Genomic DNA, 72,089 nt, shown 5'->3' on the forward strand with positions numbered 1-72,089 from the left:
TTTGGGCGCTGTAGGATTATGATGGCACTTTCTGAACATTATATGGGCATAATATGGCTGTGTGAGCCACGTATGGCGCTCTCTGAAATATAGAAATAATATGGACATATTTGGTATCGCCGCGTGCGTAACAATCTGAACTAATAAAATATCAGAATATTTATCCTTTGTGGTAAATGCTGTGGCAGAAAACAAAGTTAAAGCGAAAACAGTACAACTAGGACTCCAGCTCCACACAGCTCTGCTCCTCTCCTTTTCTTCCAAACACGTCGCTGTCGCTTTAAGATCACGTGACGGAACTTCTGCCTGCTCATCCTTACTAGACAGTCTGCGCGCGCACGTGGTACTCTGGGGGGCGGGGCTAGGCTCTACTAGTGACGTCATATCAGAAGGTCGCCGAGCGGGAAGACATAGCGCAGAGAGACGGAGAGAGGGAAAGAGACGGTGTCCGAGGAGGGTCACAGCCAGCCGCCATCACAATGCCGCCGACCGGCAGGGAAGCCGTGCTCAGCCGGGTGCAGGAGCTGCTGGAGAAGAACCCGGTGGTCGTGTTCAGCAAGAGCTACTGCCCGTACTGTGACCGGGTGAGGAGGCGCACACACGTGTCTGCTATAAGCTGCGTCATGCTGGGAGTTGTAGTCCTCCCCGTCCGACATAGCTTTCTAATTCCTCGTGTTCCAGGTTCTCTGTGTCCTGTTGGCTCTTCTTTAACTGTTATTCAGCAGATTCTAAGATACATAACGTCCTCACAGCTGAGGCTTCGTTACAGTGTGTCCACTCTGGACGATTCCCTGAGCTGTATTGTCTCCTGCTGATGGTTTGTTACAATGTGTCAGTCTGGGGATTGTCTTCACTGGATACATTGTAGCAGACCCTCAGCTGGGAGATTATTGGGAATAGGTTTTTGGTCAATATTCATATTTCTTATCAGCAAATAGAGGTATTTATAGTGGTGAGAGGGAAAAGAGACTGGAAAGAATCCGTATCACAAGGCGATGATGGCTCCCCATAGTGTTGTGCGATTGTCTGCAGCCCTGTGCGCCCCATCTCTAGTCCTGGGGAAAAGTAATGTAAACTTTGACTACACCAGCAGAATAGTGAGTGCAGCTCTGGAGTATAATACAGGATGTAACTCAGGATCAGTACAGGATAAGTAATGTAGTGTGTGTGTGTGTGTATATACAGTGTCTGCACCAGCAGAATAGTGAGTGCAGCTCTGGAGTATAATACAGGATGTAGCTCAGGATCAGTAATGTATGTACACATTGACTGCACCTGCAGAATAGTGAGTGCAGCTGTGGATTATAATGCAGGATAAGTAATATATGTACACAGTGACTTCATCAGCAGAATAGTGAGTGCAGCTCTGAAGTATAATACAGGAAGTAACTCAGGATAAGTTATTGTATGTACACAGTGACTTCCAGCTGAACAGTGAGTGCAGCTCTGGAGTATAGTGCAGTATATACAAGATGATGGATGTACAGTGACTCACTGACTGTTGTAGATAGTATCTCTCTATAAAACCTGCAGACTATTTATTTGCACATTATAAATTTTCTTCCTTCTCTTGTGAAATCCTAATTTTCTGGTTCTCTTTTGTGTCACATGTAAATTAGGGATCAGGACATTCTTATCAGAAGTTTATTGTTCCAGTGACATACAGTAATAATAACAATAAAAGAGAACCCTGGTGACCTGAGCTGCTGAGGTTCACATGTAACCTGTCTGTACATTCCTCTCCTGCCCTTGGCCCCTACTCACACATTGTAACAAACTGTGTGTGTGTGTGTGTGTGTGTGTGTTCGTTCTGTTTTTGTTGATATCCTTCATATACGGATGTTACTGTGTCTTGTGCTGGAGATGTAAGATTGGGGCAAGGGAGTTTCCATCACTCAAGTCTTCCTCTTTCCATCCGGGAATGGCTGATAACATAGAACAATAGCATACATTACCAGCATCCTTTTTGTTGTGATTATAATTTTCTCTGGTTTCTCCCTGCAGGTGAAGGAGCTGTTCACTTCGCTGGGGAAGGAATATTTTGCCCTGGAGCTGGATCAGTGCGGTGAGTGAATGACTAGATGTTCTCAGGCGATTCTCCTCGCTCGGGTCAGGACTGCAGGCTCTGTCCTCACTGTTACGACTTCATCACTCCACTGTATGGTGGCCATGTTTAAGGCCGCACCCTGACCTACTGGCCTCAAACATGGCCATAAGGTTGTCAGTTTGGGTCATAAAACCAGGAACTATGGCTCCTGTACACTATGAAGCTCCTCTTTGGGAGGAGCAGCCACTGACGGGTTTATTTATTGCAGATGACGGCAGCAGTATCCAGGACGTGCTGCAGGAAATGACCGGACAGAAGACCGTCCCCAACGTCTTTGTGTACAAGACCCATGTGGGCGGCTGTGATAAAACTCTACAGGTGAGTGCCCCGATGTGTATTTGTGCAGTTTTTGCACCCCTGCATCTAATGACGCAGAAAATTAATTTGCAAATAAAACCTTTCCTGCTGTTTTGTGTACACAGCTCCTAGGCAGGCTTGTGTGTCTCCATAGTCAGACTAACCTTCCTTAATGATGTGTGTGTGGTCTGCATTGCAGGCTCATAAGGACGGGACTCTTCAGAAACTCCTGGATAACAACGCTGTCACCTATGATTATGACCTGATCGTCATCGGCGGCGGCTCGGGCGGCCTGGCATGCTCCAAGGTACTTGTCACATTCCTTCCTCCAGCAGTTATTGGTGTTAACTAGTGATGAGCGGGCACTACCATGCTCGGGTGCTCTGTACTCGTAACTAGTGATGAGCGGGCACTACCATGCTCGGGTGCTCTGTACTCGTAACTAGTGATGAGCGGGCACTACCATGCTCAGGTGCTCTGTACTCGTAACTAGTGATGAGCGGGCACTACCATGCTCGGGTGCTCTGTACTTGTAACTAGTGATGAGCGGGCACTACCATGCTCGGGTGCTCTGTACTCGTAACTAGTGATGAGCGGGCACTACCATGCTCAGGTGCTCTGTACTCGTAACTAGTGATGAGCGGGCACTACCATGCTCGGGTGCTCTGTACTTGTAACTAGTGATGAGCGGGCACTACCATGCTCGGGTGCTCTGTACTCGTAACTAGTGATGAGCGGGCACTACCATGCTCGGGTGCTCTGTACTTGTAACTAGTGATGAGCGGGCACTACCATGCTCAGGTGCTCAGTACTTGTAACCAGTGATGAGCGGGCACTACCATGCTCGGGTGCTCAGTACTTGTAACTAGTGATGAGCGGGCACTACCATGCTTGGGTGCTCAGTACTTGTAACTAGTGATGAGCGGGCACTACCATGCTTGGGTGCTCAGTACTTGTAACTAGTGATGAGCGGGCACTACCATGCTCGGGTGCTCTGTACTCGTAACTAGTGATGAGCGGGCACTACCATGCTCGGGTGCTCAGTACTTGTAACTAGTGATGAGCGGGCACTACCATGCTCGGGTGCTCGGTACTTGTAACTAGTGATGAGCGGTCACTACCATGGTCGTTACGAGCAGTTAGACGCTCGGGCGGGCTCTACTCTTGCACCTGAGTATAATGGAAGTTAATGGGGAACTCTAGCACCTTTCCGGAAGATCGTAGTCTCTGTAGCTATATATTTCTGTAATTACCTGTCCATTTAACGTATTACTGGCTTCTGTGCACAATGTGACCTTAGGCTTTATTTACTAGAGGCAGGCAGTGGCCTTAGCTGTCATCTGTCTCCCACTTTCAACCGACGAATAGGAGGGATGCATGGACCAGCGACAATGGGGCAGTCTATGCCTTTTTTTTTTTTTTTTTTTTTTAATGCTCCTAGATACTCGGTAAACACTTAGGCTATGTGCACACGGGAGATCGTACCTGCGGCTCTATCCACAGGTTTCCCGCAGCAGCTCCCTGGAATCTGCAGCTATACATTGCTGCGGGATTCCATTGAAATAGCTGCAGTAAACCTGCGGACATTCATGTGATTTACCTGCGGAAGTCCCGCCCTCTATCTCCATAGTGGAGCGCCAGGAATTTTTACAGGTATTTCCGCAGGAATAATTGACATGCAGTTATGTGCGGCTGCGGGACATCGACAGCATATTCCGCAGCCACACATTCCGCAGCATCGTCACAGACACTCCACATGTCCCATAGGGTAACATGAGGAGTGTCTGTACTTGCTGAAACCTGCAGATTTATCTGCAAAAAATCCAGATAAATCCGCAGGTTTTTCGCGGCAAAGGCCGCAGGAGCTCCCGTGGGCACATAGCCTTAGGGTGCTAAAATAATTAATTAAAGGGTTAGTCCTGTGCCTTTCACTCAGACAACGGGCAATGACCTTATGTTTAAAGATGCATGTCAGGATGAGAGTGCAGTCGACAGAGGACCCTGGTCCTTGCCGATCGTCGGCCCTTTTTTGAAGGTGTCTGTAACCTCAACATCATAATTGCCTTATCTCTCATCGTGAAAGTGAGCAGTGCCAGGGAACACCCCCCCCCCCCCCCCTTAGACTTCTGCCCCTTTTGCCCGTGTCATTTTTGGCTACATGTGGCTTACAGCAGCAACGAGATTTTTGCATGGGGTTTTCCCCTCATCATACAAGCATGACCTAATGTTGCAGAGCGGAGGGACACTTGGACTGAGCCATCATGCTGCTGCTGCTCGGTTCCACCAGATTCTGGGTGCATCTTATTAGGACCTCACAAGAGACAGGTCCTTCCCTTTGCATCCTCCTGACACATGAGAAGGTTTACCCTGTGATCAGGAAAAGGATCTTCTAGTGAGCGGGGGTCATCCAAGGTCACGTGCTGCTATATTGTCATTCCAAGTAACTTGGGCCATACTCCCACCCCCACCCATGCACTGTGATGTGTACAGCTAGCTGTTACGGGGCTTAATACATCTTATCTGAAATACGGCCCCCTCCCCCCACACCATGCTGTGGTGTCCTCATACCTGGACCTAGAAGACTTTTATTAAGCCACAACCCTTCCTGCATTGGTGTAGGCCTCCTATTGTGAATAATTGCTGACTATTTTTCTATTTTTTTTTTTTTTTTTTTTTTTTTAGGAGGCTTCATCTTTGGGGAAGAAAGTAATGGTGCTTGATTTTGTTGTTCCTACCCCTCTGGGGGCCGCCTGGGGTAAGTTTTTTTTTTTTTTTTGTGCTACTTGCTAAGATCAAGATCTATGCTTGTCAGTAAAAATCTACTGCTGCTGGATGACTGTAATCTTACCTACACTAGTACAGTGTACCAAATAGAAGCTGTGGGAAAAAACACAGCTGCAGTTTGGTACACTGTACAAATGTAGGTAAGATTTGCACTGATGCTGCGTATCACTGTGTCCGCAGCTGTGTGAGTAGGACCAGGTTCACCGTTGGTCATCAGACCATTACATTAGTCAGTGCAATTGTCCTGTTGAGAATTAGACTACAAAGGGTCTCTTAAGGTCTAATTGCCGATTTCAAATTATAATGTCATGTGTGCACACGAGAAAGAAATAACAGACTTAAATTGGTTATTATGAACCTTCTCTCCATGACTGATGCCAGTGAGATTCTGTCTCTGCTGTTTGAAACTTTTTATAGCTCTAGAGAAATGAAGGGTGTAGACAAAAGCCAGTCCAATCAAGTAACGCAGGCAGGACTCAGGACATGTAGGAATTTGCATAGTCTGTGCTGGATTGGTTGTTCCAAACTTTAGGAATTCCTTTGTTCCTCAACTTCTATGGGAGTTGTCCAGGATGTAGGAGCCATCTTTAAGTTACATGTGCTGGTATAATAATATAATATTTAATTATTTATATAGTGCTATTAATTCCATAGCGCTTTACATACATTGGCAACACTGTCCCCATTGGGGCTCACAATCTAAATTCCCTATCAGTATGTTTTTGGAGTGTGGGAGGAAACCGAGGGAAACCCACGCAAACATGGGGAGAACATACAAACTCCTTGCAGATTGTGTCCTTAGTGGGACTAGAACCCAGGACCCCAGCGCTGCAAGGCTGTAGTGCTAACCACTGAGCCACCGTGCCGCCCCTATTGTATTAAGGAAAATCACTGAATATGCAGTATATCATATATATATATATATATATATATATTTTTAGTAAGGAGCCAAGACATTCATAAATGTGTTAGGTTGCATCAACTAAACCTATATATTCGAGTCTATGAAATGGCTGAATTAAGTATTTTTGGTTGCTTAATTCTTATCCTCAACAATTCTATAGCACCCCTAGAGAAGGTGACAGGAAAATCCATGAACAAGAGGGCATTTTTTTGCTCAAACTGCTCCAAGGAATTTTATTACTGGGAACTTTCTGCTGCTCCCCAATTACTGGGAACTTTCTGCTGCTCCCCAATGAGGAGTAATGCACTGTCCACGTGTCCAGTGCCCACTGATGGATGGGCTTGTGTTTTGGCTGCAGACATGACCGTGCACATCACCACTGTAGATAATCGCTGACCTCTGCAGCTCTGCTGTATACATTTGGTACAGCTGCCAAGCTCAGTGATTGGCTGCAGCAGTGATCTGCGCTTTCAATGTAATGTTACCACTGCAACCAAGACCTAGAATACAGCGCTAGATCTTGGGAGGGTGAATATTAGCGCTGTCTTGGGTCTATAAGGCTAGTTTCACACCTCCGACTTTTCGCCAGAGTGACGGATCTGGCACACTCCAGTACAGTGTATACAGTACAATGGCAGCGCGACAAACGCCAGGCACATGATGTCATGTGACCTGGAAGTTGCCGTGCTGTCACTGTATTGGAGTGCGCCGGATCCGCCAATTCGGCAAAAAGTCGGATGTGTGAAACTAGCCTAAGCATTTGAGGTCCACTTTTCTGAAAGTGGAAAGCTCCTTGACGCCTTGTTACCGTCTGCTGTGTACGTTTCCTGACGTAAAACCTGCAGTTTACTGATCATTTCCTCGTTGAGAATTCCTGATAATGGCCACTAGTTGCAGCATTTCATGTTCTATCCTTCAGGAAGTTGTCTGTCGCTGAATGTAACTTTAAAGCCTCGACTCTTTCGTAGTTGATCGGTGGTTTCTTCTGTGCAGGGTTGGGCGGCACGTGTGTCAATGTTGGGTGCATTCCCAAGAAGTTGATGCACCAGGCGGCTCTCCTGGGACAATCACTGAAGGACTCGAGGAAATTTGGCTGGGAATATGAGGAGCAAGGTAAGGCGGGGAATATTGGTTTCAATAAAAGAAAGTCCTTTCAATTCTCGTATTAATAACTTGTTTACTTCACAGTACAACACAACTGGGAGACCATGAAGGAGAACATCCAAAACTACATCGGCTCTCTGAATTGGGGTTACAGAGTGGCGCTGAGGGACAAGAACGTCCGCTACGAGAACACCTATGGGGAGTTTGTGGAGCCACATAAGATCAAGGTAAATTGGAATGTAGATGGATGGATGTCTCCCTTATTGATGGTGTTTTTGTTTATTGATAGCGGTGGGATGTTAGGCCCATTTCACACATCCGGCATTTTGTCGGATCCGGCACGCTCCAGTCACATTACAGCATGTGACCGGAGCTTGCCGCGATGCCATTGTACAGTATTAACACTGTACTGGAATGTGCCGGATGCGGCAAAATGCCGGATTTGTGAAATAAGCCTTACAGACTGACTGGGTTTCCTCAAGATCTTTGTTCAGAAGTGCGCCGCTCCTATGCCTCCCGACTTCCTGCTTGCCTGCGGTGCGCTCCTGATTGACCGTTCAGACTTGCAGCCGGATTGGACCGCTAATCTGATCTGTACACTGCTAATAGAAACAGTTTTGCAGTATAGGAGAAGTGCAGGGTTACGGAGGCTGGGCTGGATCCCGCCATCTTCAGCTGTGTCTACAAGCTGCTTAGCAAAGATCTGGAAGCGCATGCTTCTTGCTTGGGAAGCCGGCCACCTCTGATAGACTGCAGAAGTGGCCGGTAATCTAGAAAGCAAAAGTTTACAAACTTAAAACTCCTTCTATTTTTTGGCCTCAAGGATTTTTAATGCCAAGTAAAATGTAAAGTCATCCCCTAATATATATAATATATATTAGCTGTAGTACCCAGGCGTTGCCCGGGATAGTAACGGTCTCTCTCCCAATCTCTGTATGTGTGTCGCTGTTTGTCTGTCTCTGTCTGTCTGTTTCTATCTCTCTGTATCTGTCTCCACCTCTGTCTGTTTCTATGTGTGTTTGTCTGGCTGTCTCTCTGCCCGGCTGTCTCACCACAGACCTCTTATTACCTCACACATAAGCTTCTTATACTAAGTTTATTTCTTTTTCGCTCCTAATTGGGAGACCCAGACAGTGGGTGTATAGCTACTGCCTCTGGAGGCCGCACAAAGAACTACACTTAAAAGTGTAAGGCCCCTCCCCTTCTGGCTATACACCCTCCCGTAGGAGTACGGATTCCTCAGTTTTAGCTTTGTGCGCAGGAGGTCAGACACGCACGCATAGCTCCATTGTTTTTAGTCAGCAGCAGCTGCTGACTATGTCGGATGGAAGAAAAGAGGGCCCATACAGGGCTCCCAGCATGCTCCCTTCTCACCCCACTGTATGTCGGAGGTGTTTGTAAGGTTGAGGTACCCATTGCGGGTACGGCGGCAGGAGCCCACATGCTGATTCCTTCCCCATCCCTTTTTACAGGGCTCTGGGTGAAGTGGGATTTACCGGTCTCCAGGCACTGAGACCGTGCTCCATCTACAGCCCCTGGAGAAGATGCTGGATGGAGCGGAGTACATCAGGGACATGGCCCTGCTTCCTCAAGGTACTCTGTGTCCCCGTGCATTTGGCGCTCACACCGCAGCATGCTGGGTGTTGTAGTGCACCGGGGGACATCAGCGCTACGGCGCTTGTGCCATGGCCTCATTCAGCTTCGCTGAAGCAGGCACACTTCTGGGAATCGGTCGCGCCGGCCGCTGGGACTGCGGCGCGGCTGGCACTTGTGGTGCGCCGGGGACTTCAGCGCGGCCTGCGCTTTTACGGCGGCCGCGCTGATAACTCGAGTCCCCGGCTTTTGCGGCCTGCTTCCGTTCGTTCCCGCCCCCAGACCTGCCAGTCAGGAGAGGGGCGGGACGCTGGCCACTTCTGGGAATCGGTCGCGCCGGCCGCTGGGACGGCGGCGCGGCTGGCACTTGTGGTGCGCCGGGGACTTCAGCGCGGCCCGCGCTTTTACGGCGGCCGCGCTGATAACTCGAGTCCCCGGCTTTTGCGGCCTGCTTCCGTTCGTTCCCGCCCCCAGACCTGCCAGTCAGGAGAGGGGCGGGACGCTGGCCAGTGCATCAGCGCCGAGGGCTGGAGTCGTTTTTACATACTCCAGCCCTCACAATCGGCACAGAGGGGACACTGTTTCCCGCACTTTTGTTTGGAAACTCCCACGGACCGCCCCTCTCCACAGACGCCGGCAGCCATTCCTGCTGACACGCTGAGCTGCAGAGGGGAGCCGGGGAGACCCAGACAAGGAATTCTGCGCCTCTTACCCGCTATTCAGCGGGCGGTAAGCAGCCCTCAGGGCTCACCCCCTCTTGTGCCAGTAGTATTCTTAGTATTTTGTTTCTACAAATACTTGGTATTACATAGCGCTGGTCGCCCTTTGGCTATAGACTCTCTCACATTGCAGAGAGCCAGCAGCATGTCGTCCGTAAAACGCAAGGGTGCCAAGGCACAGACATTATATGCTTCCTGCACCGCATGTGGGACTTTTCTACCGGCAGGCTCCACGGACCCCCATTGTGTGCAGTGCTCGGCCCCTGCGGCGCTTGCACAGTCGGGACCTCTGCTGGACGTGACCCAGGGTGTACCACCTGCGAATGCTGTCCAGGTGACAGGAACTGAGTTTGCAGCTTTTGCTGACAGAATGTCTCTCACTATGTCACAAATTCTTGACACATTGCGAGCTAGGCCTGTACTTCAGGCCACGGACACTGTGCAATCATTGCCCCCTGGTCCCCCTCAGCTGAATTACCTCCAAGCTCCGGGACGGGCATCTACACCTCAGGGTGAAGACTCTGACTCGGACGATGGCCCCGGGCAGCCTAAGCGGGCTCGCTATGACGGGCCTTCACATTCATCTCAATGGTCAGGATCCCAGCGAGATGAATCTATGGGTGATGAGGCGGACGTAACTGATCAGGATTCTGATCCTGGGACCGCTCTCAATCTAGATACACCAGATGGTGACGCCATAGTTAATGATCTTATATTTAACATCAATAAGATGTTAAATATTTCCCCACCAGCTCCTCTTGTAGAGGAGTCAGCTTCGCAGCACGAGAGAATCCATTTCAGATACCCTAAGCGTACATTAAGCACTTTTCTGGACCACGCTGACTTTAGAGACGCAATCCAGAAACCCCACGCTTATCCTGAAAGGCGTTTTCCTAAACGGCTTAAAGATACACGCTACCCTTTTCCCCCTGAGGTGGTCAAGGGTTGGACCCAGTGTCCAAAAGTGGATCCTCCAATTTCCAGGCTTGCAGCTAGATCCTTGGTTGCAGTTGAAGATGGAGCGGCACTTAAAGATGCCACTGACAGGCAGATGGAGCTCTGGCTGAAATCCATCTATGAAGCGATTGGAGCGTCATTAGCGCCTTCTTTTGCGGCCGTATGGGCACTCCAAGCTATCTCAGCCGGGCTTGCGCGAGTCGACTCAGTCACACGCTTCTCCACCACCAGACCGAGCCGATGCTCTGTTGCAGGCGGTGGCCGCTCTAAAGGCGGAAGGAGTGGTGACCTCCGTTCCTCTTCAGGAACAAGGTCACGGTTTTTACTCCAATCTGTTTGTGGTCCCAAAAAAGGACGGATCGTATCGACCCGTCCTGGATCTAAAGTTGCTCAACAGACACGTAAAAGTCAGGAGGTTCCGGATGGAATCCCTACGCTCCGTCATAGCCTCAATGTCTCAAGGAGATTTTCTAGCATCAATAGATATCAAAGATGCGTATCTCCACGTACCGATTGCACCAGAGCATCAGCGTTTCCTACGCTTCGTCATACACGACGAACACCTACAGTTCGTAGCGTTACCTTTCGGTCTGGCAACAGCCCCCCGGGTCTTCACCAAAGTCATGGCAGCAGTAGTAGCTGTTCTGCACTCGCAGGGTCACTCGGTCATCCCGTATCTAGACGACCTGCTTATAAAGGCACCCTCTCAAGAGGCATGCCAACACAGTCTGAAGGTGGCGCTAGACACTCTCCAGAGTTTCGGGTGGATTATCAACTTTCCAAAGTCTCATCTAACCCCGACCCAATCTCTGACTTATCTTGGCATGGAGTTTCATACTCTCTCAGCGATAGTGAGGCTTCCACTGGACAAGCAGTGCTCGCTACGGACTGGAGTGCAATCTCTCCTTCAGAGCCAGTCGCACTCACTGAGGCGCCTCATGCATTTCCTAGGAAAGATGGTAGCAGCAATGGAGGCAGTCCCGTTCGCGCAGTTTCATCTGCGCCCTCTACAATGGGACATTCTACGCCAATGGGATGGGAAATCGACGTCCCTCGACAGGACTGTCTCCCTCTCTCAGACTGCCAAGGACTCTCTGCGTTGGTGGCTTCTCCCCACCTCATTGTCACAGGGAAAGTCGTTCCTTCCCCCGTCCTGGGCAGTGGTCACGACGGATGCGAGCCTATCAGGGTGGGGAGCGGTGTTTCTCCACCACAGGGCTCAGGGGACGTGGACTCAGGAAGAGTCCACCCTGCAGATCAATGTTCTGGAAATCAGAGCAATCTATCTTGCCCTGCGAGCCTTCCAACAATGGCTGGAAGGCAAGCAGATTCGGATTCAGTCGGACAATTCCACGGCGGTGGCGTACATCAACCACCAAGGGGGAACACGCAGTCGCCAAGCTTTTCAAGAAGTCCAGCGGATTTTGACGTGGGTGGAAAGCAGAGCGTCCACCATATCCGCAGTTCACATCCCAGGCGTGGAAAACTGGGAAGCAGACTTTCTCAGTCGCCAGGGCATGGACGCAGGAGAATGGTCCCTTCACCCGGACGTGTTTCAGCAGATCTGTTGCCGCTGGGGGACGCCGGACGTCGATCTCATGGCGTCACGGCACAACAACAAGGTCCCAGTTTTCATGGCACGGTCTCACGATCACCGAGCACTGGCGGCAGACGCCTTGGTTCAGGATTGGTCGCAATTCCGACTCCCCTATGTGTTTCCACCTCTAGCGTTGTTACCCAGAGTTCTCCGGAAAATCAGGTCCGACTGCCATCGAGCCATACTCGTCGCTCCAGATTGGCCAAGAAGGTCGTGGTACCCGGATCTGTGGCATCTCACGGTAGGCCAACCGTGGACACTACCAGACCGTCCAGATTTGCTGTCTCAAGGGCCGTTTTTCCATCTGAATTCTGCGGCCCTGAACCTGACTGTGTGGCCATTGAGTCCTGGATCCTAGCGGCCTCAGGTTTATCTCATGAAGTTGCTGCCACAATGAGACAGGCTAGAAAACCATCCTCAGCTAAGATCTATCACAGGACGTGGAAGATATTCTTAGCGTGGTGCTTGGCTCAAGGGTTTTCCCCCTGGCCATTTGCATTGCCAATTTTTCTTTCCTTCCTGCAGTCTGGGTTGGAAAAAGGTTTGTCGCTTAGCTCTCTTAAGGGTCAAGTCTCCGCGCTATCTGTATTCTTTCAGAAGCGCTTGGCACGGCTTTCTAAAGTACGCACGTTTCTCCAAGGAGTTCGTCATATCGTTCCTCCTTACAGACGGCCATTGGAACCCTGGGATCTGAACAAGGTTCTCATTGCTCTCCAGAAGCCGCCTTTCGAGCCTTTGAAAGAGGTTTCCCTTTCTCGGCTTTCACAAAAGGTGGTTTTTCTTGTGGCGGTCACGTCTCTTCGGAGAGTGTCAGAGCTGGCGGCGTTATCTTGCAAATCTCCCTTCCTGGTGTTTCACCAGGACAAGGTAGTACTGCGTCCAATTCCAGAGTTTTCTCCCAAGGTGGTTTCTTCCTTTCATCTCAATCAGGATATCACTTTGCCATCTTTGTGTCCGCATCCAGTTCACCAATTTGAAAAGGGTTTACATCTGTTGGACCTGGTGAGAGCACTCAGGATTTACATCTCTCGCACGGCGTCTCTACGCCGTTCTGATGCGCTCTTTGTCCTAGTCGCTGGTCAGCATAAGGGATCGCAAGCTTCCAAATCCACCCTGGCGCGGTGGATCAAGGAACCAATTCTTCACACATACCGTTCTGCTGGGCTTCCGATTCCATCTGGACTGAAGGCCCATTCTACCAGAGCCGTGGGTGCGTCCTGGGCATTGCGGCATCAGGCTACGGCTCAGCAAGTGTGCCAGGCGGCTACCTGGTCGAGTCTGCACACGTTTACCAAACACTATCAAGTGCATACCTACGCTTCGGCAGATGCCAGCCTAGGTAGACAGGTCCTTCAGGCGGCGGTGGCCCACCTGTAGGAAGAGGCTGTCTGACAGCCCGTTCTTGGGGTATCTTTTTACCCACCCAGGGACTGCTTTTGGACGTCCCACTGTCTGGGTCTCCCAATTAGGAGCGAAAAAGAAGGGAATTTTGTTTACTTACCGTAAATTCCTTTTCTTCTAGCTCCAATTGGGAGACCCAGCACCCGCCCTATTTGTTCTTAGGGTTTCGTTTTTCGGGTGCACATGTTGTTCATGTTGTTTCTTAAGTTCTCCGATCTTGTTATCGGATTGAATTTGTTTCGAAACTGTTATTGGCTTTCCTCCTTCTTGCTTTGGTACTAAAACTGAGGAATCCGTACTCCTACGGGAGGGTGTATAGCCAGAAGGGGAGGGGCCTTACACTTTTAAGTGTAGTTCTTTGTGCGGCCTCCAGAGGCAGTAGCTATACACCCACTGTCTGGGTCTCCCAATTGGAGCTAGAAGAAAAGGAATTTACGGTAAGTAAACAAAATTCCCTTCTTTGTTCCTATAGCAACCACTGACAGTTGCTATTAATAACCTATAGCTCCCACCTCCATTCAGTTTAATAGCGGCAGGATTTTGAGAGAGTCATTGTAAAGCGCAGAGTTACATTTTCTCACCCAAACATAGTCTATGACGTTCCCTGGGTCACAGTCTGTGCAAAATTTCGTGATTGTAAATGTGACGGTGTGGATTCCTTTAGCGGACATACATACATACACTCAGCCTTACGTGTGTGTGTGTGTGTGTGTGTATGTATATGTATGTATATGTATATGTATATATATATATATATATATATATATATATATATATATATAATACTTTCTCTCCATTGTGTGTGTGTGTATAGCATTAATATGGATATTTTTATTTTTATTTTTTTTTTATTATTTTTGGGATAATTAGGCCACTAACAAACGAGGCAAGGAGAGCTTCTTCACAGGAGACAAGTTTGTTATTGCCACAGGGGAGCGGCCCCGATATCTGAACATCCCCGGAGATAAGGAATTCTGCATCACCAGGTGAGTGCTCGTGTCCTCCGTCCTCCTTTCCTCTTACCACATACCCGCCTGGTAATGCTTAGCTGAGACATTGCACCATTTTCTTATCTCTGCTACATTCCTGCGGTGTTACAATGTGGAGGAGGGTTATATATTTCCCAGTTTGCAGTTTCAGAAGCTGATTTCACTTTTTTTAGTAATTTACAGTTGAACCTGTGCCCGAAATGGGGCAAATTACATTGAGCAGCAGGAGACTAGCGATCACAGGCTTGTGTGGTGACCAGTGCTCCATTTTCTCAAGTCCCCAGTTCATAGTGGACACATCTTACTTCTGGGGATATGGAAACCACAATGAGTCCAGAGAACCTGATGGCCATTGTGCATGTCCTCGGCGTGCTGCACGGAGTCACTCCTCGCAGTGATTGTTCACACTATATGTTCAGTGTTTGTCCAGCCGGAGTGGTTTCTGCTTAATGGGGGTTGCACACTAAGATATTGAGGATAGGTCATCAATCACATTTCTGTGAGGGGATGACACTGCACCCCTATCGATCAGATCAGCACAGTGTATGGAGCTGCTGGCTGTAAATGGCTGATCGGTGGGAGTGCTGGGTGTCGGACCACCTAATTAGTGAGCAATGCCTTTTAATGCACAAGAGCAGAAGACAAAATTCTCTTTTTTGTCCAGCCCTGGGGAATATACACCCATCATATATAGTCCGGTCACGAGGATGACTCCTGTCTGGACTTGTTGGCATTTGTAGGGTTACATCTTTTCTTCCTGCTGGTTACAGAAGGGAGTGTCGGCCGTTAAAGGGTTTCATCATAAAGGGTTTCATCATGTACAGTCATGAAGCAAACTTCCCGACCTCCCATCACGGGCTCTGAACAATCGCTCATCTACACTTCCTGTCGTTGGATGATTTGGGGACACTTATTTAGTAACTTTTTGCATTTACGCCACGTCTGATTCAACTTGCCAAAATTCTGAAGAACTCTAGATGGGTCATATTTAGAAATGTAAATTCTTGCATACCATATTCAACACTGCAGCATCTTTTCAACATTTGATGCCTGGTTTAGGCCATGTGCGCACGCTGCGGATTTTACCGCGGATTTGCTGCAGAAAATGTTTCTAACATTTCTGCAGTCATTCCCACAAAACCTATGGGTATAAAGAAAAAAAATGCTGTGCACACACTGCGTTTACTTGCAGATTTTCTGCTGCGGAATTAATGAGCATGTCACTTATTTTCCGCAGGTACCTGCGTTTTTTTGTCTTAGATAATGGTAAAAACCCGCAGGGAAAAAAATACGGCAAATCCGCATGCGGATTTTGGGTTTTTTTTTTTTTGTTTTTTACCGCAGGTGCCGGATTCTTTCAGAGGGTCCGGTTTTTCAGTTTCTAGTGCGCACATGGCCTCATTCCTCCTGGAAGTGTATTAGTAAATGAGACAACTGGATGTTCCATTCTCCTGGTCTGATGCTGCTGGTATAGGTTAGACCACGCTTGGACCCACCCCGGAGGAACGGTGGCATCCAGTTGTCAGTTTATTCATATTTACAGGAGGAATAACCTTGTAATGGCGTACTGCCGAGTTCCAAGGAAAGGAGCTCCTGCATTATAACTTCTTGGGGTTGTCAACAATCTAATAAAGCACTTGTTAGGAAAGCTGAAGGATGTTTCCTTTTGGGACCTTTCCGCTGCAGATTTTTCCGGATCTGCCACTGAGCATACGGCCGGTGGGAATGCTCCGGTAGGGTTTTTTCCGCAGGATGTGTGACACCCCTAGACTATCAGGTCGTCACAGGGTATTGCACAATCTGCCCTCCCGTGCAGTATCCACCTCCTCCTTGGTTTAGGGTCCCTAACCACATGGTGTTGCCTACATCAGCTAATCAAATCCTAGGTACACCCTGCACCACACCCACCAGACACACCAGTGGAGGTCTTGAGTGGAATAGTCGCCCACCTGGGGGGAGGAGAGGTCTGGAGTGTTAAGAGAGTAGAGTCTGAGAAGTGAAAGTGAGAGGAGGTCGGGAGCAGGGCTTCTGGGAAGCAATCTAGGTGGTAGACGGTGGTCTGGGACTAGAGGAGCTGGACCCCCGGTCGCAGGGGATCGTGGCAAGGGGCACAGATCTGTCGAGGGGGACAGCCCGCGGCCTTGCACCATCACCGGGCAGGGACCACGGCACGACTGGGTACGTGGACCCTAGGTTGGGGAGTAGCTTCAGGCAACCCGATAATTTACCCGAGGAGAACGGAATCTTCAAGATCCTCCGTTCCCACCCTCTCCAAAATCGGGGCATTAGCACAACAAGGGGGATAGGACTTTCCAATTCAAAAGGGTCCAGAAAATCCCAAGCGTGAGCCCTGAGAGCAAGCTTCCACACTTAGCCATAGTGGGGAGCGGGACCCAGCAAGTTTCACACTACCGGGACCACCAAAGTAAACTTAGTGCCAGGAGGCAGGTCACGGATCACCAGGCAGCACCATTGGGGACGGGACCCGAACTAAGCTCCCCTCAGCGGCAGCGGTATCCAGAGACTTGTTTGACCAGTTGTCGGTGTCAGCTTAATGGACTGAGCGAGAACCACAGTGTCCCCCTTCGCATCCAACGGCACTCCCCTTCAATCACAGAGCCCCGGGGTATTTCCCCCAACCCCCCCCCCCCCCTTTCCCTACCCGTGGAGGGTCACAACACCTAGCTGCCCCACTCCATCATCCCCGGCTACTCCCAACTGCAGCGGTGGTACTCCTGATTACCACATACCATGGGTGGCATCATGAACTCTATAAAACCCCTTGTAAATACCCCCCCTTCATTTGAGTGGCCGCACGGATTACACCCTCCCGGGTCCAGAGACCCTCGAGCCACTGAGAACCCGGATTCGAGCAGCTCTGCTGCTGGCACGGGGGCGGCACACCTCCAGTGGGTGACATGTGCAGAACCGCTTCACGAAGACGGCTCAGATCATTAGCGCTCCTTGTTGTGCCATAGAGGTTTATGCAGCACGGGTTCTTCTATCATGTCAATAGAAAAGGGGCTTTCAAACCATCCGGACCTGACTGACTCTTTGCTCTGGATCTCTGTCCGCCAGGGAAATGCTTCCATACATGTGCATCCCCCATAAGTCACTTTTTTTGCGGGTCCTTCTATATCGACAAATAATACCGCCAATATTTCATTAGTGAGATTACTAGTTCATTAGAAGAAAGAATGAGGGTGAACGTTAACCCTTCTACTGCTGCAATGATTTTTCACCCTTGACAAAATGTTATCCATCAATAATTCTGGACACATGGTAGTTGTGTTCTTAGAGATCCCCATGTCGGGGGTCACTGTCATCATCTGGACATTAGGTTCTGAGCCGCCGCTGTTCTTGTATAATCACGCGCATACTGTTTCTTTACAGCGACGATCTCTTCTCTCTCTCCTACTGCCCTGGGAAGACGCTCGTGGTCGGAGCTTCCTACGTGGCGTTGGAATGTGCTGGATTTCTCGCCGGGATCGGCCTGGATGTCACCGTCATGGTGCGCTCCATATTTTTACGCGGGTTTGACCAAGAGATGGCAGAAAAAGCTGGAGCCTACATGGAGACGCACGGAGTGAAGTTCATCAAGAAATTCGTCCCAGTTTCAGTAAGAAACCCTCCTGTGTTCTGTAATGTCACCTCTGGGGGCGCTCTGTCAGTGTACTTGTATTGGGGGGCTGAGAAGGGGAATAGTGGCAGTCTGATCCCGTACAATGACACTAGACAATAATTCTTAATCCGGTCGCTCTTTCAATTAGGACGCTAATTAGTTCATTAATCTTGTTTTCCAACAGGTGGAGCAGCTGGAAGCTGGGACTCCAGGGAGACTGAGGGTTGTCGCAAAGTCTACGGAAAGCGATACCATAATCGACGACGAATATAATACAGTAAGTGATCTACACCTCACAGGAGATCTGACACCACCTGTATATACTGCACCGTATACACGGGACACCTCCTCCGATATGCTGCGCCTGCGGGACACCACCTCCGATATGCTGCGCCTGCGGGGCACCACCTCCGATATGCTGCGCCTGCGGGGCACCTCCTCTGATATGCTGCGCCTGCGGGGCACCTCCTCTGATATGCTGCGCCTGCGGGGCACCTCCTCTGATATGCTGCGCCTGCGGGGCACCTCCTCTGATATGCTGCGCCTGCGGGGCACCTCCTCTGATATGCTGCGCCTGCGGGGCACCTCCTCTGATATGCTGCGCCTGCGGGGCACCTCCTCTGATATGCTGCGCCTGCGGGGCACCTCCTCTGATATGCTGCGCCTGCGGGGCACCTCCTCTGATATGCTGCGCCTGCGGGGCACCTCCTCTGATATGCTGCGCCTGCGGGGCACCTCCTCTGATATGCTGCGCCTGCGGGGCACCTCCTCTGATATGCTGCGCCTGCGGGGCACCTCCTCTGATATGCTGCGCCTGTGGGGCACCTCCTCTGATATGCTGCGCCTGCGGGGCACCTCCTCTGATATGCTGCGCCTGCGGGGCACCTCCTCTGATATGCTGCGCCTGCGGGGCACCTCCTCTGATATGCTGCGCCTGCGGGGCACCTCCTCTGATATGCTGCGCCTGCGGGGCACCTCCTCTGATATGCTGCGCCTGCGGGGCACCTCCTCTGATATGCTGCGCCTGCGGGGCACCTCCTCTGATATGCTGCGCCTGCGGGGCACCTCCTCTGATATGCTGCGCCTGCGGGGCACCTCCTCTGATATGCTGCGCCTGCGGGGCACCTCCTCTGATATGCTGCGCCTGCGGGGCACCTCCTCCGATATGCTGCGCCTGCGGGGCACCTCCTCCGATATGCTGCGCCTGCGGGGCACCTCCTCCGATATGCTGCGCCTGCGGGGCACCTCCTCCGATATGCTGCGCCTGTAAAAAATATTGATCCAAATAATTTTTTTTTTTTTTTTTCTTTTTCTTCCAGGTGCTGATTGCTGTTGGTAGAGATTCTTGCACTAGAAATATTGGTTTGGAGAAGATTGGTGTGAAGATAAATGAGAGGTGAGCGCACCGTTTCTTTCTGCCATTTGTATATATTTTGTTGTTGCATGCTCAATTTCTCAATCACGATTTGTAGGAATGGCAAGATCCCCGTGAATGACGAGGAGCAGACCAGCGTGCCTCATGTCTATGCCATAGGAGATATCCTTGATGGGAAGTTGGAGCTGACACCAGTGGCAATCCAGGCTGGGCGGCTACTGGCCCGGAGGCTTTACGCCGGCTCCAATTTGAAGGTACGATCTCGATAGATCAGAATGAGCTATAGCTGCGACCTTTGAAACTACAACGACCCATCATGGCCCAACAGTCATAGGCTTCACAGCAGCTTAAGGACGAAGTGTTGAAAATATTTTGTCTGCAAGAAAGTGATTGGATAAGGTTTTGGGGTAAGATGTATTTTATGATTATTTTGCACAATCTTATGAAAATTCCTTTTTCTTTCCAGTGTGACTATGTCAACGTCCCAACAACGGTGTTTACTCCAATGGAGTACGGCTGCTGCGGGTATCCAGAGGAAAAAGCCATTGAAATCTTTGGCGAAGAATCTTTAGAGGTTTGTTCCTAGTTTTTTCTTCCCTTAGGCTATGTGCGCATGCTGTGGATTTACCGTGGATTTGCTGCAGAAAATGTTTTACATTTGTGCAGTCATTCCCCAGGAAAACTGAAGGGTATAAATAAAAAAAAAATGCTGTGCGCACACTGGATTTTTTTTTTTTTTTTTTTTTTTTTGTCTCTGTGGATTTACCCGCTGAATTTCCGCTGCGGAATTAATGTGCATGCACTTCTTTTCTGAAGGTCCCTGTGGTTCTGCCATTAATTATTGGTAAAAATCCACAGGGACCAACCAGCGGAAAAACCGCGTCAAATCCACACTAAACCATGGCAAAACTGCATGCGGATTTCGTTGCGGGTTTTTTTGTTTTTCTTTTTTTAACCGCAGGTGCGGGATTTTTTTCAGAGGGTACGGTTTTTCTTAGTCATTTTCTAGTGCGCACATGGCCTTACCCTGCTTTGCTCCAGGCAGTTTTGACTCTCCTACATGTGACTTGGCAACCCAACCCATAGACTTCCTCACACCAGTCTATGGGTTCTGTCTAGATTTGCAGCTCTGACCCAATTTTCTCAATGGAGATGAAGTGCAGTACCAAACAGAACAAAAGTGTTAATGGCGCCGCTTCGTGTGTGTGTGTGTGTGTGTGTGTGTGTGTGTGTGTGTGTGTGGTTGGTTTTTTGTTTTTTGTTTTTTTTTGTCTTGCTGATATTTTTTTTTCTTCCTAGCTGTTCTCTAGAGTCCATGTCTCAATCTTTTATGCTCTTTCTAGATCTACCACACTCTGTTCTGGCCTCTGGAGTGGACCGTTCCCGGGCGTGATAATAACACTTGTTTTGCCAAAGTCATCTGCAACAAGCATGACAATGTAAGTAGAAGGGAGGATAATCAGATCACCTTTCCCACCGAAGGTCCACTGCACGGACTCCGTATTGCCCATAGTAAGGATTCAGAGTGTCCAGCAGCAGACCTTCTTAAAAATGTATATATAAAGCTTTATTCCAAAATTATTCCATTAAAATAAATCCATAAACGGCAGCATAGAAAATCCCCAAAAAAAAAAAGGGGGGGAAACAAACGCGTTTCGGATGCTATTGCTTCCTTGAAACAATGAATAAGGAATGGCATCTGAAACGCTTCCCCCTTTTTTTTTTTTTTTTTTTTCTTTTTCGCTCCTAATTGGGAGACCCAGACAATTGGGTGTATAGCTATTGCCTCCGGAGGCCACACAAAGTATTACACTTAAAAGTGTAAGGCCCCTCCCCTTCTGGCTATACACCCCCAGTGGGATCACTGGCTCACCAGTTTTGTGCTTTGTGCGAAGGAGGCAACACATCCACGCATAGCTCCACTGTTTAGTCAGCAGCAGCTGCTGACTATGTCGGATGGAAGAAAAGTGGGCCCATACAGGGCTCCCAGCATGCTCCCTTCTCACCCCACTTCATGTCGGAGGTGTTTGTTAAGGTTGAGGTACCCATTGCGGGTACGGAGGCTGGAGCCCACATGCTGCTTCCTTCCCCATCCCTTTTTACAGGGCTCTGGGTGAAGTGGGATTCTATCGGTCTCCAGGCACTGAGACCGTGCTCCATCCACAGCCCCTGGTATCTGCTGGACATGGAGCGGAGTATCTTCAGGGACATGGCCCTGCTACATGGAGGTACTCTGTGTCCCTGTGGGGACCGCGCAGACACACGGCAGCACTGCTGGGTGTGTTAGTGCGCCAGGGACAGCGGCGCTGTCCGCACTAGTGCCATCGCACACCACAGCGTTGCTGGGTGTGTTAGTGTATTGGGAGACTACTGCGCTAACCGCCGCTGCCACTTTTATTTAAGGCGCCGCTGGGATTTGTGGTGCGCCGGGGACTTCCGCGCCGGCCAGCACTGATATGCCGGCCGCGCTTATTAACTCGAGTCCCCGGCTTCTGGGCCTAGTCTCCCTTCGTTACCGCCCACAGGCCTGACAGTCAGGGTAGGGGCGTGACGCTGCATAGCACAGCAGCGCTGAGAGCTGGAGTATGTTTTGCATACTCCACCCCTCTCACTGTGTGCACTGTGAAACCGGATTCCCGCACTTTCTCAGGCACGCCCACGGCTTCCTTCTCTACAAGGACGCCGGCAGCCATTAGTGTCAGTTTCTGTACGATACAGAGACAAGTGTGGAAGACCCTGGCATTCTGATAGTCACACAATCGCTGCAACAGGCGTTAAGCAGCACCTGTGGTGCTAACCCCACTAGTGCAGAAGTGCACTTATAGATATGCTTGTACTATATACATTGCACTGTTTGGTCGCACGTTGTATATACCCTCCTGGATTGTGCGGAGGAGTTATCAGCATATTCTCTGTGTAAAACAAAGGTGCAGAACCACATGTTTTTTCTATGCAGCCGGTACAGCATGTACGGCTATACTGCCGGCAGGTTACATAGACCCCCATTATATCCAACTCAGCCGGAGTCTCTGCTAATGGCCAGAGGATGAGGACGGTGTCTGCAGTATTTACTGACAGATTTTCTAGGACTATGGCTATGATACTAGAAGCCTAGCAGTCCGGACATGTCTCTCACAACATGGGCACTGGTGAATCATTGATCCATGGCCCCCCTCAGTGTGAACATCTAACAGCTCCGGGAATGTCACACGCATCCCAGAGTCACGGCTCTGCACAGACGTCAGTCCCAGACGGCCTAAGCGGGCTCACTATGAGCGGCCCTCGGTTTCATCAGGGTCCTAGCAGAAGGACTCTCTGTGTAATGTGGCGGCAGTAGCGGCTCAGGATTCTGATCCTGAGACCGCTCTCAATCTGGATACACCTAATGGTGACGCCATAGTGAATAATCTTATAGCGTCCATCAATAGAATGTTGGTTATTTCTCACAGCTCCTCCAGTGGAGGAGTCAGCTTCACGTATTTTTCTGGACCACTCTGCCTTCAGAGAGGCAGTCCAGGAACACCACACTTATCCAGATATGCGCTTCTCCAAACGGCTTAGGATACACGTTATCCCTGTCCCCTGACGTGGTCAAGGACTGGACCCAGTGTCCCAAGCGGCATCCTCCAATCTCCAGGCTTGTAGCTAGATCCATAGTTGCAGCGGGAGATAGAGCTGCACTTAAAGATGCCACTGACAGACAGATGGATCTCTGGTCTAAATCCATCTATGAGACTGTCGGCGCACGTTGGCTCCAGCATTCTCACCCTTGGGGCACTCCAAGCTATTTCAGCTTGTCTTACACAGATTGACACGGTTACACGTACATCTGTGCCGCAGGTGGCATCCTTAACCTCTCAAATGTCTGCATTTGTTTCTTACGCGATTCAGGTTGCCCTAGACTCTGCGAACCGTACGGCAGTAGCCTCCGCTACTCCGTGTTTTTAAGCAGAGCCTGGTCTGCTCGTTAAGTGAATGGAAGGCAGATTCTGCTTCCAAAAAAGGTTGCTTAACCAGTTGCCTTTTTCTGCTGACCGACTGTTTGGTGAGCGTTTGGATGTAACCATTAAACAGTCCAGGGGTAAGGATTCTTCCTTTCCTCAGCCCGGACACAACAAACCTCAACAGAGCAGGAGGCAGTCGTGGTTTCGGTCTTTTCGAGGCTCGGGCAGGTCCCATTTTTCCTCGTCCAATGTGGTCTCAACAGGATCAGAGGAGCTCAGATTCTTGGCGGGCTCAGTCGCGCCCAAAAAAGAGACAGTCTGAAAACCCGCTTCCAAGGCGGCTTCCTCATGACTTGCGGCCTCCTCTCTCCGCATCCTCGGTCGGTAGCAGGCTCACCCGCCTTGGCGATATTTAGCTGCCATAGGTCAATGACCGTTGGGTGTGAGACATTCTGTCTCACGGGTACAGGATAGAGCTCACTTCTCGTCCTCCAACTCGATTCTTCAGAACTTCTCCACCTTCCGGCCGAGCCGCTGCTCTTCTGCAAACAGGGTGCACTCTATAGGCAGAAAGAGTGATGACCCCCGTTCCTCTTCAGGAACAAGGTCACGGTTTTTACCCCAAATTATTTGCGGGGCCTATAAGAACGGGCCGTTCCGTCCCTTCTGGATCTAAAACTGCTCAGCAAGCTCGTGGACACCAGGCGGTTCCGGATGGAATCCCTCCGCCATGTCATCGCCTCAATGTCCCAAGGAGATTTCCTAGCATCATTAGGCATCAAAGATGCTTGTCCACACGTGCCGATTGATCCAGAGCACTAGCGTTTCTACGCTTCGTTATAGGAGACGAACACCTTCTGTTCGTAGCTCTACCTTCCGGCTAGCGACAGTCCCACTGGTCTTCGCCAGGGTCAGGGCAGCAGTAGTCACAGTCCTGCACTCTCAGGGTCACTCTGTGAACCCATATTTAGACGATCTACTTGTCAAGGCACTCTCTTAGGAAACATGCCGACACTGCCCGAACGTTGCGCTGGAGACTCTCTAGAGTTTTGGGTGGATCATCAACTTTTTGAAGTCAGATCCGACCCCGACCCTATCGCTAACATATCTAGGCATGGAGTTTCATACTCTCTTAGCGATAGTGAAGCTTCCGCTAGACAAACAGCATTCACTACGGGCTGCAATCTCTTCTTTAAGAACCAGTCGCATACATTGAGACGCCTCATGCACTTCCTACGTAAGATGGTAGCAATGGAGGCAGTTCTTTTCGCGCAGTTTCATCTGCGTCCACTACAATGTGACATTCTCCGCCAATGGGACGGGGAGTCGACCTCCCTCAACAGAGTCGTCTTTCTTTCTCAGGCGGCCAAGGAATCTCTACGGTGGTGGCTTCTTCCCACCTTATGGTCAAAAAGAAGGTCCTTCCTATCCCCATCCTGGGCGATAGTTACGACAGACGCGAGTCTATCAGAGTGGGGAGCAGTTTTTCTCCACCACAGCGCTCAGGGTACGTGGACTCAGCAAGAGTCCACCCTTCAGATCAATGTTCTTGAACACAGAGCAGTGTATCTTGCCCTACAAGCCTTCCAACACCAGCTGGACAGCAAGCAATTCCGACTTCAGTCGGACAACTCCACAGCGGTGGCATACATCAACCACCAAGGAAGAACGCGCAACCGGCAAGCCTTCCAGGAAGTCCGGCAGGTTCTGATGTGGGTGGAAGACACGGCATCCACCATATCCACAGTTCACATCCCAGGCGTGGAAAACTAGGAAGCTGACTTCCTAAGTCGCCGAGGTGTGGCCGAAAGGGTATGGTCTCTTCACCCGGACGGGTTTCAGGAGATCTGGCGCCGCTGACAGAGGCCGGACGTCGATCTAATGGCGTCACGGCACAACAACAATGTGCCAGCTTCATGGCACGGTTTCACAATCATCGAGCTCTGGCGGCAGACGCCTTAGTTCAGCATTGGTCGCAGTTCCAGCTACCTTATGTGCCACCTCTGGCATTGTTGCCCAGAGTGCTGCGTTAGATCAGGACCGACTGCGGCCGCGCCATCCGCGTCGCTACAGATTGGCCGAGGATGTTGTGGTTCCCGGTTCTGTGGTGCCTCACGGTAGGCTAACCGGGGGCACTACCAGACCAATCAGACTGGCTGTCTCAAGGGCCATTCTTCCATTTGAATTCTACGGCCCTCAACCTGATGGTGTGGCTTTGAGTCCTGGAACCTAGTGTCGTCAGGATTACCTCAGGACGTGGTTGCCACCATGAGACAGGCTAGCATACCAACGTCCGCCAAGATTGACCACAGGACGTGGAGGATATTCTTATCTCGGTGCTCGGCGCAGGGTGTTTCTCCCTGGCCGGTTGCATCGTCTATGTTTCCTTCCTTCCTGCAATCTAGGTTGGAAAGAGGGTTGTCGCTCAGTTCCCTTTAGGGACAAGTCTCAGCGCTATCTGTATTTTTTCAGAAACGACTTCCTCAGGTACGCACGTTCCTACGGGGAGTTTGTCTTCTCAGCACTCCGTACAGGCGGCCGTTAGAGCCCTGGGATCTGAACAAGGTTCTAATTGCTCTCCAGATGCCGCCTTTCGAGCCTTGAAAGAGGTCTCCCTTCCCGCTTTTCTCGGGAAGTGGCCTTCTAGTAACGGTCTCGTCTCTTAGGAGACTTTCCGAGCTAGCAACGCTTTCATACAAATCTCCCTTCCTGGTCCTTCACCAGGACAGGGTAGGTCTGCGTCCGATTCCGGAATTTCTCCCTAAGGTGGTATCCCACTTTCATATCAATCAGGATATCACCTCACCTTCTTTGTGTCCTCGTCCAGTCCATCAATTTCAGAAGGATTTGCATCTGTTGGTTCTGGTGAGAGCACTCAGGTTCTACTTCCCGCATGGCGCTCCTGCGCCACCCGGATGCACTCTTTGTCCTTGTCGCTAGTCGGCGTAAACAGTCGCAAGCTTCTGAATCCACCCTGGCTCGGGGGATTGAGGAACCAATTCTTGAAACCTACAGTTCTACTGGGCTTCTGGTTCTCTCAAGGCTGAAGGCCCATTCTACCAGAGCCGTGGGTGCATCCTGGGCATTACGGCACCAGGCTGCGGCTCAGCAGGTGTGTCAGGCACCTACCTGATTGAATCTGCATACTTTTACCAAGCATTTTCAGGTGCATACCTACGCTTCGGCAGACGCCAGCCTAGGTAGATAAGTCCTTCAGGCGGCGATTGCCCACCTGTACGGAAGGGCTGTTTGACGGCCCTATCACGAGGTATTCTTTTACCCACCCAGGGACTGCTTTTGGACGTCCCAATTGTCTGGGTCTCCCAATTAGGAGCGAAAAAGAAGAAGGGAATTTTGTTTACTTACCGTAAATTCCTTTTCTTCTAGCTCCAATTGGGAGACCCAGCACCCGCCCTGTTTTCTCGGGGTTTTTTCTGTTTTTTCGGGTGCACATGTTGTTCATGTGGTATGGTTCAGTTCTCCGATGTTTCCTCGGATTGAATTGGTCTTTAAACCAGTTATTGGCTTTCCTCCTTCTTGCTTTGGCACTAAAACTGGTGAGCCAGTGATCCCACTGGGGGTGTATAGCCAGAAGGGGAGGGGCCTTACACTTTTAAGTGTAATACTTTGTGTGGCCTCCGGAGGCAATAGCTATACACCCAATTGTCTGGGTCTCCCAATTGGAGCTAGAAGAAAAGGAATTTACGGTAAGTAAACAAAATTCCCTTCTTTTTTTTTCTCCTGGATTTTCTATGCTACCATTCATGCAATAATTTTGGAATAAAGATGTATATACATTTTTAAGAAGGTCCGATGCTGGATTTCCTACACTCTCTGAATCCTGCTTGTGTAAGGTTCGGGCTGGTGTGCTCATGTAGAGCAGCTCTTGCAGCATTATTGTGTACATAGCATCCTGTGTCTCCAGATCATGAACACACTGACTGATCTGTACATTGATGTTTCTATTAAACAGCCCGGATCTGAGGAAATGATTCCCAATGTATATTGCAACTGTCATCTGCTGCTGATGGTGCAGGCTCAGCTCCTGCGCCCGTGCCACACATTATATCTGCAGGGAACTAATATCACCTTTGATTTACTAAGTCTTGGTGTCTCTGCTGCTGTGGTCTTTTAACATTGATCATTTCACTTGTTGTGCTACTATAATTCCCATCGTGCTACTGTTAGAAATGTATCAGACGCAGGAGACCACTCATTACTGCATCCCATAGCACAAGTCTATCAGTAAATGGAGAATGGTTACATATCAGCCTGATGCGTGAACGTTATAACTGATGGTCCAGGTGTCGTGCGATTTTTAAATACGGCTTTCTTGGTTGTATTTCTTATAAGTCACTATTTATTTTATACCATCTCAGGATCGAGTTGTTGGGTTCCATGTTTTGGGGCCAAATGCCGGAGAGATCACTCAGGGATTCGCCGCAGCAATGAAATGTGGTCTGACCAAAGAAAAGCTGGATGAGACCATTGGCATCCACCCAACGTGTGCAGAAGTGAGTATATTCAGGGCACACACATGGAGGGGCCATGCCTCGTGCATGCAAACTGTGGGACCCGGCCCCAGTGTGTTCATGCTACTGGTCTAGAGGCAAATTTTATACCTCCTTTATGGAAACCTATTGATCCCTACAAGCAAGTAGTCTTCATATCAGCTTGCCAAGTCATAAAGTGATGCGGTTAAAAAACTGGAAGAGAGCGCAATGGGGTCTTGCCTGGTAGGGATATAGGAAACAAAGGGATCACAGTACGCTCACCTTCTCAGGTTGTGAAAGTCATAACCCCTATGTAACCCATTCAGTAGTAGTATCAGCTGCAGCCCCGAAGTGTAGAGTATGTAGTAGGACATAGGTGGAAATCCGGTATATACCGCGCTGATGCTCAATAGTATATTAATATAATTCCTTTATTGTTCGTACAGGTCTATGCGTTTCAGAGACATCAGTCTCCTTCCTCAGGACATCAAAGGAACAATTGTTTCTTTGATGTCCTGAGGAAGGAGACAGATGTCTCTGAAACGCATAGACCTGTACGAACAATAAAGGAATTATATTAATATACTATTAATCAGCGTGGTATGTACCCGATTTCCATCTAAGTCTTACTACATAGCTCATAGTGATGACATACCTTGGCAAAGGGAATACCCCTTTTTAAAAATACAGAATATTAAAGGAACCAACTTCCTACCAAAACCAATCGGCTGATCGCTGGTGGTTCACAGCCTGCAGCGACCACTACAGGAGTAAGTGGGTATTACATGGGTGCCCCATTGATAGAAATAGATTCCATTTAACAATAAGTCCTTCAGGACGGAAACTGGTACTTGATACCTTCTCTCTGATAGTAGGGACCCCACTCTGATAACAATAGGGCACACTGATAATGGGGACAGCGCGTTATACCAGAGAACTTGTCTCCCGTCCCTTTTCCAGTAATGCGGCCCTTTGTAAGTGAGGACGCTCACTTCTAATTGCTGTATTGTACATTTCTCCTTTGCAAACATATGCTGTAAATTGTGAAATAAAATAACGAGCTCAGCCGGCGCGGCTCATCTTTAAATGACCGCCTGTTAGATTTCCTCTGCCGAGGCGTAACCACCTGTACATCGTAAAAGCCGACAATCTCTGCTTTTACTATCCAGATGGGCGGCTTGTGCAGATTCCTGCCCGCCCGGCAATAAACTTCCCAATTGTGTCTCATTGCAGTCAAATTTAGATCAGCAAATTATTTGTGTAAATATATTACATATATATTATATATATATATGTATGTATGTATGTATGTATGTTTTTATTATTATAATGTATTTATTTATTTTGTCTGTTTTTTGTTGGTTTTTTTTAGAGAGAGAGCTATAGATATATTTTTTTTCTTTGTCGCTCCATTGGGAGACCCAGACAATTGGGTGTATAGCTACTGCCTCCGGAGGCCACACAAAGTATTACACTTAAAAGTGTAAAGCCCCTCCCCTTCTGCCTATACACCCCCCGTGGGATCACGGGCTCCTCAGTTTTCATGCTTTGTGCGAAGGAGGTCAGACATCCACGCATAGCTCCACTGTTTAGTCAGCAGCAGCTGCTGACTATGTCGGATGGAAGAAAAGAGGGCCCATACTTGGGCCCCCAGCATGCTCCCTTCTCACCCCACTCTTGTCGGCGGTGTTTGTTAAGGTTGAGGTACCCATTGCGGGTACGGAGGCTGGAGCCCACATGCTGCTTTCCTTCCCCATCCCCCTTAGGGCTCTGGGTGAAGTGGGATCTTACCGGTCTCCAGGCACTGAGGCCGTGCTCCATCCACAGCCCCTGGGGAATCTGCTGGACATGGAGCTGAGTATCGTCAGGGACAGGGCCCTGCTACTTCAAGGTACTCTGTGTCCCCGTACAGACCGCGCACAGACACACTGCAGCATTGCTGGGTGTGTTAGTGCGCCGGGGACAACAACGCTGCGCGCTTGTGCCATTACTAACTACAGCTTTGCTGAGTGAGTCGCTGTATTCGGAACTGCCGCGCCGGCCGCTGCTGTCTGTTTTACACTGCGGCGCGGCTGGGACTTGTGGTGCGCCGGGGACTTCCGCGCTGGCCGTGCATATATGACGGCCGAGCTTATTACTCGAGTCCCCGGCTTTTGCGGCCTAGTTTCGTTTCGTTCCCGCCCCCAGGCCTGCCAGTCAGGGGAAGGGCGGGACGCTGTACAGAACGTCAGCGCCGAGGGCTGGAGTCTACTTTACATACTCCAGCCCTCACACTGAGCACAGTGGGACGCCAGTTTCCCGCACTTTGTCTGAGGCACGCCCACGGTCCGCCCCTCTCCACAGGACGCCGGCAGCCATTCCTGTGTGCAGTCTGAGCTGGAGAGGGGAGACAAGTTCTGGGAGACCCAGACACGGGATTCTGGCGACCACACACCCGCTTTTGAGCGGGCGGTAAGCGGCACCTCGGGTGCTGACCCCACTAGTGCCGAAGTGTACGATTGTATTTTATGCTTGCATGCTATACATTGCACTGTACGGTCGCTGGTGATTCTTGGCTATATACCCTCCTAGATTGCTCAGAGGAGACAACAGCATGTCGTCCGCAAAAAGCAAGGGTGCCAAGGCACAGGCTTTCTATGCTGCTTGTACCGCATGTGAGGCTACTCTACCGGCAGGTTCCACTGACCCCCATTGTGTGCAGTGCTCGGCCCCTGTGGCACTTGCTCGGCCGGGGCCTCTGCTAGAGGTGACCCAGGAAGAACCACCTGTGAATACTGTCCAGGTGACGGGGACGGAGTTTGCAGTTTTTGCTGATAGATTGTCTGTGACTATGACTAAAATTCTAGAAACTTTGCAGTCTAGACCGGTAACTCAGACCATGGGCACTGATGAATCATTGCTCCCTGGTCCCCCTCAGTTGGAACAACTCCGGGCTCCGGGGGTGTCCCATGCATCCCAGGGTGAAGGCTCTGACACGGACGACAGTCCCAGACAACCTAAGCGGGCTCGCTATGAGCGACCCTCGACTTCATCACACTGGTCAGGGTCTCAGCAGGAGGACTCTCTGTATGATGAGGCGGAGGTAGCTGATCAGGATTCTGATCCTGAGACCGCTCTCAATCTGGATACACCTGATGGTGACGCCATAGTGAATGATCTTATAGCATCCATCAATAAAATGTTGGATATTTCTCCCCCAGCTCCTCCAGCGGAGGAGTCAGCTTCACAGCAGGAGAAATTCCATTTCAGGTATCCCAAGCGTAAATTGAGTACTTTTCTGGACCACTCTGACTTTAGAGAGGCAGTCCAGAAACACCACGCTTATCCAGATAAGCGTTTCTCCAAACGACTTAAGGTTACACGTTATCCCTTTCCCCCTGACGTGGTCAAGGGCTGGACCCAGTGTCCCAAGGTGGATCCCCCAATCTCCAGGCTTGCGGCTAGATCCATAGTTGCAGTGGAAGATGGGGCTGCACTTAAAGATGCCACTGACAGACAGATGGAGCTCTGGTTGAAATCCATCTATGAAGCTATCGGCGCGTCGTTTGCTCCTGCATTCGCAGCCGTATGGGCACTCCAAGCTATTTCAGCTGGTCTTACACAGATTGACACGGTCACACGTACATCTGTTCCGCAGGTGGCGTCCTTAACCTCTCAAATGTCTGCATTTGCGTCTTACGCGATTAATGCTGTCCTGGACTCTACGAGCCGTACGGCAGTGGGGTCCGCCAACTCCGTGGTTTTACGCAGAGCCTTGTGGTTAAGGGAATGGAAGGCAGATTCTGCTTCCAAAAAGTGCTTAACCAGTTTGCCATTTTCTGGTGACCGACTGTTTGGTGAGCGATTGGTTGAAATCATTAAACAGTCCAAGGGTAAGGATTCATCCTTACCCCAGCCCAAACCAAACAAACCCCAACAGAGGAGGGGACAGTCGGGGTTTCGGTCCTTTCGAGGCTCGGGCAGGTCCCAATTCTCCTCCTCCAAAAGGACTCAAAAGGATCAGAGGAGCTCAGATTCCTGGCGGGCTCAGTCACGCCCAAAAAAGACAGCCGGAAGAACCGCTACCAAGGCGGCTTCCTCATGACTTTCGGCCTCCTCTCTCCGCATCCTCGGTCGGTGGCAGGCTCTCCCGCTTTGGCGACATTTGGCTGCCACAGGTCAAGGACCGTTGGGTGAGAGACATTCTGTCTCACGGGTACAGGATAGAGTTCAGTTCTCGTCCTCCAACTCGATTCTTCAGAACTTCTCCACCTCCCGACCGAGCCGATGCTCTTCTGCAAGCGGTGTGCTCTCTAAAGGCAGAAGGAGTGGTGATCCCTGTTCCTCTTCAGGAGCAAGGTCACGGTTTTTACTCCAATTTGTTTGTGGTGCCAAAAAAGGACGGGTCTTTCCGTCCCGTTCTGGATCTAAAACTGCTCAACAAGCACGTGAAAACCAGGCGGTTCCGGATGGAATCCCTCCGCTCCGTCATCGCCTCAATGTCTCAAGGAGATTTCCTAGCATCAATAGACATCAAGGATGCTTATCTCCACGTGCCGATTGCTCCAGAGCACCAGCGTTTTCTACGCTTCGTTATAGGAGACGAACACCTTCAGTTCGTAGCTCTGCCTTTCGGGCTGGCGACAGCCCCACGGGTCTTCACCAAGGTCATGGCAGCAGTAGTAGCAGTCCTGCACTCTCAGGGTCACTCTGTGATCCCTTACTTGGACGATCTACTTGTCAAGGCACCCTCTCAGGAGGCATGCCAACACAGCCTGAACGTTGCGCTGGAGACTCTCCAGAGTTTCGGGTGGATCATCAACTTTTCAAAGTCAAATCTGACCCCCGACCCAATCGCTAACATATCTTGGCATGGAGTTTCATACTCTCTCAGCGATAGTGAAGCTTCCGCTGGACAAACAGCGTTCACTACAGACAGGGGTGCAATCTCTCCTTCAAGGCCAGTCGCACCCCTTGAGGCGCCTCATGCACTTCCTAGGGAAGATGGTAGCAACAATGGAGGCAGTCCCTTTCGCGCAGTTTCATCTGCGTCCACTACAATGGGACATTCTCCGCCAATGGGACGGGAAGTCGACGTCCCTCGACAGGAACGTCCCCCTTTCTCAGGCGGCCAAGGAATCTCTCCGGTGGTGGCTGCTTCCCACCTCATTGTCAAAAGGAAAGTCCTTCCTACCCCCATCCTGGGCGGTGGTCACGACAGACGTGAGTCTATCAGGGTGGGGAGCAGTTTTTCTCCACCACAGGGCTCAAGGTACGTGGACTCAGCAAGAGTCCACCCTTCAGATCAATGTTCTGGAAATCAGAGCAGTGTATCTTGCCCTACAAGCCTTCCAGCAGTGGCTGGAAGGCAAGCAGATCCGAATCCAGTCGGACAACTCCACAGCGGTGGCATACATCAACCACCAAGGAGGAACACGCAGTCGGCAAGCCTTCCAGGAAGTCCGGCGGATTCTGACGTGGGTGGAAGACACGGCATCCACCATATCCGCAGTTCACATCCCGGGCGTAGAAAACTGGGAAGCAGACTTCCTCAGTCGCCAGGGTATGGACGCAGGGGAATGGTCTCTTCACCCGGACGTGTTTCAGGAGATCTGTCGCCGCTGGGGGATGCCGGACGTCGACCTAATGGCGTCCCGGCACAACAACAAGGTCCCGGTTTTCATGGTACGGTCTCACGATCACCGAGCTCTGGCGGCGGACGCCTTAGTTCAAGATTGGTCGCAGTTCCGGCTACCTTATGTGTTTCCACCTCTGCCACTGTTGCCCAGAGTGCTACGCAAAATCAGGTCCGACTGCCGCCGCGCCATCCTCGTCGCTCCAGACTGGCCGAGGAGGTCGTGGTACCCGGATCTGTGGCATCTCACGGTAGGCCAACCGTGGGCACTACCAGACCGGCCAGACTTGCTGTCTCAAGGGCCGTTTTTCCATCTGAATTCTGCGGCCCTGAGCCTGACTGTGTGGCCATTGAGTCCTGGATCCTAGCGTCTTCAGGATTATCTCAAGAGGTTATTGCCACCATGAGACAGGCTAGGAAACCAACCTCCGCCAAGATCTACCACAGGACGTGGAAGATATTCTTATCTTGGTGCTCTGCTCAGGGAGTTTCTCCCTGGCCATTTGCATTGCCTACTTTTCTTTCCTTCCTGCAATCCGGTTTGGAAAAAGGTTTGTCGCTCGGCTCCCTTAAAGGACAAGTCTCAGCGCTATCTGTATTTTTTCAGAAGCGCCTAGCACGACTTCCTCAGGTACGCACGTTCCTGCAAGGGGTTTGTCATATCGTCCCTCCTTACAAGCGGCCGTTAGAGCCCTGGGATCTGAACAGGGTTCTAATTGCTCTCCAGAAGCCGCCTTTCGAGCCTATGAGGGATGTTTCCCTTTCTCGCCTTTCACAGAAAGTGGCCTTTCTAGTAGCGGTCACGTCTCTTAGGAGAGTGTCCGAGCTAGCAGCGCTGTCATGCAAATCTCCCTTCCTGGTGTTTCACCAGGACAAGGTGGTTCTGCGTCCGATTCCGGAGTTTCTCCCTAAGGTGGTATCCCCCTTTCATCTCAATCAGGATATCTCCTTACCTTCTTTGTGTCCTCATCCAGTTCATCAGTTTGAAAAGGATTTGCATTTGTTGGATCTGGTGAGAGCACTCAGAATCTACATTTCCCGCACGGCGCCCCTGCGCCGCTCGGATGCACTCTTTGTCCTTGTCGCTGGTCAGCGTAAAGGGTCGCAAGCTTCCAAATCCACCCTGGCTCGGTGGATCAAGGAACCAATTCTTGAAACCTACCGTTCTGCTGGGCTTCCGGTTCCCTCAGGGCTGAAGGCCCATTCTACCAGAGCCGTGGGTGCGTCCTGGGCATTACGGCACCAGGCTACGGCTCAGCAGGTGTGCCAGGCGGCTACCTGGTCGAGTCTGCACACTTTTACCAAGCATTATCAGGTGCATACCTACGCTTCGGCGGACGCCAGCCTAGGTAGACAAGTCCTTCAGGCGGCGATTGCCACCATGTAGGAAAGGGCCGTTTTACGGCCCTATCACGAGATATTATTTTACCCACCCAGGGACTGCTTTTGGACGTCCCAATTGTCTGGGTCTCCCAATGGAGCGACAAAGAAGAAGGGAATTTTGTTTACTTACCGTAAATTCCTTTTCTTCTAGCTCCAATTGGGAGACCCAGCACCCGCCCTGTTTCCTTCGGGCTTTTTGTTTTTTCGGGTACACATGTTGTTCATGTTGAATGGTTTCAGTTCTCCGATATTCCTTCGGATTGAATTTGTTTTTAAACCAGTTATTGGCTTTCCTCCTTCTTGCTTTGGCACTAAAACTGAGGAGCCCGTGATCCCACGGGGGGTGTATAGGCAGAAGGGGAGGGGCTTTACACTTTTAGTGTAATACTTTGTGTGGCCTCCGGAGGCAGTAGCTATACACCCAATTGTCTGGGTCTCCCAATTGGAGCTAGAAGAAAAGGAATTTACGGTAAGTAAACAAAATTCCCTTTTCTATAGATTTTTAGAAAGATATAGATATATATTTATAGATAGAGATGTATACTAATATTTTTTTTTATATATGGTTTTATATATACTCATTTTTATATATAATGTGTGTATATATTATATTTCTTTGTCGCTCCATTGGGAGACCCAGACAATTGGGTGTATAGGCTATGCCTCCGGAGGCCGCACAAAGTATTACACTAAAAGTGTAAAGCCCCTCCCCTTCTGCGTATACACCCCCCGTGCTCCCACGGGCTCCTCAGTTTTTTGCTTTGTGCGAAGGATCGGCGCGTCTTTTGCTCCAGCATTCGCAGCCGTATGGGCACTCCAAGCTATTGCAGCGGGTCAAGCGCAAATTGACGCACTCACACGTACGTCTGCGCTGCAAGTGGCGTCCATAACTTCTCAAACGTCGGCATTTGCGTCCTACGCTATTAATGCTGTCCTGGACTCTGCAAGCCTACGGCGGTTGCAGCCGACAATTCGGTGGCAATACGCAGAGCCTTGTGGCTACGGGAATGGAAGACAGATTCGGCTTCCAAAAAAGTGCTTAACCGGTTTGCCATTTTCTGGCGACCGTTTGTTTGGTGAGAGGCTGGATGAAATCATCAAACAATCCATGGGAAAGGAAACATCCTTACCCCAGGCCAAACCAAAATTACCCCAACAGAGGAGGGGACAGTCGAGGTTTCGGTCCTTTCGGGGTGCTGGCAGGTCCCAATTCTCCTCGTACAAAAGGCCTCAGAAGGATCAGAGGAACTCTGATCGAGGGCGGTCTAAGTCAGAGACATTCTGTCTCACGGTTACAGGATAGAGTTCGGCTCTCGTCCTCCGACTCGATTTTTCACAACATCTCCGCCTCCCGAGCGAGCCGATGCTCTTCTGCAGGCGCTGGGCACTCTGAAGACAGAAGGAGTGGTGGTCCCTGTTCCTGTTCAGCAACAGGGTCACTGTTTTTACTCCAACCTGTTTGTGGTTCCAAAGAAGGACGGGTCTTTCCGTCCTGTCCTGGACCTAAAACTGCTCAACAAACACGTAAAGACCAGGCGGTTCCGGATGGAATCCCTCCGCTCCGTCATTGCCTCAATGTCCCAAGGAGATTTCCTTGCATTGATCGATATCAAAGATGCTTATCTCCACGTACCGATTGCTCCAGAGCATCAGCGCTTCCTGCGCTTCGCCATAGGAGACGAACACCGGCAGTTCTTGGCACTGCCGTTCGGCCTGGCGACAGCCCCACGGGTTTTCACCAAGGCCATGGCTGCAGTAGTTGCGGTCCTCCACTCTCAGGGTCACTCGGTGATCCCTTACTTAGACGATCTGCTGGTCAAGGCTCCCTCTCAAGAGGCATGCCAACACAGCCTCACCGCGACTCTGGAGACTCTCCAGAGTTTCGGGTGGATCATCAATTTTCCAAAGTCAAATCTGACACCGGCCCAATCGCTGGCATATCTTGGCATGGAGTTTCATACCCTCTCAGCGATAGTGAAGCTTCCGCTGAACAAGCAGCGCTCACTGCAGACGGGGGTGCAATCTCTCCTTCAAGGTCAATCACACCCCTTGAGGCGCCTCATGCACTTCCTGGGGAAGATGGTGGCAGCAATGGAGGCAGTCCCGTTCGCGCAGTTTCACCTGCGTCCTCTTCAATGGGACATCCTACGCAAATGGGACAGGAAGCCGACGTCCCTCGACAGGAACGTCTCCCTCTCTCAGGCAACCAAAGCTTCCCTTCGGTGGTGGCTTCATCCCACTTCATTATCGAAGGGGAAATCCTTCCTACCCCCATCCTGGGCGGTGGTCACGACGGACGCGAGTCTGTCAGGGTGGGGAGCAGTTTTTTTCTCCACCACAGGGCTCAGGGTACGTGGACTCTGCAAGAGTTCTCACTTCAGATCAATGTTCTGGAGATCAGGGCAGTGTATCTAGCCCTAAAAGCGTTCCAGCAGTGGCTGGAAGGCAAGCAGATCCGAATTCAGTCGGACAACTCCACAGCGGTGGCTTACATCAACCACCAATGAGGAACACGCAGTCGGCAAGCTTTCCAGGAGGTCCGGCGGATTTTGATGTGGGTGGAAGCCACGGCTTCCACCATCCCCGCAGTTCACATCCCGGGCGTGGAAAACTGGGAAGCCAGTCGCCAGGGCATGGACGCAGTGGAATGGTCCCTTTACCCGGACGTGTTTCAGGAGATCTGTTGCCGCTAGGGGATGCCGGACGTCGACCTAATGGCGTCCCGGCACAACAACAAGGTCACGGCATTCATGGCACGTTCTCACGATCAGAGCTCTGGCGGCAGACGCCTTAGTTCAGGATTGGTCGCAGTTTCAACTCCCTTATGTGATTCCTCCGCTGGCACTGTAGCCCAGAGTGTTACGCAAGATCAGGACCGACTGCCGCCGCGCCATCCTCGTCGCTCCAGACTTGCCGAGGAGGTCGTGGTACCCGGATCGGTGGCATCTCACGGTCGGCCAACCGTGGGCACTACCAGACCGACCAGACTTGCTGTCTCAAGGGCCGTTTTTCCATCTCGTTGGAACCCTGGGATCTGAACAGGGTGCTGATGGTTCTTCGGAAACCACCGTTCGAGCCAATAAGGGATATTTCTCTCGCACGCCTTTCGCAGAAAGTGGTTTTCCTAGTAGCAGTCACTTCACTTCGGAGAGTGTCTGAGCTAGCAGCATTGTCATGCAAAGCACCTTTCCTGGTGTTTCACCAGGACAAGGTGGTTCTGCGCCCGGTTCCGGAATTTTTACCTAAGGTGGTATCCCCTTTTCATCTCAATCAGGATATCTCCTTACCCTCTTTTTGCCCTCATCCAATTCACCAATGTGAAAAGGATTTGCACTTGTTAGATCTGGTGAGAGCACTCAGACTCTACATTTCTCGTACGGCGCCCTTGCGCCGCTCGGATGCACTCTTTGTCCTTGTCGCTGGCCAGCGTAAAGGGTCACAGGCTTCCAAATCAACCCTGGCTCGGTGGATCAAGGAACCAATTCTCGAAGCTTACCGTTCTGCTGGGCTTCCGGTTCCCTCAGGCCTGAAGGCCCATTCTACCAGAGCCGTGGGTGCGTCCTGGGCTTTGCGGCACCAGGCTACGGCTCAACAGGTGTGTCAGGCGGCTACCTGGTCGAGCCTGCACACTTTCACGAAACACTATCAGGTGCATACCTATGCTTCGGCGGATGCCAGCCTAGGTAGGCGAGTCCTTCAGGCGGCGGTTGCCCACCTGTAGGACGGAGCCGTTACGGCTCTATTATGAGGTATTATTTACCCACCCAGGGACTGCTTTTGGACGTCCCAATTGTCTGGGTCTCCCAATGGAGCGACAAAGAAGAAGGGAATTTTGTTTACTTACCGTAAATTCCTTTTCTTCTAGCTCCAATTGGGAGACCCAGCACCCGCCCCTGTTTTTTTGTGTACACATGTTGTTCATGTTGAATGGTTTCAGTTCTCCGATATTCCTTCGGATTGAATTTACTTTAAACCAGTTTATAATTTTTTTTCCTCCTTCTTGCTTTTGCACCAAAACTGAGGAGCCCGTGGGAGCACGGGGGGTGTATACGCAGAAGGGGAGGGGCTTTACACTTTTAGTGTAATACTTTGTGCGGCCTCCGGAGGCATAGCCTATACACCCAATTGTCTGGGTCTCCCAATTGGAGCTAGAAGAAAAGGAATTTACGGTAAGTAAACAAAATTCCCTTTTTTTTTTTTCTTCTTTCTATAGATCTTTACCACTATGGAGGTCACCAAATCATCCGGAGGGGACATCTCCCAGAAGGGTTGCTGAGGTTAAGCCCCGCTGTTCACCATCCCCGTGACTGATTCTCCTGTGGTAGGGCCGATGTTGGTGCTACTGCTCTCTGGTGTCATCAGCGCTGGCAGTTGTAGTATAAACACGTCGGTCGACATAAGGATGAATCTCATGGTGTGAAAGGTGGAGCAGCAGGGTTTCCGAGAGGTCCGGGTCTGTTTGGATTAGCATTTGTGCTTGTTATGAAGCCTCTGCTCCTCACCTCGTCTAGAGGAGAGCAGCGGCGGATACCCAGACGTGGTCCGGGTCAGGATGTCATCATTATCCCATCTATGTGGTTCATTTTCTGTTAGTTTTTGTTTATTTTTCCCCTCTTCAGTTACCACTGCTCTATGCTCCTCTGTTCCTTGATTTCTACACAGCTTGTACAACGCCACAGCCTCTGCATCTGTCTTATTTATTTACACCGTACAACTGGTTGTCCAGCTGTTATGCAGAATTATGGCTATAGCCTATGCTGGGACATTGCACACTTGAGGTTTATAGTTAGTTTTAAAAACTTTCTAATAAAAATCTCTCTACTTTGATATTAACTTTTTCAAGATCCTGCTTGCTGTGGAAATATTCCTGTTTGCATCCAGAGGTTAAAAACTGAAAATCCCCAGTTACCGGTGGAGAGTAACATTTGCTGTGTGACAAGTCCTTCGCATTGTTTTCTTCATTGAAAACTTATTGGAAACCTCTATACAAACAGCAGCAGAATCTGTGGAATTGCACACCATATTGATCATACACAATCTTGCCAAGACCTCTTGGATGTGGTGGTGCAACCTTAAGGAGGGGAAGGTTGGGTCTCGGGTAGGTCAAGCTTTGGGGGTGTACAGGTCCGATTTTGAGTTGCAGTTTCATGCATTGGCAGGAGCTCTGTTCCACTGATTTATGCTGAGGGCTGCAGGTCTCATTTTCGGCGGTACACCCTTGCCTCTGTCATCTGTTCAGCCACTCGTCCTAGTTCTTTTTTTCAGTTGGGCACCCTCACTTCTGTCCTAGTCTTTTTCTGGGTAGCGCTCTCTCCCCCTTACCTCCCTCCCACTTCTCCTGGGGCTGTCCTCGGCCCCTGTCCTCTTTTTGTCTTATTTTTTGTTTGATACATATAATTCTGGTTATGTTTTTCTCACAATGATGATGCATTAAATGGAGAGATGCAATATCTAGTGTCAGTCTTCTCTTTACTGGGTCACTGGTGGTCCTGCAAATCCTAAACTGGGAATTACTACGCCATTCATGCTGTCTTGTATGAAAAGGTGGGATGTCATAAACACAGTGCGAGATTTATCTTATTCCCCCATTACCTGGGTGGATTAACAAGACCTAATAGGCCGCAGGAAGCTTCAGAGGGGCCGGGGGCTGTATGTACTTGATCATCTGCATCCATGAGAGTGCGAGTGGCTCCTAAAGATTTGGAGATAATACTGTGGTGGGGGGGGGGAAAGGAAGCGCAGTAGGGTCTTACCCGGTAAAGAAAGCGAATCCCGCAAGGTTTAGGATACACTCACCTATTCAGGTTGTGAGTGTCACAACCCCTATGAAGCGTGTGTAATGGTGGTATCAGTAGCAACCCCAAGATGTAGAGGTATACAGAAGAGGAAATCGGGTATAAGCCGCATTAATACTCCACTGAGATGTTAATATAATATTCCTTTATTGTACAAGTTGACGCGTTTCAGAGACATCCACCTCCATCAGGACATAAAAAGGAACAGTACTACAGTGATACTGTTCCTTTTATCACTGTAGTAGTTACTGTTCCTTTTTATGTCCTGATGAAGGAGATGGATGTCTCTGAAACACGTCGACTTGTACAATAATTAAAGGAATATTATATCAACATCTTAGTGGAGTATTAGCGCAGCTTATACCAAATTTCCTCTTCTACTTTACTATTCCTAAAGATTTGGATCAGGTGTGGAATGCTGATTCCTTGGATGGATGCTTAATAGGATGCTTAGAGAGGGATTGAGAAGACAAGCTCTTTGACTTAAAGGAGGTTGCTCACATTTTTGTTTTGGGAATAGGAGTGGTGCATGCACCGGCACAGATGTGTAGATGGGATGCCATCAGCACCGCTCATCTCACGTGCGTTGGAAGCTTTTGGGCTTGTTGTAGTCACTGCTAAACTTTCAACAGTAAAGGGTTTTTCAGGATGGCTATTACCATGATACATCATGGGATACTGCTGATACAGGAGCGGATGTTTCTATGTCCCCAATCACAATGAACGTAATGCTCTACTGTCCCACAAACACAAGAAGAAACAATATTTTATGAAACCTCCTTGGTCTGCTAATGGGAATGCAATCGCTTTCACATCTCCACAGCTATTCCATTGATGATCCTTATACTGTATAGCATCCAAAACAACTGACAGATTTTCAGAACTTTCCTTTAGATGACATGAGTGAGCAATAGAGCTTCATATTTCCATTGTGAAGCAACACTGCTTTCAAACGTCTCAGCGATGAGTCAATAAACCATCGCCAATCTGCAACAAAATACTCTTTATTTCTTCAGAGAGGCCATTCACATTGTTACAGTACACCATCGGTCCCTCAACTGTGAAAACTTGTGTTAGTGTTACTTCTGTTTCGGTAATAACACACTTTGACATCATCATGAAGAAGATTCTTCTGTTTCAACCTAAATGCAAGAAGTTCAACTTTATCTTTTGACAAAGAAAGGTCTCTGATGAGATCATTTAATTCATGTTGAGTAAAGCGTTCTGGCTGCTCCATCAGGTACATACTCATCTTGACTTGAGGTCTCCATGTCTTCGCTAGTAGCTCCAGCTCCATAGTCTTCATATTCTTTATTTTCATCCAATCCAGACAACGGTGAAGAACTGGCCTAATCGCACAGTCAAGTTCAGGGTGATTAATGTTATTTGTTTTTGGTAAAAAAAAAAGCTCTTTAGTTTGACAAAACAAAAGCAACAGTTATCAATGATTTTTGGGTTCTCTCCAAATCTTGAACAGCAAATGGCACTTTCCTCATATTCAACCTGTCACAAAGACCATTTGAACAACTTGGGCATATCACATGCAGGGTCCGGCATATATTGAAAATGCAGAAATAACGTAATAGAAGTATTTTTATTATCTCGAAACTTTATATGATAGAGACAAACTAAGCTTATTTTTGGAATCTGCACATTAAATTCCATAAAACAATCATATTACCTTTACTGATGGTTTTTTTTGTGTCGGCCAGTGTAATGGGTCAACGGCAAACTGTGATCTGAATCTGCACACAACAGAACAAAAAAAAAACCAAAAAACTCGCCCCCGATCTACCGTGACCCTCATCCTAGACCCCTACAAGTGCTCTATCGTGGAGGGAAAGAAGTATTACTGCAGCACCACATTACACAGGCTGCGTTTGCCTTCAGTTCTGCATTTGAACTATGTACAGAAAACGAGGGGATGTTTTAAAGATCAATTGCAAAATCTGCTTTTTTTTTTTTCTATTTTAGATGAGACAGGCAAAAACAATGGTTACAGAGGTATTCACAGACTATACGCTGCGCTCAGCAGTAATCCCAGGGACGTCAGAACTGACAAGTAGCAGCGTTATTCCATGAAGGCAGTGCAGATTAAAGCAGCAGCAAATAAAGTCTGAAGCCTTTATACAGTCATACCCGTATTTATAATCCTGTAGATGTTCTGATTCATGGTCACCTCAGGTGAGGGTTTATTTATTGCATTTCAAGGAAAGTGACTATAGGTTAATTATTAACAACCAGAGATACAGAAAACCTCAATAGCATGTAATAAAGTACAGATTATGTCCGAGCAAATCCAGAGAGTAAAGGTCCAATGTACATCAGCGCCTGGTGGAGAGTAACGTGCACTATGGTCAGATGATTTTTCAGTATTTCTTTGTCGCTCCATTGGGAGACCCAGACAATTGGGTGTATAGCTTCTGCCTCCGGAGGCCACACAAAGTATTACACTCAAAAGTGTAACCCCTCCCCTCTGCCTATACACCCTCCCGTGCATCACGGGCTCCTCAGTTTTATGCTTTGTGTGGAAGGAGGCACACATCCACTCACACATCTCCATTTTAGTCAGCAGCAGCTGCTGATTGTATCGGTTGGAAGAAAAGAGGGCCCCCACGGGGCCCCCGGCATGCTCCCTTCTCACCCCACTAAGTCGGCGGTGCTGTTAAGGTTGAGGTACCCATTGCGGGTACGACGGCCGGAGCCTCATGCCGTGTTTCCTTCTCCATCCCTGAGGGCTCTGGTAGAAGTGGGATCCGAAGCGGTCATCCAGGTTCTGGGACCGTGCTCCCTCCGCAGCCCCTGAGGGAATCTGCTGGACAGGAGCTTATCTATCCTCAGGGACAGGGCCCTGCATCCACGAGGTACTCTGTGTCCCCATGGGGACTGTGTATGGAGCGCCTGGTTTCCGGACGCCGCAACTGACTGCTGAATTGTGAAGACCGGGGACTACCGCGCCTGCTTGTCGGCCGTGGTATTAAATTTAGTCCCCGGCTTCATCGCGGCCTAGTGGCAAAACTCCCGCCCCCGGGCCTGTCTATCAGAGATAGGGGCGGGACAGCCGACCTGACGTCGGATGTGAGGGCCGGGGCATCCTGTATGCTCCCTCCCCCCTCACTGATCACTGTGGGGACCCCAGATTCCCGCACTTTTCCTAACGCCGCCCATGGCTTCACTCCTCCCCTGAGAGCTCCGGCAGCCATCTTTAGGACATTCTGCCGGTGGAGAATCACAGAGAACAGCTCTGCAGCTCTGGGAGACCAAGGCAGGGAATCTGGAGCACACACACCCCGCTTTTTAGCGGTCGGTAAGCCGCACCGGTCACTCGGTGTTGGTCCCCTTGGGTGCCGGTATAAATACGTATATATATATACTTATTTCTGTTCGGCCGGGCTGTATACCCTTTTTTCTATATACCCTCAGTGATCACGCTCCTAGGACACAACAGCATGTTGGCCACAAGGAGCAAGGGCACTAAAGCACAGGTTTTTTTTGCGACATGTACCTCTTGTAGGGCCATGTTACCTGCGGGTTTCACCTACCCTCACTGCGAGCAATGCTCGACCCCTGTTACGCTTGCTCAGCCGGAGCCTCGGTCACTAGTGGGACCCTCGGCTCAGGCAGACCCCCCTGCTTCCACTGTCCAGGTGGCAGCGACAGAGTTTGCAGTTTTTGCTGAAAAGCTCTGAGTCACTCTCACAATCCATGTCTCAGTCTATGGACAAATGGTCTGCCAAGTTGCTGGAAGCCCTGCAGTCCAGACCGGTCCTTACACAGGCCCCTGACCCTGATAGATCGGCGCCTCCAGGTCCCTCTCGGTACACCCCGGCCGGGGTGGACCCTAGGTCTCACGTGGAGGACTCCTCCACGGACCACAGTCCCAGACCAGCTAAGCGGGCTCGCTTGGAATCTTCCCCGACTGCCTCACGCTGCTCGGGTTCCCAGCTTGAGGACTCTCTGGAGGACGAGGCGGAGGTCGCAGCTCAGGGCTCGGACCCTGATGTTGCTCTCAATCTTGATACACCTGAAGGGGACGCCTTAGTAAATGATCTTATCTCGTCCATCAATCAGGTGTTGGATCTATCTCCCCCGCCTCCACCTATAGAGGAGTCGGCCTCTCAGCAGGAGAAACACCAGTTTAGGTTTCCCAAACGTACACGGAGTGCATTTTTTGATCACTCTAACTTCAGGGATGCCATCCAGAAGCCCAGAGCGGTTCCGGACAAGCGCTTTACTAAGCGCCTTACTGACACACGTTACCCCTTCCCCGCTGACGTAGTTAAGGGTTGGGCTCAATGTCCTAAGGTGGATCCCCCAGTCTCCAGATTGGCGGCTAGATCTGTGGTTTCGGTTGCAGATGGCTCATCACTAAAAGATGCCACTGACAGGCAGATAGAACTCCTGGTGAAATCCATCTATGAGGCCACGGGAGCGTCTTTTGCCCCGGCTTTTGCAGCCGTGTGGGCACTCCAAGCTATCTCAGCTTGTCTGGCTGAGATTAATGCGGTCACACGTACGTCTGCCCCGCAGGTTGCATCTTTAACCTCTCAGGCGTCGGCGTTTTCTTCCTACGCCATGAACGCAGTCCTAGACTCTGCTAGCCGTACAGCGGTGGCATCCGCTAATTCGGTTGCAGTCCGCAGGGCCATGTGGCTGCGCGAATGGAAGGCAGACTCGGCTTCCAAGAGGTTCTTAACCGGTTTGCCGTTTTCTGGCGAGAGATTGTTTGGCGAACGATTGGATGAGATTATTAAGGAATCCAAGGGAAAGGACTCCTCCTTACCCCAGTCCAAACCTAAGAGACCTCAGCAACGAAAAATACAATCGAGGTTTCGGTCCTTTCGTCCCTCCGCCAAGCCACAGTCCTCTTCGTCCAATAGACAGGACAAAGGCCAGAGGAACTCCTATGCGTGGCGGTCTAAGTCACGCCCCCAAAAGACCGCCGGAGGCACTGCTTCCAAGGCGGCCTCCTCATGACTCACGGCATCCCCGAACCGCATCCTCGGTCGGTGGCAGGCTCTCCCGCTTTCGCGACGCCTGGTGGCCACATGTTCAAGACCGATGGGTGAGAGACATCCTGTCTCACGGTTACAGGATAGAGTTCAGCTCTCGTCCTCCGACTCGTTTCTTCAGAACCTCCCCGCCCCCCGCGCGAGCAGACGCACTTTTTCAAGCAGTGGACGCTCTGAAAAAAGAAGAGTCGTGACCCCCGTTCCCACTCAGGAACAGGGTTGCGGTTTTTACTCCAACTTATTCGTGGTGCCAAAGAAAGACGGATCATTCCGTCCCGTTCTGGACCTCAAATTGCTCAACAAACACGTGAGCACCAGACGATTCCGGATGGAATCTCTCCGCTCGGTCATCGCCTCGATGTCACAAGGAGACTTCCTCGCATCGATCGACATCAAGGATGCCTATCTCCATGTGCCGATCGCACCAGAACATCAACGTTTTTTGCGTTTCGCCATCGGGGACGAACACCTTCAGTTCGTGGCATTGCCCTTCGGCCTGGCGACAGCCCCACGGGTTTTCACCAAAGTCATGGCATCCGTTGTGGCGGTCCTGCATTCTCAGGGGCACTCGGTGATTCCCTACTTAGACGATCTCCTAGTCAGGGCACCTTCTCGGGCGGCGTGTCAACACAGCCTTACCGTCGCTCTGGAGACCCTCCAGCAGTTCGGGTGGCTCATCAACTTCCCAAAATCCAAGTTGACACCGACCCAATCTCTGACTTATCTAGGGATGGAGTTTCATACACAGTCAGCGGTAGTCAAGCTACCACTAGACAAACAGCTGTCACTGCAGGCAGGGGTGCAGTCTCTGATTCAGACTCAGTCGCACCCCTTGAGACGCCTCATGCACTTCCTGGGGAAGATGGTGGCAGCGATGGAAGCAGTGCCCTTCGCGCAATTCCATCTGCGCCCGCTCCAGTGGGACATTCTCCACAAATGGGACAGGAGGTCGAGCTCTCTCGACAGGAACGTCTCTCTTTCCCTTGCAACAAAGACGTCTCTTCAGTGGTGGCTCCTTCCCACTTCTCTATCACAGGGAAAATCCTTCCTGCCCCCAACCTGGGCTGTGGTCACCACGGACGCGAGCCTGTCAGGGTGGGGAGCGGTGTTCCTCCATCACAGGGCTCAGGGAACCTGGACTCCGATAGAGTCTTCCCTTCAGATCAATGTCCTAGAGATCAGGGCAGTGTATCTGGCCCTATTGGCTTTCCAGCAGTTGCTGGAGGGCAGGCAGATCCGTATCCAGTCGGACAACGCCACTGCCGTCGCATACATCAACCACCAAGGTGGCACGCGGAGTCGTCAAGCCTTCCAGGAAGTCCAGCGAATTCTGCAGTGGGTGGAAGCCACAGCATCCACCATCTCCGCAGTTCACATACCGGGCGTAGAAAACTGGGAAGCAGATTTTCTCAGTCGTCAGGGCATGGATGCGGGGGAATGGTCCCTGCACCCAGAAGTGTTTCGAGAGATCTGTCGCCGCTGGGGAACGCCGGACGTCGATCTCATGGCGTCACGGCACAACAACAAGGTCCCGGCCTTCATGGCACGATCTCAAGATCACAGAGCTCTGGCGGCGGACGCATTAGTTCAGGATTGGTCGCAGTTTCAACTGCCTTATGTATTTCCTCCTCTGGCAATGCTGCCCAGAGTACTACGCAAGATCAGGTCCGACTGCCGTCGCGCCATTCTCGTCGCTCCAGACTGGCCGAGGCGGTCATGGTACCCGGATCTGTGGCATCTCACGGTGGGTCAGCCGTGGGCGCTGCCAGACCGCCCAGACTTGCTGTCGCAAGGGCCGTTTTTCCATCTGAATTCTGCGGCCCTCAACCTGACTGTGTGGCCATTGAGTCCTGGCTCCTAGCGTCTTCAGGGTTGTCTCAGGATGTCATTGCCACTATGAGACAGGCCAGGAAACCGACGTCCGCCAAGATCTATCACAGGACTTGGCGGATTTTCTTGTCCTGGTGTTCTGATAAAGGTTTTACTCCCTGGCCTTTTGCCTTACCCACTTTTCTTTCCTTCCTTCAATCTGGAATGGACAAGGGGTTGTCACTTAGTTCTCTCAAACGGCAAGTATCGGCACTCTCAATATTCTTTCAAAAGCGCCTGGCCAAGCTTCTGCAGGTCCGCACGTTCCTGCAGGGAGTTTGCCACATAGTCCCACCTTACAAGCGTCCGCTGGAACCCTGGGACCTAAACAGGGTGCTAACGGCTCTTCAGAAACCGCCTTTTGAGCCGCTGCGGGATGTCTCCTTATCGCGTCTTTCGCAGAAAGTGGCATTTCTAGTAGCAGTTACTTCACTCCGTAGAGTGTCGGAGCTTGCAGCACTGTCATGCAAAGCCCCCTTCCTGGTTTTTCACCAGGATAAGGTGGTTCTCCGTCCTGTTCCGGAATTTCTCCCTAAGGTGGTATCGCCTTTTCATCTCAATCAGGATATCACCTTACCTTCATTTTGCCCTAATCCAATTCACCGCTTTGAAAAGAATTTGCACTCATTAGATCTAGTGAGAGCACTCCGTTTCTACGTGTCTCGCACAGCGCCCCTGCGCCGTTCAGATGCGCTTTTTGTCCTTGTGGCTGGTCAGCGTAAGGGTTCGCAGGCTTCCAAGTCAACCTTGGCTCGGTGGATCAAGGAACCGATTCTTGAAGCTTACCGTTCTTCGGGGCTTCCGATTCCTTCGGGGCTGAAAGCCCATTCTACCAGAGCCGTGGGGGCGTCCTGGGCATTGCGGCAGCGGGCTACGGCTCAACAGGTGTGTCAGGCAGCTACGTGGTCTAGTCTGCACACTTTCACAAAGCACTATCAAGTGCATGCCTATGCTTCGGCAGATGCCAATCTAGGTAGGCGAGTCCTTCAGGCGGCGGTGGCCCACCTGTAAGAGGGAGTCGTGTCGGCTCTTGTTATCGAGGTATTCTTTTACCCACCCAGGGACTGCTTTTGGACGTCCCAATTGTCTGGGTCTCCCAATGGAGCGACAAAGAAGAAGGGAATTTTGTTTACTTACCGTAAATTCCTTTTCTTCTAGCTCCTATTGGGAGACCCAGCACCCGCCCCTGTTCCCTTCGGGCTAATTGTTCTTTTGTGTACACATGTTGTTCATGTTCAATTGTTTCATGGTTTTCAGTTCTCCGAACATCCTTTGGATTGAATTTACCTTAAACCAATTTATAAGTTTCCTCCTTCCTGCTTTTGCACCAAAACTGAGGAGCCCGTGATGCACGGGAGGGTGTATAGGCAGAGGGGAGGGGTTACACTTTTGAGTGTAATACTTTGTGTGGCCTCCGGAGGCAGAAGCTATACACCCAATTGTCTGGGTCTCCCAATAGGAGCTAGAAGAAAAGGAATTTACGGTAAGTAAACAAAATTCCCTTCTTTTTGAGATTTTGAGAAGCCTTCAACGTAGGGGGCAGTATTATAGTAGTTATATTCTTGTACATAGTGGCAGTATTATAGTAGTTATATTCTTGTACATAGGGGCAGTATTATAGTAGTTATATTCTTGCACATAGGAGCAGTATTCTAGTAGTTATATTCTTGTACACAGGGGGCAGTATTATAGTAGTTATATTCTTGTACATAGGGGCAGTATTATAGTAATATTCTTGTGCAAAGGGGGCAGTATTATAGTAGTTATATTCTTGTATATAGGAGCAGTATTATAGCAGTTATATTCTTGTATATAGGAGCAGTATTATAGTAGTTATATTCTTGTATATAGGAGCAGTATTATAGTAGTTATATTCTTGTACATAGGGGCAGTATTATAGTAGTTATATTCTTGTACATAGGAGCAGTATTATAGTAGTTATATTCTTGTACATAGGGGGCAGTATTATAGTAGTTATATTCTTGTACATAGGAGCAGTGTTATAGTAGTTATATTCTTGTACATAGGGGCAGAATTATAGTAGTTATATTCTTGTACATAGAGGGCAGTATTATAGTAGTTATATTCTTGTACATAGGGGCAGTATTATAGTAGTTATATTCTTGTACATAGGAGCAGTATTATAGTAGTTATATTCTTGTACATAGGGGCAGTATTATAGTAGTTATATTCTTGTACATAGGGGGCAGTATTATAGTAGTTATATTCTTGTACATAGGGGGCAGTATTATAGTAGTTATATTCTTGTACATAGGGGGCAGTATTACAGTAGTTATATTCTTGTACATAGGGGGCAGTATTACAGTAGTTATATTCTTGTACATAGGAGCAGTATTATAGTAGTTATATTCTTGTACATAGGGGGCAGTATTATAATAGTTATATTCTTGTACACATGGAGCAGTATTTGTGGAAACCTGAAGCCCCCCCTTCAGGGTGTGTTATTGCGGGGTATGATGATTTGGGCTGGATGTGTTTGAATCCGGATGCAGGTGGAATTATTCTGTAAATAGCTGGAAAACTATGAGACAGGCAGAAGATTGCGCTGAGTTACATGGGCTGCAGAAAACAAAACCACCCTGACTGTAACAGGAGAGAGCTGTGCGCTGCTGACACTGACTGTCACGTTAATGACTGGTAATTACCCTGGTATATATAAATGTATACGTATCTACTGAATGAATGTTCTGCTCGGCTGTGTAAACATCTCTTTACAAAATTATAGCATCAGGAATCTGTGAGCAGGAACAATGGAGAGAACATCAGTAAGTTGATCATTTAGATTAAATCTCCCTCCCACACACAGGTGCGTGCACATCTCAGACACCGAGACCGAACCATCAGCGCTGCAGCAGCCACATAGCCGTGTGTTTGCCACTAAATAACTGAGAATAGACACTGGAAAAAAGATATAAATGAAAAATTTTATATATATATATATATATATATATATATATATATATATATATATATATATATATATATATATATATATATATATATATATATATATATATATATAAAGCTTAAAGGGCAATTCTTGTCAATAATAAAAATTTAATTTCTATAGCATCAACATATTCAACTGCATTTTACAAATATGCAGAGACATGCACAGATCATAGAGGCAATATAAAGTAACACTATACCTACCATAATACTGCTCCATGTATGAGAATATAACTACTATAATACTGCTCCTATGTACAAGAATATAACTACTATAATACTGCTCCTATGTACAAGAATATAACTACTATACTACTGCTCCCTATGTACAAGAATATAACTACTATAATACTACCCCTATGTACAAGAATATAACTACTATAATACTGCCCCTATGTACAAGAATATAACTACTATATTACTGCTCCTATTTACAAGAATATAACTACTATAATACTGCCCCCTATGTACAAGAATATAACTACTATATTACTGCTCCTATTTACAAGAATATAACTACTATAATACTGCTCCTATGTTCAAGAATATAACTACTATAATACTGCTCCTATGTACAAGAATATAACTACTATAATACTGCTCCCTATGTACAAGAATATAACTACTATAATACTACTCCTATGTACAAGAATATAACTACTATAATACTGCCCCTATGTACCATAATATAACTACTATAATACTGCTCCTATGTACAAGAATATAACTACTATAATACTGCCCCCTATGTACAAGAATATAACAACTATAATACTGCCCCTATGTACCATAATATAACTACTATAATACTGCTCCTATGTACAAGAATATAACTACTATATTACTGCTCCTATGTACAAGAATATAACTACTATAATACTGCCCCCTATGTACAAGAATATAACTACTATAATACTGCTCCTATGTTCAAGAATATAACTACTATAATACTGCCCCTATGTACAAGAATATAACTACTATAATACTACTCCTATGTACAAGAATATAACTACTATAATACTGCTCCTATGTACAAGAATATAACTACTATAATACTGCCCCCTATGTACAAGAATATAACTACTATAATACTGCCCCTATGTACCATAATATAACTACTATAATACTGCTCCTATGTACAAGAATATAACTACTATAATACTGCTCCTATGTACAAGAATATAACTACTATAATACTGCCCCTATGTACAAGAATATAACTACTATAATACTACTCCTATGTACAAGAATATAACTACTATAATACTGCTCCTATGTACAAGAATATAACTACTATAATACTGCTCCTATGTACAAGAATATAACTACTATAATACTACTCCTATGTACAAGAATATAACTACTATAATACTGCTCCTATGTACAAGAATATAACTACTATAATACTGCTCCCTATGTACAAGAATATAACTACTATAATACTACTCCTATGTACAAGAATATAACTACTATAATACTGCTCCTATGTACAAGAATATAACTACTATAATACTGCTCCCTATGTACAAGAATATAACTACTATAATACTACTCCTATGTACAAGAATATAACTACTATAATACTGCTCCTATGTACAAGAATATAACTACTATAATACTGCTCCCTATGTACAAGAATATAACTACTATAATACTACTCCTATGTACAAGAATATAACTACTATAATACTGCTCCTATGTACAAGAATATAACTACTATAATACTGCCCCCTATGTACAAGAATATAACTACTATAATACTGCCCCTATGTACCATAATATAACTACTATAATACTGCTCCTATGTACAAGAATATAACTACTATAATACTGCTCCTATGTACAAGAATATAACTACTATAATACTGCCCCCTATGTACAAGAATATAACTACTATAATACTGCTCCTATGTACAAGAATATAACTACTATAATACTGCTCCTATGTACAAGAATATAACTACTATAATACTGCCCCCTATGTACAAGAATATAACTACTATAATACTACCCCTATGTACAAGAATATAACTACTATAATACTGCCCCCTATGTTCAAGAATATAACTACTATAATACTACCCCTATGTACAAGAATATAACTACAATAATACTGCCCCGTATGTGCAAGAATATAACTACTATAATACTGCTCCTATGTACAAGAATATAACTACTATAATACTGCCCATATGTACAGTGCTGGTCAAAAGTATTGGCACCCCTGAAATTCTGTCAGATAATACTCAGTTTCTTCTTGAAAATGATTACAATGACAAATTCTTTGGTATTATCATCTTCATTTATTTTGCTTGCAATGAAAAAACACAAAAGAGAATAGAACAAAAATCAAATCATTGATCATTTCGCACAAAACTCCAAAAATGGGCCAGACAAAAGTATTGGCACCCTTAGCCTAATACTTGGTTGCACAACCTTTAGCCAAAATAACTGCGAGCAACCACTTCCGGTAACCATCAGTGAGTTTCTTACAATGCTCTGCTGGAATTTTAGACCATTCTTCTTTGGCAAACTGCTCCAGGTCCCTGAGATGTGAAGGGGGCCTTCTCCAAACTGCCATTGTGAGATCTCTCCACAGGTGTTCTATGGGATTCAGGTCTGGACTCATTGCTGGCCACTTTAGTAGTCTCCAGTGCTTTCTCTCAAACCGTTTTCTAGTGCTTTTTGAAGTGTGTTTTGGGTCATTGTCCTGCTGGAAGACCCATGACCTCTGAGGGAGACCCAGCTTTCTCACACTGGGCCCTACATTATGCTGCAAAATTTGTTGGTAGTCTTCAGACTTCATAATGCCATGCACACGGTCAAGCAGTCCAATGCCAGAGGCAGCAAAGCAGCCCCAAAACATCAGGGAACCTCCGCCATGTTTGACTGTAGGTATAGACATGTAGGTGCAGCCCCCATGCAGCGGTGGATACCGCGCTGTGACACGAGCACCATCCAGTTTCCCCATGTGCAACTGATGAAGGTCTTCTGTGACCGAAAACGTTATTTATGCACATCCACTGATAAATAAAATCACAGCATCAAGAATTTTGGGAGTGCCTTGTGTCTATACTTAGTTTCTTGGCTTTGGAACCTACTAAGTGCACCCCTTTCCAGCTACACAATATTCTCCATTTCAAGGAAGTGCCATTTGTTATATTCATGTTTGACTGTAGGGACCGTGTTCTTTTTTTTGAATGCCTCTTTTTTTTGCCTATAAACTCTATCTTGATGGCTTTTCCCAAAAAGCTCTACTTTTGTCTCATCTGACCAGAGAACATTCTTCCAAAACGTTTTAGGCTTTCTTAGGTAAGTTTTGGCAAACTCCAGAAGAAAGAAGTGGGGTCTTCCTGGGTATCCTACCATACAGTCCCTTTTCATTCAGACGCTGACGGATAGTACGGGTTGACACTGTTGTACCCTCGGACTGCAGGGCAGCTTGAACTTGTTTGGATGTTAGTCGAGGTTCTTTATCCACCATCCGCACAATCTTGCGTTGAAATCTCTCGTCAATTTTTCTTTTCCTTCCACATCTAGGGAGGTTAGCCACAGTGCCATGGGCTTTACACTTCTTGATGACACTGCGCACCGTAGCCACAGGAACTTTCAGGTCTTTGGAGATGGACTTGTAGCCTTGAGATTGCTCATGCTTCCTCACAATTTGGAGTCTCAAGTCCTCAGACAGTTCTTTGGTCTTCTTTCTTTTCTCCATGCTCAATGTGGTGCACACAAGGACACAGGACAGAGGTTGAGTCAACTTTAATCCATGTCACCTGCTGCAAGTGTGATTTAGTTATTGCCAACACTGGTTAGGTGCCACAGGTAAGTTACAGGGGCTGTTATTACACAAATTAGAGAAGCATCACATGATTTTTCAAACAGTGCCAATACTTTTGTCCACCCCCTTTTTTTATGTTTGGTGTGGAATTATATCCAATTTGGGTTTATGACATTTTTTTTTCTTTTCATTGAAGACAAATTAAATGAAGATAATACCAAAGAATTTGTGATTACAATCATTATATAACTACTATAATACTGTCCCTATGTACAAGAATATGACTACTATAATACTGCCCCTATGTACAAGAATACAACTACTATAATACTGCCCCAATGTACAAGAATACAACTACTATAATACTGCTCCCTATGTACAAGAATATAACTACTATAATACTGCTCCCTATGTACAAGAATATAACTACTATACTACTGCCCCTATGTACAAGAATATAACTACTATAATACTGCTCCCATGTTCAAGACTATAACTACTATAATACTGCCCCTATGTACAAGAATACAACTACTATAATACTGCTCCCTATGTACAAGAATATAACTACTATAATACTGCTCCTATGTACAAGAATACAACTACTATAATACTGCTCCCTATGTACAAGAATACAACTACTATAATACTGCTCCCTATGTACAAGAATATAACTACTATAATACTGCTCCCATGTTCAAGACTATAACTACTATAATACTGCCCCTATGTACAAGAATATATCTACTATAATACTGCCCCTATGTACAAGAATATAACTACTATAATACTGCCCCTATGTACAAGAATATAACTACTATAATACTGCTCCTATGTACAAGAATATAACTACTATAATACTGCCCCTATGTACAAGAATATAACTACTATAATACTGCCCCCTATGTACAAGAATATAACTACTATAATACTGCCCCTATGTACAAGAATATAACTACTATAATACTGCCCCTATGTACAAGAATATAACTATTATAATACTGCTCCTATGTACAAGAATATAACTACTATAATACTGCCCCTATGTACAAGAATATAACTACTATAATACTGCCCCTATGTACAAGAATATAACTACTATAATACTGTTCCATGAGTGAGTATATTAATACACTGACAATACACAAAAAAAAAATCACAAATTTTGCAAATCCTAAAATATGGTATTTTTCTGTCTATAACTGTTTTTGCAGCTTTTTAATGCAAAAAGTTGCACGTTTTTTGAATGACTGCAAAAATAGATTTCTTGACATCACTCCAGGATAGGACCGGAGAACATTTGGAACCAATTTCCAGACTTTTTGAAGATTCACAAATAATAAATCTGATGAAAATATTTGGAAACCTTAACGGCGAGCAAGAAAATATCCTCTGTCATTTGACAAGGCTTAGTATATGGTGGATATTTACTCTCAGAACGGCCCAAAATAGACAATTTCTTCTTTTCAGGAGCAGCTAATGCTATTATTACTAATTATATATATATGTTATCCATGATCAAGGTATTGTCCCAAATGCGTATGTGTAACATTCACTTCTATGATTGTGGATGCACTTGTGCAGCCCGGATTACACAGCACTGAGTCTTATAGACATTTGCATCTGCTGTAATTCTCTACTGCCCTCTATTGGTGAATAAAGGGAATTACCATCACAGTCAATGCAGTGGTTTTGTATCTTCTTACATCAGATTCTAGGGGCTGCTGATTATTCTTTGGCTTTATCCAGAAACAAACGAGATAGGATGATGAAACTTTACATTTATTCCGCACTCTCTCCACTGATGTCCTCACACTTCTTACGTCAGTATTCCAAGTTCTGTAAGTCTAGCAAAAAGAAGGATTTCGGTTGTGCCTCAAACCAGGCATCCGTAGCAGCCATGGCATCAGAAATGGTATGAAATTTGGTACCCATGAGGGGTTTCTTCAGGTTTAGAAACAGATGCTAGTCGGAGAGTGCGAGATCTGGTGAATAAGTTGGGTGGTCAACCAGGTGGAAGCCCAGCTCTGCCAGTTTTGCTGTCGCCGCTTGTGCAGTGTGAGCGGAGGCATTGTCGTGCAGGAACAAGATTCCTTTGGACAGCTTGCCGCACCTTTTGGCCTTCAGAGCTGCCTTCAATTGGTCCAAAAGTTCAATGTAATACCTTGCATTGATGGTGGAACCCTTTTGAAGGTAGTCCACTAGCAGCACACCCTCCTTATCCCAGAACACATACACCATCACCTTAGTGGCTGATTTTGCATCCTGAACTTCTTTGGATGAGGAGAACCACTGTGCCTCCACTCTTTTGACTGTTCCTTGTTTTCAGGGTCATACAAATAAATCCAGATCTCATCCATAGTGACCGGTCGATCCAGGAAGTTCTTATCAGTCCGGAAACACTGACAAATGGACCGGGAAGTTGTCGCTCGCTGCTTCTCTGATCTGTTGTCACATATTTGGGGACCAACTTTGCAGATCATGTCTTCATGTCCAAATGTCCATGGATAATGACACAAACACGTTCACGGGAAATCCCCATGATGTCTGCTATTGCTTTAGCTGGAATTCGTGGATTCTCCAGTATGAGGTTGTGCACAGCATCAACGATCTCCGGAACAACAACCACTCTCGGTCGTCCAGGACGTTCCTCATCATTGGGGCTGAAGTGGCCCGTTTTAAATTTGGCAACCCAGTTCTTAACTGTGGAATATGAAGGACATTGATCCCCCAATGTCTGCGACATATCACCATGAATCAGTAGCATAGCTAGTGGGGGGGGGGGCAGAGGGTGCGGCCACCCCGGGCCCCGTGCTCAGAGGGGGCCCACCTGGATATGCGATACCATTAACTATATCAGCGTGCACAGCGCGCGCCGATATAGTTAACCTCTGTGGCAGGGTATTACTAGTGGAACTCCTGTAGTGGCCCGGTGAGCAGCAGGCAGGAGCGGGGGCCCGGACACGCTGACAGACCCCTCCCCTTTCATTCCTCTGCTCCCCGGGCCCCAGCGGAGGGGGCGTTGACAGTACACTTCGCAGGGCTGGTCGTGCAGTGAGCAGGAGGCGGGGCCTGGGCACGCTGACAGCCCGGGCCCCTCCCCTTTCATTTCTTTGCTCCCTGGGCCCCATGGGCAGGGGGTGGGGACGTTGCACTGACAGCACCTGCAGTCGCACAGGGGCCCCAAGCGGGAGCGGGCCACTAGAGCCTGAAAACGTACTGGGTACGTCATAGCTCCCTGGTACTTAAGGACCCATGACGTACCCAGTACGTCATGGCGAGATCGTGGCCCCGGTTGCTGCGATCGCTGCAAATATCTTAGATTCGGGGAGGAGGGGACCTCAGGAGGGGTGCTGTCTCCTCCCCGGACCTAAGGAGGCTGTGATTGGCTGAGCGGCGTTCGTCAGCCAATCACAGCCACTGTAATGTTCCAACCATTGAAAATGGCTGAAACATTAAAATCCAGCCCTGATCAGTGCAGCTGTAGCACCGATCATTGGCTGGAGCTGGGTGACCTCAGTTTCACCCGCCCCCAGCTCTGATTGGAGAGATCGGCCTTGTGACCAATCTCTCCAATCACTCTGGATCTGGGGCCGCAGACCACTCCCCTCAGCTTCACTCCAGCGTCCGTGGAAGGTGAGGGGAGCAATCGGTAAGTTTAAAGACACTGTCTCCTTTCAGCCGCCGCCATTGCCCCAGCCCCTACCCATCAGCCGCCGGCTGCAGCAGTCACTGCCCCTGATCCAGCAGCACGGAACCCATCTGCTGCGTCCCCTCCATCTGCCACCCCCTCCCCCATCAGCCGCTGCCCCCCTCCCTCATCTGCTGCTCCTCTCCCACCTCTCACCTTCCTCCATCTGCTGTGACCCCACCTGCTGTGACCCCCCACCTGCTGTGACCCCACCCCCACCTGCTGTGACCCCACCCCCACCTGCTGTGACCCCACCCCCACCTGCTGTGAGACCCCCCCACCTGCTGTGAGACACGCCCCCACCTGCTGTGAGACCCCCACCCCCACCTGCTGTGAGACCTCTCACCTTCCTCCATCTGCTGTGACCCCACCTGCTGTGACCCCCCCCACCTGCTGTGACCCCACCCCCACCTGCTGTGACCCCACCCCCACCTGCTGTGAGACCCCCCCCACCTGCTGTGAGACACGCCCCCACCTGCTGTGAGACCCCCACCCCCACCTGCTGTGAGACCCTCCCACCTGCTGTGAGACCCTCCCACCTGCTGTGAGACCCCCCCACCGTCCCTCTGTCCATCCGTCCCTCTGTCCATCCGTCCCTCTGTCCATCCGTCCCTCTGTCCATCCGTCACGTCCATTGTGACCGTCACGGGAACACTGGGGGCTCTATTACTTTCTAGGAGCAATATGTGGGCACTTTTCTAGGGCACTTACACAGGGCATTAATATTTTCTAGGGGGCAATTTTACCATCTAGAGAACAGAAAGGAGGCATTTTACTGTGTAAAGGGCACAATAGTAGCATTAATATGTGGGGGGGCACAGTGGTGACATTATTCTGTGAGGGCACAGTAGTGGCATTATGTGGAGGCACAATGGTGGCATTATTATGTGGGGGCACAGTGGTGGCATTATTATGTGGGGGCACAGTGGTGGCATTATTATGTGGGGGCACAGTGGTGGCATTATTATGTGGAGGCACAGTGGTGGCATTATTATGTGGGGGCACAGTGGTGGCATTATTATGTGGGGGCACAGTGGTGGCATTATTATGTGGAGGCACAGTGGTGGCATTATGTGGAGGTACAGTGGAGGCATTATTATGTGGAGGCACAGTGGTGGCATTATTATGTGGGGGTACAGTGGTGGCATTATTATGTGGAGGCACAGTGGTGGCATTATGTGGAGGCACAGTGGTGGCATTATTATGTGGAGGCACAGTGGTGGCATTATGTGGAGGCACAGTGGTGGCATTATTATGTGGAGGCACAGTGGTGGCATTATTATGTGGAGGCACAGTGGTGGCATTATGTGGAGGCACAGTGGTGGCATTATTATGTGGCGGCACAGTGGTGGCATTATGTGGAGGCACAGTGGTGGCATTATGTGGAGGCACAGTGGTGGCATTATTATGTGGAGGCACAGTGGTGGCATTATTATGTGGAGGCACAGTGGTGGCATTATTATGTGGGGGTACAGTGGTGGCATTATTATGTGGGGGTACAGTGGTGGCATTATTATGTGGGGGTACAGTGGTGGCATTATTATGTGGGGGTACAGTGGGGGCATTATTATGTGGGGGCACAGTGGTGGCATTATTATGTGGGGGTACAGTGGTGGCATTATTATGTGGGGGTACAGTGGTGGCATTATTATGTGGGGGTACAGTGGTGGCATTATTATGTGGGGGTACAGTGGTGGCATTATTATGTGGGGGTACAGTGGGGGCATTATTATGTGGGGGCACAGTGGTGGTATTATTATGTGGAGGCACAGTGGTGGCATTATTATGTGGGGGTACAGTGGTGGCATTATTATGTGGGGGTACAGTGGTGGCATTATTATGTGGGGGAACAGTGGTGGCATTACTATGTGGGGGGCACAGTGGTGGCATTACTATGTGAGGGTGTCACGAACCACCGGGGGGGTCACTCAGAAATCCCCCGCGCTGGCTATCAGTACGTCACAATCGGGGGGTAACAAGTGGGGGTCACCCCTCCTTTATACCTCCCGACCGACAGACAGAGCACGTGACGCGCTCTCTAGCGCCCCTCTTATAGTCAGGCCAATTATGGAATTGCCCGACAATAAGCAAGGAGGCCGCTATACTACTTATGCCGATTATTGAAGGGTCCCCGGTGAGAGTAGGGTATATATTCCCCCGACCTCCGCGGGCGGAATATATAAAACCTCCCCGAATCTCACTGGCCTCCCCACAATAATCCTTGGCACAACTCGCTGCCACCAACCGCTTCACGGTAACTATTAGCCGAACACACAGACGTGGGATTCAAGATCGAGATAACAGAACAGCCCAAGATTAATTATATAATTTAATCAGCCTAAAGCCACACTAGAAAATACAATATATACAATAGGGGATCTACAGAATATATACATAGGTCAGAGTACAGTTACAATCAAAGCATGGTTTACAAACAGGCATACACAGTTCCAGCAGTTACCTTGTGCGTCTGGCCACAGGGGGGCGCTGTAGACCAGGTTTCTAGGATCTTTCCCACAGATGTTTCCTACACGTGACCCCCGGCGAAAGAACCCTGGAAAATGGCCGAAGTAGGGTTATCAACCTGGGCAAATCCAGGTCCCCTCCTACCTTAGTGACCTCAGAGGGAGCACTGCTCCACCCCTGGCTGGAGTTATAGACAATATCCACAACAGGGGATATGGCCATAACTTGGCCTGGGAGCGTCGTAGGCAGACGCCAACGCTCTCATTGTGACAGTTATGAATTTAGCTACAGAACGAGAGGACTCATGACTTGTCTACTAGTTCCCCATTGGCTGATATCACGCCTGGGGTATTTCCCCAGGTCCTGCTCCCATAAAAAGGGTGTGCCAGCATCGTCCGCATGCGGAGACACCATTTTTATGGTTGCCATATTTATCGGAAATATGGCTTGCGAGATATGAACCATTTTTTACTGGAGTCGTTCTGTCTGGATACTTCCAAGCTTGCTAATTAGATAGCAGCCCCTACCACAGGGTCACGGCAGGGAGTCATCCTGTGTCCATTGTTCCCAGGTCATCTAATCTCCATATCACAGGAGATGGCCATGGGATGTGTTGCTGGGATGTGACACCTTCCCAGATGGTGGACATTGAGAACAAGAAGGGAGGGGGCACTGCCAGGGAGTGATGAGAGCGATTATGACTGGAAATCATAATTCCTCTTCATATCCCAGGATTTGCCTCACACCTCCCCCCTTTTGAGGGCGCTAGGGGGCAGCACACTCCGGTGTTCCCCCGTGCGCCCGTCCGCGACCTCTCCTTGTCGGGACAGCCCGTCTGCGTTACCGTGGTCCCGGCCCCTTTTGTGGCGAATGGTGAAGTTGTATTGCTGGAGCGCAAGGCTCCATCGCAACAACCGTCCATTCGTCCCAGAGACGGTGTGCAACCAGCTGAGGGGATTGTGGTCCGTCTCCACGATGAAGTGGCGCCCGTATAGATATGGTTGCAGACGCTGCAGGGCCCACACTATGGCCAGGCATTCTTTTTCCATCGTGGAATAGGCCACTTCCCTTGGTAACAGCTTCCTGCTCAGGTACAAGACTGGGTGCTCTTGGCTCGCAGAGTCCACCTGGCTGAGCACCGCACCGAGGCCGAAGTCACTGGCGTCGGTCTGTACTACAAACGGCCGCGTGAAGTCGGCTGCCTGTAGCACGGGCGGGCTGGACAGGGCGTCCTTTAGGGCCCGGAAGGCTGTCTCGCAGTCCATTGTCCAATCGACTGCAGAGGGCAGCTTCTTCTTGGTGAGGTCCGTCAAGGGCTTTGCCAGGCTACTATAGCATGGAACAAACCTCCTATAGTACCCAGCGGTCCCCAAGAAGGACATCACCTGCTTCTTGGTCCTGGGGGTGGGCCAGGATGCGATGGCTTCCACTTTCTCAGGCTCGGGCTTCAGTGTTCTCCCGCCTACCCGGTGACCGAGGTACTGGACCTCGCTCATGGCCAGCTGACACTTTCCCGGCTTGATGGTCAAACCTGCCTGGTGGATCCGCCTGAGCACCTGTGCTAGATGCTCTAGGTGATCTTCCCAGGTGGGACTGAAGACGGCAATGTCATCCAGGTACGCGGCCGCGTACCCTTCAAGTCCGTTGAGCAGGGTGTTGACCATCCGCTGGAAAGTGGCAGGGGCATTCCTCATCCCGAATGGCATCACCGTGGACTCGTACAGTCCAAATGGGGTAATAAAGGCAGAGCGTTCCCTGGCCTTGCGAGTCAGGGGGATCTGCCAATATCCCCGGCTCAGATCCATGATGGTCAGGTACTGAGCCCCGGCCAACTGATCGAGCAGGTCATCGATGCGTGGCATTGGGTACGCATCGGCGACCGTGACAGCATTGAGCCCCCTGTAGTCCACGCAGAACCGAGTGGTTCGGTCCTTCTTAGGGACGAGGACTACAGGCGAGGCCCAAGCGCTGTTGGATGCCTGGATCACCCCCAGCTTCAGCATCTCGTCAATCTCCTGGCGCATGTGTTGCTGCACCTCCAGGGAGACCCGATATGCTGAACGCCGGATCGGGGGATGATCCCCAGTGTCCACGTGATGGACAGCCAAGTCAGTCCTTCCGGGCTGGTTGGTAAACAACCCCCGGAAGGGGTGTAGGGTGGCCCACAGCTGGGACCGTTGGTCCTCCAAGAGCTGGTGGCCAACCTCCACATCCTCAATGGATCCGCCTGCCCTAACCTGGGCTAGCATATCCAAGAGGGTTTCCGCTTCTCCCTCCTCGGGCAGGTTGCACACGGGGAGCGCACATGCCTCCCGCTCATGATGTGCCTTCATCATGTTCACATGGAAGGGCTTCCGCCTTCCACGAGCAGGGTCCAGGGTGACCAGGTACGTTACAGGGTTGAGCTGCTGGTACACGAGGTATGGGCCTTCCCAGGCTGCCTGAAGCTTGTCCTGTGGTACGGGGACCAGTACCCACACCTTTTGACCCACTTGGTAGGTCCTCTCACAAGCGTTCTGGTCGTACCAATGCTTCTGATCGGCCTGGGCTTGAGCCATATTGTCGTGTACCAGTTGCGTCAAGGCCTGCATTTTGTCCCGGAAGCGCATGACATACTCGATAACCGACACTCCAGGGGTGGCCAAATCCCCTTCCCAAGCCTCTTTCACCAGAGCCAGGGGGCCCCGCACACGTCGCCCGTACAGGAGCTCAAACGGTGAGAATCCTGTTGAGGCCTGTGGAACCTCCCGGTAAGCAAATAACAGGTGTGGGAGATACCGCTCCCAGTCACGCCCGTGGGAGTCGACCAACATCTTAAGCATCTGCTTTAAGGTGCCATTGAACCGCTCGCACAGGCCATTAGTCTGTGGATGGTACGGGCTGGCCACCAGATGTCGCACCTGGACTTGCTTACAGAGGGCCTCCATCAGCTGGGACATGAATTGGGTCCCCCGGTCAGTGAGCATTTCCTGGGGAAAACCCACTCGGGAGAAAATCTCCAGCAAGGCGGTGGCCACCTTGTCAGCCCGAATGGACGACAAGGCCACTGCTTCTGGGTACCGGGTGGCATAGTCCACTACCGTTAGTATGAAGCGTTTCCCGGAGCTGCTGGGGATGGCCAGCGGGCCGACCAGATCCACAGCCACCCTCCTGAAAGGCTCATCGATGATTGGCAGAGATACTAGTGGGGCTTTGGGGTGTGGCCCCGCCTTCCCCACTCTCTGACAGGTTTCACACGAACGGCAGTAGGCAACCACATCGGCCCCCATTTTTGGCCAGTAGAAATGCTGGTTTAACCTGGCCTTGGTCTTAGCGATCCCTAGGTGTCCGGCCATCGGAATCTCATGTGCGATCCGCAACAACTCCGTCCGGAACGGATAGGGTACCACCAACTGTCGGTCCCTGGGCCACGCCTCCGGTGAACCCTGCTGGACCGTGACCCGGTACAGCCGTCCTTGGTCCCAGACCACTCGCTCCGGGTCCGAGTCCGAGGGAGGCTGTGCCGGCTGCTCCTTTAGAGCTTTCAGGCTGTCGTCAGCTTCTAACGCTGCCTGAAACCCCTGACTAGATGTGGCCAGAATCGACGAGACTGTCACATCTTCGGTCAGTACCCCGGGACCTGTGTCCTGGCCTCCACCTGACTCGGCTGCCACTTGGTCAGAAGGGGAAGAGCTATCGGACCTCCGGGAGGCCCCTTGGCTTCCAGCACTCCCACTGCGGGTGACAGCGGCCACAGCCGCTGCGACCGTGGGTCGTGCCTGCTCCTCCTCCGTTCCTGACCAAGTCGCCGGTTCAGGCAGACCTACCTGGCTTCCTGACACCCCGGTTGTGGGGGAACCATGTACCGAGATCTTACCTGGGAGCACTTCCGCTCCTGGACCGGCCCCAATCTCACCTGCCTGTTCCCCTCCTGCAGCAACAGAACCCCGCTGTGAAATCTCTGGGGACCCCACATTTGCTGTGGTAGCCCCCACCCCAGTCACAGCTGCAGCTGTGTGTGTGTCTATGCAAGCAGAAAAATCAGAGTTCACTCCCTCCTCCCTTACATCATTCATGGAGAACACATTAACATTGTCCGGAGGCACGTCAGTACTGGCTGAAGGTTCAGCCCTTGGGGGGGGCCCAAACTGGGAGGTTATCTGCCCCAAATCTGTCCCAAGTAGCACGTTTGCGGGGATCCGATCAGTTACCCCCACCTCTCTCACCCCTCGCCCTGCGCCCCAGTCCACATAAATGCCAGCAACAGGCAGCGCCGGGTCAATGCCTCCAATCCCGGAGACAGCGAGGGTTTTTCCAGGTATCAAGTCTTGGGGGGACACCATCTCAGGCCGCACCAGAGTCACCTCCGAGGCGCTGTCTCGCAGTCCTATGGTCACAGACCGGCCGACGGTGACAGGTTGGAAGCTGTCCAGGGACCTACCACCACCCCCACCCACACAATACACCTTGGGCGGCCCTTGGGACGGGGACGGAGCCGGGGCCTTGGGACGCTGAGGGCACATGGCCTTGAAGTGTCCAGGTAGGTTGCACTGATGGCACCGTCTTGGTTCTGCCACGGGCCTGGAGAGGGGAGTTGAGGGGGACACCCCCTGCAGTCTAGGGGCAGGTGGGGCAGTCGCAGAATTCATCTTACCCCCTCTCCAGGTGCTGCTGGTGGCTGCTCTCCTGGCCTCAGGAGCCCGATTGTTGGTGTAGTCATCGGCCAGGGCAGCTGTAGCCGTGGACCCCTTTGGCTTCTGGTCTCGGATGAACTGGCGGAGATCCTCAGGGCAGTTCCACAAGAGTTGCTCTGTGATGACCAAGTCTAGGATCTCTGGTCCGGTGGTAAGCTGCAGGCCTTGGGTCCAGTGGTCGGCAGCTCGGGCAAGTGCCCGCCGGTGGTCAGCCCAGGAGTCCTTTGGTCCCTTCTGCAGGGTCCGGAACTTCTTGCGGTAGGACTCCGGAGTGAGGTTGTACTGTTGGATCAGGGCCCGCTTGATGGTGTCGTAGCCCTGATCTGCCTCAGTAGGCAAGTCCCCAAGGATTTCCAGGGCCTTACCCCTTAAACGGGGGGTCAGGTATTTGGCCCACTGGTCCTTGTCCAGATGGTGCTGCAGGCAAGTCCGTTCAAAAGCAGTCAAGAAAGAGTCCAAGTCTCCATCCTTCTCCAGCACTGGGAAGTCCTCAACACGGACCTTTGGAAGTTTGGTGTTTTGAAGGTCACATGTGGCTGATGAGGGCCGGAGCTGAGCTAGCTGCAGCTGGTAGTCACGCTCTGCCTGGCGCTCTCGCTCTTTACGCGCTGCCTGCCGCTCCGCAGCCTCACACGCTGCCCTGCGCTCCGCAGCTTCACGTTCTGCCCTGCGCTCTGCCATGAGTTCCTTGTAGCCCTCCCGGTCTCCAGCCTGGAGTAGGGCCATAGCCATTTGAAGAAGGCTATCCGAGCCTCCCAGGCTCGGTGGAATGGCACGTGGTGATCTGCGGCCCGCTGCGGAGCCTGGTGATTCACTGTCCATTGCAGAGCGGAGGGCTGGCATCTGGCTCGTTGAGGACCCTTGGGTGAGCTGCTCCTCATCTTGTCCATAATTGCCAGGTTGTGCAATGTCCTCTGCAGAGCTGTTCTCTGGCGTCGGGCTCTTGGAGGGCTCGTGGACAACCTCCTCATCGTCTCTGGCCTGAGCATCGGCCATTCCTTTGGCTTTGCTCCTGGTGCTCTCAGCCATTCTTGCAGACTTTTGGTCACTGACACAGAACTGACACCTGATGCGCCCACACACCTTACAGTATCTGCACTCTGACACTCTAGTGTTGAGCTAGTCTGAAGACCCCGGCAGCCACAGCTGCTGCAGGCAGTCTTTAGTGTCTGGGAGTATGGGTCTCACACTCACACACACTATTATCTCGATCCCACCGCTATGCCACCAATATGTCACGAACCACCGGGGGGGGGTCACTCAGAAATCCCCCGCGCTGGCTATCAGTACGTCACAATCGGGGGGTAACAAGTGGGGGTCACCCCTCCTTTATACCTCCCGACCGACAGACAGAGCACGTGACGCGCTCTCTAGCGCCCCTCTTATAGTCAGGCCAATTATGGAATTGCCCGACAATAAGCAAGGAGGCCGCTATACTACTTATGCCGATTATTGAAGGGTCCCCGGTGAGAGTAGGGTATATATTCCCCCGACCTCCGCGGGCGGAATATATAAAACCTCCCCGAATCTCACTGGCCTCCCCACAATAATCCTTGGCACAACTCGCTGCCACCAACCGCTTCACGGTAACTATTAGCCGAACACACAGACGTGGGATTCAAGATCGAGATAACAGAACAGCCCAAGATTAATTATATAATTTAATCAGCCTAAAGCCACACTAGAAAATACAATATATACAATAGGGGATCTACAGAATATATACATAGGTCAGAGTACAGTTACAGATAAAGCATGGTTTACAAACAGGCATACACAGTTCCAGCAGTTACCTTGTGCGTCTGGCCACAGGGGGGCGCTGTAGACCAGGTTTCTAGGATCTTTCCCACAGATGTTTCCTACACGTGACCCCCGGCGAAAGAACCCTGGAAAATGGCCGAAGTAGGGTTATCAACCTGGGCAAATCCAGGTCCCCTCCTACCTTAGTGACCTCAGAGGGAGCACTGCTCCACCCCTGGCTGGAGTTATGGACAATATCCACAACAGGGGATATGGCCATAACTTGGCCTGGGAGCGTCGTAGGCAGACGCCAACGCTCTCATTGTGACAGTTATGAATTTAGCTACAGAACGAGAGGACTCATGACTTGTCTACTAGTTCCCCATTGGCTGATATCACGCCTGGGGTATTTCCCCAGGTCCTGCTCCCATAAAAAGGGTGTGCCAGCATCGTCCGCATGCGGAGACACCATTTTTATGGTTGCCATATTTATCATAAATATGGCTTGCGAGATATGAACCATTTTTTACTGGAGTCGTTCTGTCTGGATACTTCCAAGCTTGCTAATTAGATAGCAGCCCCTACCACAGGGTCACGGCAGGGAGTCATCCTGTGTCCATTGTTCCCAGGTCATCTAATCTCCATATCACAGGAGATGGCCATGGGATGTGTTGCTGGGATGTGACACCTTCCCAGATGGTGGACATTGAGAACAAGAAGGGAGGGGGCACTGCCAGGGAGTGATGAGAGCGATTATGACTGGAAATCATAATTCCTCTTCATATCCCAGGATTTGCCTCACAGAGGGGCACAGTGTTGGCATTATTATGTGGGGACACAGTGGAGGCATTATTATGTGGGGGCACAGTGGTGGCATTATTATGTGGAGGCACAGTGGGGGTATTATTTGGAGGCACAGTGGTGGCATTATGTGGAGGCACAGTGGGGGCATTATTATGTGGAGGCACAGTGGGGGCATTATTATGTGGGGGCACAGTGGGGGTATTATTATGTCGGGCAGGGGCCTCCTACTGATGGCCACGCCCTCTAGGCCCCGCCCTCCTACCCCCCTAGGCCCCTATGGATATGTGAGAGCCCCCCCCCCCCCGGCTGGTAATTTCACTAATCATATCGGTACATTGCCGATATGATTAGTGACACAAGCCCATTCCCTCTGCAACGGCAAGCAGGGAGAGCGATCTCCCCTACTCTGCCTGCTGTCACTGTCAGTGCCGCTCTGACTCATCTGCGCAGCGACACTGCAGGAGGAGGCAGTCTCAGAGCGATGACTGCTTCCTTCCTGTGCAGGTGCTGGCAGCATCGCACTGCGGAGGACGGCCCGGCGTCGCCCCAGGCCAGGCTGCAGGAGCAGCAGCACGTGAGTACAGAAGGCGGGGGCCCAGGGGAGCGAGCAGGGGCCCCTGGGGGTGGTGCAGGGGCCAAGGGGGGGGGTGTGCGGGGGCCAAGGGGGGGGGGGTTGGCGGGGCTCTTTAACTTACCAGTCACCTGCCTGGGGCCAGCTCCAGCCGCCTCCACCATCCCATCCAGGGGCGTAAAGATCGCGGAGCCCGGTGTCAGCAGGGGGCAGAGGGGCCCCTGACCTGGAGAGGCCACCAGGCGTTTCTGAGCTGCGGCAGAGCAGAATTGCTCCTGCACAGCAGACGGAATCCATCCTTCCAGGACCTGCGATGATGTCATCCCCATGTGACTGTGGGAGGAGACACAGGAGGCCGGCAGAAAGCAAAGATACTGATTCCTGAAGATTTGGACAGATGACTGGTAATGAGAAAAGAGGGGACATAAGAGGGAGGGGGGGGTGCAGGGTGAGTGGCATATGAGGGCTGCAGACTGTGACAGAAGGATGTGAAGGGTGCAGAGTGTTTGAGAGAGGGGTAAGTTGGGGTACAGGCTGTGTGAGATATGTGGGGCAGGGTGTGTGACATATGGGGGTGTAGTGTGTGTGACATGGGGGTTGCAGTCTGTATGGGGAGCAGTGTGTGTGATATATGGGGGTGTAGTGTGTGTGTGATATGGGGGGTGCACGGTGTGTGGCATAGGGGGGTGTAGAGTGTGTGTGTGTGTGACATGGGGGTTGCAGGCTGTATGGGGAGCAGTGTGTGTGTGATATATGGGGGTGTAGTGTGCGTGTGATATGGGGGGTGCAGGCTGTATGGGAAGCAGGGTGTGTGACATATGGGGGTGTAGTGTGTGTGTGACATATGGGGGGTGCAGGCTGTATGGGAAGCAGGGTGTGTGACATATGGGGGTGTAGAGTGTGTGTGTGTGTGTGTGACATGGGGGTTGCAGGCTGTATGGGAAGCAGGGTGTGTGACATATGGGGGTGTAGTGTGTGTGTGATATGGGGGGTGCAGGCTGTATGGGAAGCAGGGTGTGTGACATATGGGGGTGTAGTGTGTGTGTGACATGGGGGGGGCAGGGTGTGTGACATATGGGGGTGTAGTGTGTGTGTGATATGGGGGGTGCAGGCTGTATGGGAAGCACGGTGTGTGACATATGGGGGTGTAGTGTGTGTGTGACATATGGGGGGGCAGGGTGTGTGACATATGGGGGTGTAGTGTGTGTGTGATATGGGGGTGCAGGGTGTGTGACATATGGGGGTGTAGTGTGTGTGTGTGTGTGTGTGATATGGGGGTGCAGGGTGTGTGACATGGGGGTTGCAATCTGTATGGGGAGCAGTGTGTGTGATATATGGGGGTGTAGTGTGTGTGATATGGGGGGTGCATGCTGTATGGGAAGCAGGGTGTGTGACATATGGGGGTGTAGTGTGTGTGATATGGGGGGTGCAGGCTGTATGGGAAGCAGTGTGTGTGACATATGGGGGTGTAGTGTGTGTGATTTGGGGGTGCAGGCTGAATGGGAAGCAGGGTGTGTGACATATGGGGGTGTAGTGTGTGTGATATGGGGGTGCAGGCTGTATGGGAAGCAGGGTGTGTGACATATGGGGGTGTAGTGTGTGTGATATGGGGGGTGCAGGGTGTGTGACATATGGGGGTGTAGTGTGTGTGATATGGGGGGGGTGCAGGCTGTATGGGAAGCAGGGTGTGTGACATATGGGGGTGTAGTGTGTGTGATATGGGGGGTGCAGGGTGTGTGACATATGGGGGTGTAGTGTGTGTGATATGGGGGTGCAGGCTGTATGGGAAGCAGGGTGTGTGACATATGGGGGTGTAGTGTGTGTGATACGGGGGGTGCAGGGTGTGTGACATATGGGGGTGTAGTGTGTGTGATATGGGGGGGGGTGCAGGCTGTATGGGGAGCAGGGTGTGTGACCACGTAGAGCTGATGGTTGCCATGGTAGCACAGAGTCATGTGATGACTCCTGTAGCTATCATGAGTCCGTTCCTCTTACACCTGACAGACCGCCAGAGGAAAGCAGCATTTATGCAGATCAGAGCAATGCAGCAGGGGGACTAGTAATATATATATTGTATATGTTAAAAAAAAATAAAAAACCTAAAAGTTCAAATCATCTCCCAATTCACTCCATTAAAAATTATTTTTACTGTATTTATATTTAATTTATTTTTTTTAAGCAGTGAGTAAACAGTGGCTAGAGGTCTATGTGGGGTGTATTATACTATATTGAGGAATATGGAGTGTGCATTTATATGGAGGATTATGGAGTGTGTATTATACTATATTGAGGATTATGGGGTTTGCCTTATATGGAGGATTATGGGGTGTGCATTATACTATATGGAGGACTATGGGGTTTGCCTTTTATGGAGGGTTATGGTGTGTGCATTATACTATATTGAGGATTATGGGGTTTGCCTTATATGGAGGATTATGGGGTGTGCATTATACTATATGGAGGATTATGGGGTGTGCATTATACTATATGGAGGACTATGGGATGTGCATTATCTTAAATCGAGGACTGTGGGATGTGTATTATATTATATGGAGGACTATGCTCTACATTATATAATATGGAGGACTATGTAACGTGTATTATAATACATGGAGGACTATGGGAGGTGCATTCTAATATCTGAAGGGTTATGTGGGGCCCATTATACTATATGGAAGGCTATGTGGGGGTCATTATAGTATTTGGATAACTATATACGACGGGGACAAAGATTAAGCACTGCATGGGAACGTTTTGTGCTGAGGAAAAGAGGCTCTTTCCCTCAGCACCCAGCTTTCCCATGCTCTATCATGGGAAAGCTGGGTGCCGAGGGAAAGATGTATAGCAGAACATGGGAAAGCTGCTGATAGAGAGATTTCAGATCATGGGAAACCTGGGTGCTGAGGGAAAGAGCCAAGTGTCAACGACACTATCCCATACCCCGAGTGTCATGTACGTGTGGGGGGGCCAGGTCCAAACTTTGCACCGGGGCCCATCAAACTCTAGTTATGCCACTGATCCCATCTGTCCTGCTGCTGGGGGCCTGTAGTGCAGCTGCCCCCCATCCCCAGTATGGTGCCCTCAGGCAGCTCCCATGCCACAGGGCATCACAGGCCTGAGTTGGCCCCGCCACCCGGGCTTTCTATCGTAAACTTCAGTGATCGTACAGAACTTGTACAATCACTATCACTGAAGTTTTTGCAGTTGCCGGACTTTTAGTGACATCACATGTGTCATGTGACTCACCAAAGGTCCTAGGGGTGCAATTTGGGAGTCCCAAGGCCTGCACCGACTGCGCCGGTATCCAGATGTATGTGCGTCTTTCAGGTGCGCAATACATTTGTACAGTGCGGCCGGTGACAGGAGGGAGAGCAGCGCTGGTACCGCGACGTACCGTCATCGCCGGGGCTGCAGAGGAGCGCGACTCAGGCCTGCACCGACATCATCATCACCGGGGCCGCAGCTGCAGGGATGAAGAGCAGTATGCGCAGGCACAGGTAAGCGCTCCAGAGGAGCCGAAGATGTACTTTTGTATCAGGGGCTGCGGGTGGGGGAGGAGCAGTGTTATTTTACAAGGGGCATTAAGAAGCGGTGGGGGACTTTATGGTGCATATTATGGGTCAGTGGGGGACATAATGGGGCAGTGGGGGACATAATAGGGCAGTGGGGGACATAATAGGGCAGTGGGGGACATAATGCAGTGGGGAACATAATAGGACAGTGAGGACATTATAGGGCAGTGGAGGACAATTTACAGCAGTGGGGACATAATAGGGCAGTGTGGGACATAATAGGGCAGTGGGGGACATAATAGGGCAGTGGGGGACATAATAG

General features: G+C 49.9%; 1 protein-coding gene across 1 annotated transcript; it reads left to right on the forward strand.

Annotated features, from left to right (window-relative positions):
* The first annotated feature begins 376 nt into the window (after nt 1-376).
* Nucleotides 377-40,333, forward strand: TXNRD3 (thioredoxin reductase 3). Its single transcript, XM_075321524.1, has 16 exons — nt 377-584; nt 2,005-2,065; nt 2,316-2,425; nt 2,604-2,711; nt 5,087-5,159; nt 7,086-7,205; nt 7,281-7,423; nt 14,334-14,449; nt 17,846-18,071; nt 18,259-18,351; nt 19,394-19,470; nt 19,547-19,703; nt 19,916-20,023; nt 20,793-20,888; nt 27,773-27,907; nt 39,097-40,333. Exons 1-16 carry the CDS (start codon nt 480-482, stop codon nt 39,157-39,159), a joined length of 1,791 nt encoding a protein of 596 aa, XP_075177639.1. The 5' UTR covers nt 377-479; the 3' UTR covers nt 39,160-40,333.
* The last annotated feature ends 31,756 nt before the right edge of the window (nt 40,334-72,089 follow it).

This window comes from Anomaloglossus baeobatrachus, chromosome 8, assembly GCF_048569485.1.
Source record: "Anomaloglossus baeobatrachus isolate aAnoBae1 chromosome 8, aAnoBae1.hap1, whole genome shotgun sequence".
NCBI classification, from domain to species: Eukaryota; Metazoa; Chordata; class Amphibia; order Anura; family Aromobatidae; genus Anomaloglossus; species Anomaloglossus baeobatrachus.

Excerpts from the sequence above, each read along its gene's own strand:
- TXNRD3 (XM_075321524.1), top strand. The coding sequence starts at position 480 with ATGCCGCCGACCGGCAGGGAAGCCGTGCTCAGCCGGGTGCAGGAGCTG. Across the intron at positions 14,450-17,845 it reads AAGGAATTCTGCATCACCAG|CGACGATCTCTTCTCTCTCT; the intron begins GTGAGTGCTCGT and ends GTTTCTTTACAG. Across the intron at positions 19,704-19,915 it reads ACGCCGGCTCCAATTTGAAG|TGTGACTATGTCAACGTCCC; the intron begins GTACGATCTCGA and ends TTTTCTTTCCAG.